The following is a 59905-nucleotide window of genomic DNA, read 5'->3' on the forward strand; positions in this document are numbered from 1 at the left end:
TTTCGTCTTTCTTTTTTTGCTTTTATTTTATATATTTCTCATCTCTTTCTATTCTAGCTACCGCATACTAATGTATTTTCTGTATTTTTTTTCTAATGAATTATAATTATCTTTAAAGATGATTTTCTTTTTGGATTTTTTATAAGTAGTGAAGTTTTGTCTTTGATTGGTTTCATATGTTCTTTTAAGCTAATGATTGATGTTGTTCTTGGTGTTAAATTGTTAAACTTTAATTGTTTATATGAATTTTGAAGATTTTAGAGTCGTAGAATTGTTAATTTTTTTTAAGAGTACAGTTCTTATGTTTGATCTAATAATAAGCTAGATAAATCCTAATGAAAATAAATAGTTGCAATTGATATTTGAACACACATCTAAGGTGTAAATTTCTTGAACAATATATATATATTTTTTACTTTTAGTGATAGTTTTAATATATATGGTGCTAATGGACTGATATTACATATACGATGTATATATATATATATATATATATATATGGAAGATACCAGAATATATTTATAAATACTATTTTCTATACAATTTTAAAAAGAGAAAAGTGAATAAGGAAGAAAAAACTGAATTTATAAGATGATCAAAGGAACAACTAACAAAGAAAAAAAATGATATGTAGTATTAATTCAAAATTAGTGACTAGTCATTCGATTTAATTTGATTTTTTTCCTTATAATGATACTATCCATGTATGGACAAGCAATAAAATAATTATTTGAGTTGACTAATAAATTGAATTAATGAGATTATATTTTTCACTAATGATGCTTGATAATATACATATTTTAAGAAATTAACTAAACTTTTTATATAGTAATCAAAGTTACAAATACATAGATACTAAAAATACAAGCAGAAACTAAAAAAAGTTTCAGATATTATTTATATACCATATGTATATCAAATATATATAAAATATATATCAAAATCTGTCAAATGTACTTTTTACTTATGCTTTTTTTAAAAATATAAACATAGTAAGTATATTCTATATAAGGAATATATATCAAAATAAATAAAGTGTGAGTATCGAATGAACACTAGTATTATACACTTTGCTGTTGGAAAGAAAAAATGGAATAAAAACATGTTAAATAAAAACATGTTGAATATATATTATTTGTTGCTACTTTTGATTTTTTTTTAAAGTATAAATATTTGAAGCATATTATAAATATATATAACAAATACTAAAATAAGTGTAATATATATTATTTCTTGGAACTTTATGTTTTTAATTTTTTATATCTGAAATATATATATGTGTATATATATATATTAAAACATCTCATATAGTATTTGGTAACAATTTATAAAATTTATAGATTTTATTTGTAAATCTAAAATTTATATGCTTTAAATGGAGTATTCTACATAATCAAATTTGTGTAGAATTGATTATAACATTTTTTTTAATTTTATTATTTTCATTTTATTTTTCTCTCCTATTTTTTTCTGAAATGAAATAAACACCAAACCAAACCAAACCAACGATAGTATTAATGTACTCATATATTATTGAATGAATTCCATTTGCTGCAGTGGTTGGAAGGCAAAAAAATTTAATTGCATGCTTCTGAAAGTGCGAAATTTATTCAAATATGAGTAAACTTGTGGGAGGGGATAAGAAGTTGTCTGACTATAGCAGCTATGTTTTTCTTCTTTCGCTTATACTTCTGTAACTGAAGTGCTTAAGGGTCTTTTCACATGATATTATGATGCTTAGACTTAATCTAAGGGTGTACTCGGGAGCCTAATAGCCTTGGGTAGTTCAGCATCTTAATATCATGTTTTTCTCTTATTAAATATTAAATTAATAAAATGAGTTCTATATTATCAAACAAAAAAAAGTGTACAAAATATTTATTAGCTTCATAAAAATATAGAATAATAAAATAATTATCATAATAATTTTTTTGAATTTCTAACAATAGTTAGCATTATTATAAAATAAATCTTAATTAAATCAATCAATGAAAACTGGTATTATATTCATTGCTACTGAAAAATTATTTTTAAAGTTAAACTATATTAATTAGATATATAGAAGTTCTTTTATTAATGTATACCCTATATACTTCTTACTGTATAATTATAAAAAAAAAAAATTATTTATACTGATTTTTCAAATATTCTTTTAAAAAAATTTGACTTGTATTTATAATAAATTATATTTTTAATAGATTTAGTATGATATAAATTTAATTTGTAACTTAATATTAATGATTTATAATATCGTTAACATGTGTTATTTGTATATAAAAGTATGCTCTTCTCTGTATTTTACAAAAAATATATATCATTTTTCTGAATTTTATGTTCATCTGTAATTTTTAATTCTAATTTTTAAAATTCAACTCAAAACCTTTAAACTACTACTAACATCATGCAATGATATCCATTCATCAGTTATAACTCAAGTTCGACTAAAACAATCAAAAGTTTATAAAAAAAATTAAAATTATCAATACTCGATTTATCTTTGAATGAATAAAAAATAAAACCCTTATATTTAATTTTTTTTCACTTAATTATTGATTTTAGTACTAAAATCATTGCAAAATAATAATATATATAGCCGAATTGGAGAAAAATGACGAAATTATAGTGGTTGCCTACGTGAAAAGTCAAAAATAGAGAAACATTTTGAGAAGATGCCATCTTGGAAGAGTTGAAAATGGAATTAACATGGTGTCCAAATGGATTTTTGAAAGAAATATTTTTTAATAGTAAAAGATGATATATTTAACTTTTATTAAGGTCTTATGTAAAAAATTCAAAAAAAAGAATGATGGGAATGAAATTTTAGCTTCAATAATTCTTATAAAGATATAACCTATAAAAAAACAACAAAAGTGAAATCCAAATGGATTTCTTAGATATGGGGTCTCTTTAATGGGAATCACAGCTCATTTTATCATCCATAACTATAGTCTACAATAAGTTCTTAAATGAAATGGCCCTTATGATAGGCTGAATGTATAGTCAAATTGCAATAAATAAATGGTTCTGTTATGAAGTGATTGGAGATATGGTCAAATGTCAAATAGCATTTTTCAAGAGTCAAGTTAGCTGGGTTAATATATATGTATCAAAAGTGATTCTTTTCAATCATATCAGCAGTATGGTACACTTTCGATTTAGATACCATCTTGATCTTATATTAATATTAACAGACCGTATACTAAATTGCATGATACGAACAAAATAACAGCAGCACTGTGGAGATTTTCATTTAAGATATATCCGAGTTCTTGCATCTTCTTTGTTTCCTCATGGGCAACCTTTGCCTGGATGTCCAAGTCTAGGATTATTCTCAAGGCTACATCAGTATAACAAAAATTAAGTTACTCCGAATTTGCTTCATTATTTATCAACCAAAAGTAAGCCAATCAAAGAACGTGTTAACAAAAAGCAATAAGTAATTACTGGATAACAGAAATGTGTCCAATTCCTGGAGGTATTGTTCCGCAGAGATCGTTGTTTGAGAGATCCCTAGCAAAAAAAAAGAAAAAATGCACTATTAATAAGTTTACAATTGTTTTAACTTATTTTCAGAAATTATGAAAAATAAAACTGTTCTCTCAAAACAAAAGGAAAAGAAAATTGTAAATGGAAGTAAAAGAGATAATGTACATACAGAATTCTAAGACTTGAGATATCAACAATTTCCTTGGGAATGTTTCCAGTCAATCGGTTGTTGTTCAGTCGGCTGTGCATATAGAAACAGTAATTAGAAGCTATATGTATGTGGCAGAATATTGATCTACCAAAGCAAACTACAATAATATAACAGCACAAGAGGGATTGCTATTGAGCTAGTAGTTTAGTAGTTAAACACTCCATGAAAATTAAGTATATATAGTTGCCATAACTCACAAAAAGAGAAGGGATTTCAGTTTTCCTAAGGAAGGAGGAATAGTACCTGAAATGCTGTTCTCGTACAGATCCAGGTGTTAAACACTGTAATTAAATGTTTATTGTAAGGGTAGTATAGTTATTTCCATGTTATAGTATAAATAGTCATCTTTCCTTTATTTTTAGGTTAAGCTTACTTTGGTGATGTACATAATGTTATTCCTTCATTTGTAACATGGTATCAGAGCTTCCTCTTTCCTGCGTGCATCTTCTTGCTTTGCTGCGAGCAGTATGCTGGTTCTTGCTGCTGTGCGTCGGCATTTCCACTTTGCGCGCCACCTGCTTGACAAAACTCCCCTGTTAAATCTGTTGTGCAGACTGTTGTGCGTCTGCTCGTTCTTCCTCTTCTTTGCTGCATGCATCTACTTCCTGCTGTGTGCGTTGCTGCTGTGCGTCGGCATTTCCACTTTGCGCGCCACCTGCTCAACAAAACTCCCCTGTTAAATCTGTTGTGCAGACTGCTGTTTGTGGCGTGTTGGTTTCGGACGAAATTCTTGTAAAGACGAGAATATTGTTAAAGATAGTTGCAGCAAACAATGATGTTGGTCAGTGGTACTCTTTGCATGCCACCTGCTCGATAAAATTATTTACTTTTCGACGTTGACAGACACAACATTATAAGGTTGGATTTGTTGATAGGGGCTGTGGCTTAAATTTATTTGCTTGGTGGGAAATTATATATTGTGGTTTCATATTGATAAATGGTTTGTAAGATTGTTATCGGTTTGTAAAAGTAGATTTGTTGCCCCTTCTTTGGAGTAATTGATTGTTGTTGATTTTTATTGAATTTTCCTTTCTTTTTTTTGTTCCGTATGGCTAAAGCTAGAGATGATTCACTTCAAGCAGTTAGTGTTCAGTTGGATGGTAAGAATTATGCGTATTGGAGCTACGTGATGAAAAATTTCTTGAAAGGGAAACAAAAGTGGGGATATATTTTGGGTGCTTATATTAAGCCTCAAGATGATGTGGCATTATTGGATAAATGGGAAGTTGATAATTCAAAAATTATTACTTGGATCAATAATTCTGTTAAGCATTCGATAGGCACCCAATTAGCAAAATATGAGATGGCTAAGGAGGTTTGGGATCACCTAGCTAGACTGTATACACAGTCTAATTTTGCAAAGTAATACCAATTGGAGTCTGACATTCGTGCTCTTCAACAGAAAAGTATGAGTATTCAGGAATTCTACGATGCTATGACAGATTTGTGGGATCAGTTGGCTCTCACAGAACCTGCTGAATTACGAGCCTTTGGGCCTTATATTGTACGAAGAGAGGAGCAAAGATTAGTACAGTTTTTAATGGCCCTTCGTGATGAGTTTGAGGGACTTCGTGGGTCTATTCTGTATCGTCATCCACTGCCTTCTGTTGATTCTGTTGTTAGTGAACTTTTGGCTGAAGAAATTCGTTTGAAGTCCTCGGTTGTAAAAGAGGTTTCTTCAGCTTCTACTCCATCTGTTTTTACCATGCTTCCTCGATCAAACTCTAAATCTCAGTTCAGGCCATATGGATCTGTTGCTCGTGATGAATGCGGGTTCTGCAAGCAAAAAGGTCATTAGAAATCTCAGTGTCCGAAATTGAGCAGAGGAAAACAGCAACAGTTTCATCAACAGCAGCAACAACAGTCTCATCAGTGGTCGTATCGATCACCGCCTCTCCATAATGGACCTCCTCTTCTACCTCGTCCTCACAATGCCTTGTCAACCTCCTCCTTAGACCCATCATTGATTGAGCAGTTTCAGCAGTTCCTTGCTTCTCAGCCTCATGCCATGTCTGCTTCCTCTCAAGTAGGTCTGTCATTTAGTCCTTCAGGTATATCCCCTTCCTCATAGATTTTAGATTCTGGTGCTTCAAACCATATGTCACCTAATTTATCATCATTTACTTCTCTAACCCCTAAAGTTTCAGTTCCTATTATGAATGCTAGTGGTACACCTATGCCATTGCAAGGTGTTGGTTCGGTTATTACGCCTTCTCTATCTTTATCTAATGTCTATCACATTCCTAGTCTTGCTTTGAATCTTGCTTCTGTTGGTCAGATTTGTGATACTGGATGCTCAGTCTCATTTTCTTCTTCTGCTTGTTTTGTTCAGGATCCACAGTCTCAGAAAGTGATTGGGATCGGCCATAGAGAAGGAGAACTTTATGTATTGGATCAACTCAAAACCCCTCACACTACGGCTGTTGTTCCTGGTGTGAATTTGTCATCCTTTCATTTGAATCCCTCTTCATCTGTGTTTTATTTGTAGCACTCTCGCCTTGGTCATGTCTCTGTGTCTCGTTTAAAATTTTTAGTTTCTACAGGAGCTTTAGGAAATTTGAAAACTCATGATATTTCTGATTGTAGTGGTTGCAAACTAGCCAAGTTTAATGCATTGCCTTTTCTTAAAAGCACTACTATATCTGTTGCTTCTTTTGATCTTATTCATTCTGATGTATGGAGACCCTCTCCTGTTTCTACAAAAGGGAGTTCTCGCTATTATGTATCTTTTATTAATGATTGCACTCGTTATTGTTGGGTTTATCTTATGAAACATCGTTCAGACTTTTTTGGCATTTATAATGAGTTCCGATCTCTTGTGAAAACCCAACATTCAGCTATTATCAAATGTTTTAGATGTGATTTGGGAGGAGAGTATACTTCTCATGCTTTTAAGGACCTACTTGCTTTAGATGGTACAATTTACCAAACTTCTTGCACTGATACTCCTGAACAAAATGGAGTTGCTGAGAGAAAACATAGGCACATTCTAGAGACTGCACGATCACTCTTGTTGTCTGCTAGTGTTCCTAGTGAATTTTGGGGGGAAGGAGTTCTTACTTCTGTTCATTTAATTAACAGAATTCCTATTTCTCATAATTCTGGCTTGTCTCCCTATGAAAGATTGTATGGTCGTCCGCCATATTATACTTCTCTTCGTGTTTTTGGTTCTACATGTTTGGTTCTTCTTCCTCATGTTGAACGCAGTAAGCTATCATCTCGATCTACTATATGTGTCTTTCTTGGTTATGGTGCAGGTCAAAAAGGGTATCGTTGTTTTGATCCAGTCAGTCATAAATTATATGTTTCTCGTCATGTTGTTTTTCTTGAACATATTCCTTATTTTGCAATTCCTGACCGTCATCACCATATATCTATGTCTGATCTTATCCATATTGACCCTTTTGCTACTGATGTTGATGAGCTATCCTCTGCTGACATTCCTGACATCTCTATTGGCTCCTCTACTACACACTCCCCCCAATCATCTCCTGAGACTGCGGATACTATCATACCTCGCTATCATGTACGCAATCGTAAGTCCATTAAACAACCTGATTTTGATTATTCTTATTATTCGAGTTTATTTGTTTCCTTTCTCACTTCTATTCATCGTTTTTATGAACCTTCATCTTTTAAAGAAGCCATTCTTGATCCTCTTTGGCAGCGTGCCATGGCTGAGGAGTTAACTGCTCTTCACCAAACCCATACTTAGGATTTAGTATTCCTTCCTGCAAGTAAACGTGCTATTGGTTCTCGTTGGGTCTACAAGATTAAGACTAAGTCCGATAGTTCTATTGAAAGGTATAAAGTTCGTTTAGTGGCTAAGGGTTATTCTCAGGAATATGGTATGGATTATGAAGAGACTTTTGCTCCCGTTGCTAAAATGACTACAGTTCGAACTCTTATTGCTGTTGCTTTAGTTCGCCGTTGGGATATAACCCAAATGGATGTCAAAAATGTCTTTTGAATGGCGATCTTCACGAAGAAGTTTATATGGTCCCTCCTCCTAGTCTTGATCATCATCCTGGTGAAGTCTGCAGACTTAGGAAGGCTCTTTATGGTCTCAAACAGGCTCATCGCGCTTGGTTTGAGAAGTTTTCTGTTGTAATTACTTCACTTGGTTTTCATCCTAGCCACTATGACTCTGCACTGTTTATCAAATGTACTTCGGCTGGTCGAATTTTGCTTTCTCTATATGTTGATGATATGATTATTACAAGTGATGATGTTGTCGGGATTAATCTGTTAAAGTCCGAACTGACTCGTTATTTTGCTATGAAGGACTTGGGTTCCCTTCGTTACTTCTTAGGTATTGAAGTTGCTTCTTCTCCAAAAAGGTATCTTCTTTCTCAATCTAAGTACATTTCTGATATTTTTGAGCGTGCTCGCCTTTCTGACAATAAGACTGTTGCTACTCCAATTGAGCTCAACGCTCGTTATTCTACTTCTAATGGTTCTCTACTGCCGGATCCGAGTCTGTATCGAACTGTTGTTGGAAGTTTGGTTTATCTTACTATCACTCACCCTGATATTGCATATGATGTTCATATAGTCAGTCAGTTTGTTACTTCTCCTACTACGGTTCATTGGGTTGTTGTTCTTCGCATTTTGAGATACCTCTGCGGTACTCAGTTTCAGACTCTTCTATTTTCATCTGCTTCATCTTTAGAATTATGTGCTTACTCTGATGCTGATTGGGCTAGTGATCCCACTGACCGCAAATCAACTACTGGATTTTGTATCTTTTTAGGTGATTCCCTTATCTCTTGGAAAAGTAAAAAGCATGACGTCATTTCTCGATCCTCAACGGAGGCTGAATATCGCGCTATGGCTTCTACTACTTGTGAAATAGTTTGGTTGCGATGGTTGCTTGCTGATATGGGTGTCTTTCTGCGGCAACCAACTTCTTTACATTGTGATAATAAGAGCGCTATTCAGATTGCACACAATTCAGTCTTTCACTAACGGACCAAGCATATCGAAATCGACTGTTATATTACTCGTCATCATCTTCAGAACGGTACATTGACATTGCCTTTTGTTTCTTCTTCCTTACAGCTTATGGACTTATTTACAAAATGTCTAACTGCTTCACGTTTTCATTTTTTATCTGACAAACTCTCGATACTTGTTGCTATCGCATCGTGAGTTTGAGGGGGAATGTTAAACACTGTAATTAAATGTTTATTGTAAAGGTAGTATAGTTATTTCCATGTTAGAGTATAAATAGTCATGTTTCCTTTATTTTTAGGTTAAGCTTACTTTGGTGATGTACATAATGTTATTCCTTCATTTGTAACACCAGGCACATCAGACTCTTCAAGTTACCAAGCTCAGCAGGAATACTTCCTTCGATTTTGTTTCCAAACAGGCTCCTACACCAACTAAATGAGTTAATATTTAACGTAAAAGAATTTTAAAAGAAAATTAAAATATAAAAACATTTCTTAATCAATTTGACATAAAATATAGAAGAGAATACAGTAACACATAGATATTGCAATTTTTGTAGCTCTCCAAGTTCAGGTACTAAATGCCCAGATAGGTGTGCATTCCCCAAGTTTCTGTTAATCAGGAACGGCAAAAAATTGGTGTAATTAGCCAAGAAGAACATGTTCTATATATATATATATATAAATGGTAGAGAAGGAGTTGTAATATACACTCGGGTAACTTGATTCTCCTCGTTGCAGGTAATATGAATCCAAGTACAGGGATCGACAAGGGTCGGATCCCAGCTTCGAAGTACATTATCAGGATCTGACAGGCTATTTTTTTGGGCGATCAAAGCATCAGCTTCTGCATTTCCATATCCAGCTGGAACTTGTGTGAGGATTAGCAGTAGAGTTACAGAAGCACAGGATGCCCACAGACTAGTCATTGATGCCATTTATTTTGTATGCGCGAGGGAGATAGATGGGTGGATCTTAAATTTATAGGGAGATAGATTTTCCAGTGATAATGCTGGATTCTGGATCTTAGTTTTTTATTGATATGGGTTCCCCCCCGCCCCCTTCCTATAAGGAAACTTTATTGTGATTTTGTTGTAAGAATAAATAGTATCAAAATCTCCTATATTTTGTTGTTGGAAAGAAAAGCCTCCCAGTACAGAATGAAATTTAATGGAATGAACTAGCTGGATTTGGTTTTAGTAAAAACATATTTTCTTTTATATATATAATTAAAAGGTACAATATTGACCTGATTTAATCAGCGCATAGTTTACTAATAATCAAATAAAACACATTGACAAATTTACACTATATCACTATTTATTCTATTAAGTAAAAGAAAAAATTGCAGGACTACTTACACTTACATAAAATTCTCAAATTAAAAAATAGAAATTGGATTCAATTTAATTGTATCCGGTCAATTCTCGTGTTTGGAAAAGTTATAGTTGCAAATGGGTCCTTCCGACTTAACAAAAATGAAAAGCATTTTAATTATCTCAATCATGGCACAAGTTACAAATTCTCTTTTCTTATATTTGTTTTCATTAGCCTTCTAACTTTGGTATATAGGGAAACTAGTTATTCATACCTCATATTATCTTTACATTTTTTCTTTCTTTCGTATATGTTATACATATTAAATCAATATGAAAAATCTCAGTTTTTACCACAATATTTTATGAGAAAAGAAAATCGATTGATTTTTATGATTTCTTTTAGATTGAAATTTATTTTCTTTTCTTTTTCAACTTATTTGTAAAATAATTTTATTTAAAATTAATCTCTTCGTCTGAATTTTAACAAAGTTATATATAAATACTCATCTATCTAGCATCAATATGGTTCCTTTTTTTATGGATCTTATCAATATGCACGTCCAACCTAATCAACCATATTGAACATGTAACACGAAGAAGACTGTGAAAGGGCATCGAACGTTCATCCATTAGTACTCTTGTCAAATTAGTTCACCACTTTCAAATTTATCCAAGCTTGTTTCGCGAGTATAATTAAAAAATTTCTTAACTAAACTCGGTCTAATAAGTCATTCACATATGAATAATTAAATTAATTGTATAATAATATATAATTTTATTTTATTATATATTGTATTTAAATTTATATTGATTGGTTTATTTATTATCATTAATTAGTATGATTAAAATTAGCCGATATAAATGCAATAATTAATAGATAATGACACATGTTATTATACAATTAGTTTGTCTGTGGATAACATAGTAGACTGAATTTATCTAAGAATTTTTTTTTTTATATTTACTAAAGACTGCTCACTCGGATAAAGTGCAAAACTAAACATTGAGAAATTTTTATGTAGAGGCAAAATCAATTACATTATGGTATATGTTGCATTATTTATTAGTCGTTGCATTTGTATTGGTTGATATTTTTTTTGTGTTCATGTATCTAGAATTTATCTAGATCATGACGAGTAAAACCCCTTATGGATAACAAACACTGCCTTAAAAATTTTAATGCAACTGCATATCCAAGACTCGAACTTAAAATTTTAATGAAGCTATAAGAGACATTAGTTTTTAATCATGATTCATCATTGGTAAGAAATAAACTAATCAATACAAAGACAATAACTAATAAATAATATCACATGATACTATTAATAGTTTAATTTACAAATAAACATAATAATCTAAATCTACTTAAAAAAAAATTATTTTCATAAAATAAAAAGTAAAGAAAAGACACGCAGTGTTATATGGTTTAGAAGATTTTTATTAAGCTTGGTGTATACACCAAAATTAATAGAAAAGTGACACGTATGTATGAGTATTTTGCACCTTGATATTGGATAACTGACATATAATTCATCATTTAAAACTAATAAATTTATGTCAATTATTTATCATTTTAGTGTATAAGTAGAAACACACACCAAACCTGAAAAATAATTTTCTGTGAGATTTTACATTTTCTCCGTTTCTTTCCAGCGTTGAAGTCAAAATTTCTCATCAATTTTCTAAGCAACCCAACAGACCCACATGAAACTGTATCCTGAAGCCTACCTTCAGAAATATAATTTGTTAGTGAGAGCGCTGCCTAATGCTTCGATTACGACGAAGGAGGCAAAGTCATTCCATGTAAATTGATTCAGTCGTCAAAAGATAGGAAGCAGGAAAGTAAATTATTGGAATTTAGAGAGACGGAAAAATGAATTTCTTTGGAGAAGAATTTTACTATTTTTCATCATATACTTTTATAAAGTGAAAATACTCATTTTTTTAAAATGATAAAAGTCCATAATTCCTAATATGATAATTAACATATAGTTTACAATTTTCTATCGCGTTATTATTCTTTGTTCAAGTTGTGTCAGCATGTGTATTGAATTATGATCTCATTACAAATTCAACTATGTGAATCATGTAAATCATTTTCATGTATGTACACCTATAATATGTTATTGAATGAATTAATTCTCCTTAAAAGTGATTAGAACATTAAAATTATAAGATAATAAATTATAAAGTCTAAATTTTTCTTTAAAAAAAAATTGAACTAATCAAACTAAATTGATATGTTGAAACCATATTAAACAATCATTTTATAATATTTAAATTAATGGGTTAGTTGTGTTTAGTTAATTTCGGCTTTGGATGATTTGTCTAATTCTGTATTACACACCATAACAAAATTATTGCTGGATTTGGTGCTGTCTTGTTATCCCGTTCATATAATTAATAATACTTTTGAAACCATTATGAGGATAGTTTTAAGAGTAAAGATAGGCAGTCTAAAATATATGAAAACAATCGTAAACATCTCTAAAAAGTAAAAGTAGTGAAATACATCATAGAAATATAACGCAGCAGTTAATATATACGACTATGTTGCACTTATTCTCATCAGTCGCATATAAATATCAATTTAATACATTCCGTCTCTCTTCATGGGCAAGGCTGTCCCAGTCGAGGGTTGTTCTCGAGGCTGCAACAGATAAGAACATTTAAGTTAGAAATCATTGACAAATAAATAAACCCTAGATTTTTTTGAAAAGGATGATTAAATTGTTTAGTTCAGTAATTTATTTGTTTTTCCTTTCAGCAATCTAGCCCCAACTTTTATATAAAATTCAGGCTTTCTGATCTGTTGACATGGCACTAAAGTAAAGAGTATTTTAAAAAATGTTAGGTTACTAAATGATGTAATTTACTCTAAAAAATGTTTAAGAAGCAAATGCTTACTGGACAGTCGAAATGTGTTCCAGTCCAGGAGGAACCGCTCCACACAGATCATTGTTTGAGAGATCCCTAGAGTAAGAGAGAGAGAGAAAGAAAAGAAAATTAATCCAGAAAGTGTACTTTCAAGTTTGCAATCGTTTAGCTTACTTGTCAGAGGCTATGAAACAATAAAAATGTTAATGGAATTAAAGAAATACATACAGAACTGTGAGGCTTGGAATATCAGCAATCTCCTTAGGAATGCTTCCAGTTATTCGGTTGTTGTTGAGTCGTCTTTGCAAATAGAAACAAAATTCACAAATCAGAAGCTATATCTTGCAATGTGGCACATACACTTATCTAATGTCTGAAGAGGACTAGTGTTGCCTTAATTATTTAGAGTTCTCATACCAAGCATAAATTTCAAAATCAAACGAAGGTGATCCGACAAGCAACGCCACAGATGCATATATTTTCAGTCTAGTACATAAATAAGACTCAGGGTTGGCTAATTAAACTCACAAAAAGAGAAGCGAATTCAGTTTTCCCAAGGAAGCAGGAATGGTTCCTGAAATGTTGTTCTCATACAAATCCAGGCTGAGAAGGCTCTTCAAGTCACCAAACTCAGCTGGAATACTCCCGTCAATTTGGTTTCCATAAATGGACCTGCATCACCTCAATAAATTATTTTTGTACTTAAAGATCAAGGAAAACTATAATTTCATATTTCTAATATTTTTGACAAAAAATATGAAGGAGATACAGTAACATACATATATTGCAAGTTCTGTAGCTCTTTAAGATCGGGTACTAAAGGCCCAGAGAGATTTTCTCTCGCCAAGTCTCTGTTCATCAGGAACAGCAAAATTATTGTTCTAATTAGTCTACAAGCACATTTCTCTATATGTATAATTAATCACTTGACCAAAAGTATATGTGTTTATAAATGCAAATATGCAGTTGGTGTTTGCAATACATGTAGAGAAAGAGCTAGTAATATTACATTCGAGTAACTTGACTGTCTTGATTGCAAGTGATATGAAACCAAGTACAGGGATCGACAAGGTTCTGATCCCAGCTTGCAAGCACATTATTAGGATCCGACAGGCTATTCCGCAGGGCAATCAATGCGTCTCCTTCAACATTCCCATAACCTGCTGGAACAAGTGTGAGGATTATTGCTAGAGTTAGAGAGGCACAGAACACATACAGAGATGCCATTTTGCTTTCTGAGTGAGTGAGAAATTGATGGCTTGCATCTCTGAATTTATATAGAGGTGGGTAAATGTCCGTTCATTGTTGTTATGACTGTAAAGATTACATAATAATGTTCTTAATTAATGTTGGATTGAATTACCAAATTAATTGTATTCGTGTATCAGAATTACTATTGTATACGGTCACTAGAGCAATGTTTTTGACTTGGATATGTCTTTATTTGTTGGAATGGTTTCTGGTGATTATTTGGATTTACACCTTGTTGTCTTACTGTACAGTCCTTTAAGGAACATAATTGCGATTTTGCTGCGGATATGTATAAGGAAATAAATTTCTGCATTTTCTTCTTGGAAATAATAGGGCTACTAATCCAGGATGAATTTAAATGGAATTTCCTAATTGGATTTGGTAAGCAGATCTTTTAACAAATTAGCTTGATTTGCATATCGTTACATTACGCTTTCCTAATTAATGTATTTTTGCTCGCGGATAAGCATTTGTCATGGAGACTCGTCTAAAAGACCAGTTGAGAATTGAATTTGTCTACATAATTGGATAATCAGAATACAAGGAGTTTTCACTATGAAGATAACTGAGATTTCTTTTTTATATATTTAGAATTAATCTAACTAAATTTAGAATGTATTTAGTGAAATATTTGCCTCAATAATTTTAATACAGTTATATTTCTAAAATTTAAATTTGAAATTTTAATTAGTATAACTCCTAAAAACACAAAACCCTTAATTTCTCTTTATCTTTAGCACCACTTTATAGAAATTATGAACAGCTTGTATTTACAGTTCACTCTAAAAATACCAAAGGACATTCTGATATGAAACTAATGCAATTGCAACTCTTAAACATCATATCCTAATCTTACCAAACAATCCTTTATAGCATATTTTGTGTTGTCTTTTACTTTTGGTGATATCAGTTTGATTTACGGAAAAGGCATTAATAGTAATAAAAGTTGGGGGTTATCAATCATAATTATTTATACTAAAATAGTCCACATCAATTAATTACATTTAGAAGATTAGAACTAATTAATTTAAATATTTATAATTTAAATTAATTATCTAAATAATATAATAACATTAATTGATATAATTCATTTTTTATCAAATTTATCTATCAATGATGCGACAGAGACTATTTATTAAAAATTTATAAAAAGTTTTCAGTAATAATTTATATATCAATAATGTAATATAATGTAGCACAGCTTCTTTCATGAACTAAAATAATAAGTTTTCATACTTAAGCTTAATATTTTCATATATATATATATATATATATATATATATAAATTTTTTCCCTTTTAAAATTAATTTAAAATTTCTCTAAATATTATCGTTATTTTTTGTTTATTATCATAATCGATGATCTATTAATATATGTAGGGAAGCAATATTCAATAGAGAATTGACATATTTTAGTTTATATCCTCCATTTTTAAAAGATATAGAAACAAATACTTCCTACTGTCTAAGACACGATCTCAGCTCTATAAAGATATGAAAGTTAACTCTATAAATATTAGAGAAGACACTCATCAAAATAACGCAATTACAACCTTCTAAATACTTTCTTAAAACTCAACCACTTACTGTCTCAAATGCATCTTACTTTCCTTGTTTTGCAGGTACTCAGCCTTATCAGTTATTTTATTTTAAGATAAACATATTTTGTTTCAAATAATCAATAATAATATATCAAATAATTTAATTTATTTTATATAAAAATATTTAATTTTATAAGATTTATAGAAAATGATAATAAAAGCATAATAATATAAAAATTTAATTTAAATTATAAAATAATAATAAAAGCATAAAATTCAGTGCAATTTAAAAAGGAAAATTCACCAGCAGCCATTTTTGGTGATTCAAGGGTTGTCGTCACGGGATTTTTGGATTTTTAAAGAAATATGATATCAGTTTTCAGATTTACAGGAGTCGTATATAACGTGAGAGTTTTTTGTAGTTGCATTAAGCCCTTTGCTTCTTGCTCTATATAAATGAATATCTGTTTGGACCAAGAAATAACCTTTGCACCAGAATAGAAAAGAAAAATGAAAATGAAACAATTATATTCCATGGTTATTGTACTTCTGTTGGTGCTATCTCTTTTCAATTTCAGGGTTGATGGTTGTGAAGGGGATCATGATGGCGAAGACGGTGGCAGAGAAGGCGGCGGATATGATAGTGGAAGTCAAGGCAATTGTAACAATAATTCTAATGATTCAGGGACTGGTGGCGGCGGCGGCGGAGGCGGTGGAGGAGCAGGAGGGTCTGGGGGATATGGTGGAGGCTATGGCTTTGGAGGTGGCAACTCTGGTGGAGGAGGGGGTGGTGGTGGTGGAGGAGGTGGCGGAGGTCGTGGGTGATGATGGGTTTGATTTTTCATAGATTATTGTTGTATGCGCGCATTAGGTATAGATTAGTAGTTCTTTTGTATTTGATCATAAGGTATGAAAGAATCCCACTATAACATTGGTACCCAGCTGAGTCTTGGTTTGTCATTCCTCCTTGGTATATTCACCCTATCCATGAAATAAATCCTTTTATCTTTTATCATGTTTGATTGCTTTCCATCTTCTATTAAATTTCATTGAATTTTCAGAAAGACTACCTTTGTTTTCCGTAGTCATGGCCCGTCTGCACCTCTTGAACTAATTTTGATTCGTGCGGCCAGATTTTTACAGATATAATCAAATTTTTGAACTCATTTACATCTTTATATTAGTTAGACGAATTATGCAAAATTAAGAATAAATTAAATGGAAGTCCATTGGAACTCTTAACTAATCATTTTTTATTGCGAAATCTTCATTGAATGATGTAATTAATGATAACAAAAGGCTAATTGTTTGGCTGGTCAATCTTGACAGATTTCTCGAGCCCTGCATGTGCTGGAATACTTTCATCCTTTTCTTTGCCCGATAGTCTCTAGTAGATTTAAGAGGTGTTAGCTTGGTCTAGATATGTAATTATCAATTAAATTTTTCATTTTAATAATTTTTTAAGTGATTTTACTTAATTTTTTTAAGATTTTGAACTACAATTCCAATTTATTTTAAATACTTTTGTCGATTTTATAAATTAGTAATAAATTTACAGTATTTGTAACACATATGTTAAAGTAAAATAAGAATATTAAAAAGTAGTATAATTATCTAATCCTTCTTCATTCAATAGAAGAAAAAAAAACAGGGAGAAATGTGGCAGGCATTGAACGTAGCAGGACAACAGGTGGTATCCATGCAAAATGAAAGTTCAGATATTATACGACAAGTGGAATTGCCCATAATAATCCTCAAACCATCGCATTTTCAGTTAATTACTCTATATTATTTTCCTCTTCTTCTCTTTTCCTAAAAGGAAAATCAAATTACTTATGCAACTATTTGTATGTATTTGCTTTTGGGACTTGCGCTTTGTAAATATATACTTACCTTAATTCCAAAAATATAGTTTATACATTAATTTTAAATTTTATTATTAAGTTTCTTTAAAAGTGATGATTCTACAATTTAAAATACCAAAATTATGTATAACATTATTTATATTGATCAACGATAGATATACTGGATAATTATTTATAATATAAACTATAATTTAAAATAAATAGATAACAGAAATTGTTCCTTACGAACGTAGTGAGCCGCATTATGTAGCAAAAGTTTCTTGTTTTTTAGTGAATATTCTTTTTTGAACAACTATTTTGTAGCAATTGAGGCCTAACGAGGTAGAGCCCTCAGTTTTGATATCTTTTTCTATTTCTTGTGTGATTAGTTTCCGTACTTTGAAAAACAATTTCCATTTTTTGTGTGATTAATTTTGATACAGTAGAAATTAGGTAAAAAACATGGATTTGCACCTCTCTTTATTCTTTGTGTGATTAATTTAATTTCCATAAGAACTAAGTAAAAGAAAATGTGAAATCATGTAGCTCATCTAAAAATTCTCCATCTTTTTCATACTAACAACTAATATATTAAAGAAAAGGAAAGAATATAGCGTATATTTGTGTGTGTTTTCAAGGTTGGAGCCGTATAAGAAATGCAATTAATTTGGTGATAATTAATGTGGAGTCATACACAAAAATGCAGAACTTTTATAACATTAATTGAAAGCAAAAACAACAATTAACACTAAAACATGAACTAATAAAGCATAACGACAGACCCAAATTAGCTATGCTATGTCTCCGCAGAGACCGCTTATCAACACAACACAATATATCCGACACTAGCCAACTAAAACAGTACGCTACTAAAACACATCAGAACCAAATCCACTTGATTAATTAAGGACACGGCAATATCCCGCCACCAGCACCACCCCCAGCTCCACCAGCTGCACCACCCGCAGCACCACCCCCACCACCAACTCCGCCACCTAGACCACCAAGGCCACCAAGACCACCAGTACCAAGTCCACCTCCGACTCCACCAGCTCCTCCAATTCCGCCGTACTTGCCAATTCCACCAAGTCCACCCAGAACAGGCAACCCACCGACAACACCAGCATAACCACCCATTCCGGCAAAGCCACCAACACCACCATATATGAAATTCTTTTTGTCTTTCAGGCCAGTGCTGGTAGGTGACTCAACCATCACCTCCACAGCTGCTGGTGCAGTAGCATCATTGTTCTTCAGTACAGTTTCTTTTGGTTGCTGATGATCGCTAACACTAGCATGATCAAGATGATCCGAAGGTAAATTACGTGCATCTGCATGCACAAATGCCAAAACGACCAGAACAAGAATCAAACACCAGTACTTACCCATCTCTCTTTCTTGAACTTTGTATGGAATGGATGATTTTATGGGAGTATACCTGTTGCATGGCTGCTTATAGATCATTGATATATATACAAGGAGCACAGTGTGGAGGGGTAGATAACAGTTGAGGGTAATAAAGAAGGAGGGAGTAATTGAGAATGAGACTTTGCTCTAAAAATCTCGAGAAGGGAAATTCTTTGAATTGAGGATCAGAGAGTTAGGTGGAAAATGGAATCAAAAGACGTGAAATTTAAGGAAGTCATCTGTCAATGTCAATTCATTTATTCATGCGTGCAAAGTGTAAATTGCCAAATGATTTGTTTATGACATGACTTGCATGTGCACTTCCATTAGACTTGCTAAAAACCTAAAATTTGATCTCTAATTAGATTAATCAACATAATAACGATAAAGAGAATGCTTTCTATCTTGCTCTACCAACAGATCAAATGTCTTCTGTTTCTATTTTATATTTACTTTCTTGAAGATCACTAGCATTAAGATCATTCATTTTTCTTTGATCTTTCGAAGATACACAAGCTATTTCAGTTTCTTTTTTTTCTTAATCGTCATCCATTAGAATCTCAACTCGAGGTTTTTGTTTTTTTATGTATCTGACAACTTTAATACCAATAAGCTCGAATTATAGTAGATTTTACTATGGACTATAGCATAAGGATGAACAAAGAATTAAAGTTAACTGGTAGCAGATGAGGGAATATCTTGATTATATATTTATCTTCCTTTGATGAAAAAGGAAAGAACGAATATTATGGAAGGATGGAAGGCCATAGGTTTTAGGTCTTCAATTTTCGGTGTTATTCTTCTAAGCTGTTAAAACTTTAATAGTTCCTTTACAATCTTAGTTTTACTCTTCCAAAATATTAGTTTGCCTTCCTTTAAAATTTATTATGGTTTCCCCATCAAGGATGATATCCAAAAAGAAAAACAAAATGATATTAATTAATAAAAAAATTAGTATTACTATACCATCTTTAATAATTAAATCCAAATTACCCACAAATTATTGAAGGAATTCTTTCGGAAATATCCAAAAAAAGATTAAAAATATTATTTTTATTGTTTAAACTTTTATTTTAAATACTATAAATTAAAAAATTATTTCAAAAATATGGTGATATATATTAAATATACTTCTTTTATAAAATGGTATATGTTATTAGCAATTTGGTATATATTTTCATATTTTTTATGATATTTAATTTTTAGTATATGTTTAGTATATGTTCAATAGTATTTGATTGCTGGTCAAATCATTAAAGAACCGAATATATAAATAATAAGTATTTACAATTATTTTTTAAGAATATAATTTATTTTATATATAAGTCACATTTATTTAAAAAGAATTTAAAAAGCATCATAAAGAGAATTTTTTTTTATAAATATATAATAGAAAAATATATATATTAGGTATATGTTGGACACATATCAATCAAGATTCTAATTTTTTAATTTAAATATTTTAATTTCAAAAACTATTTTTCTCAATAACAATATATCAATTTTAATTAATTGATTTAGTTAAGATTTATATAATAACTCTCGTGGTTATTAAAAATTAAGAAAATATTATTATGATAATTATTTTATTATTCTATATTTCTATAAGATTATTAAATATTATGTATACTTATAATATAATATAATAAAAAAGGTAGAAGCAAATGAGCTCCATTCGACAAATATGAAATATATTAAGTATATATTTATTTACTTATTTCAAATATAGAAAACTAAAAATGTAAATTGTAAAAATTGGTATAAATTATATTTATTTTAGTATTTATTGCAAATATTTATAATATATTCTAAATACTTATACCTTTTTAAAAAAGATAAAAAATAACAGCAAATGGTATATATTTAACAAAATATAGTATACCTTAAATGTATATTTGGTATCTGCAACTATTTTAATTCATATAGGTTGTATATTTATAAAAAAAAAAGGTGCACTCTTAGGAAATATTATACATTACACTAATTTTATTATATGTTGGGTATAAAATATATATGTTAGCTATATATTAGGTATGTGCTAGGCAACTTTTAATCAAAATTTTAATTGGTTTAATATGTTTTTATTCCAAAATTTATTTTTTTTTCTACTGGCAAAGATATAATATCGGTATTTATTCAAAATAATAGAATAAATTTAATTTACTTTAATATATGTTCCTTATATATAATAAACTCACTATGTTTATATCTTTAGAAAAATATAAGAAAAAATAACAAAAAATGGTATATATTTTATAGATTTTAGTATATGTTTTGTATATATTTGATATACATATAGTATATAAATAGTATTCGAAATTAGTCTTTAGTTTCAACTTATACATTTGGTATCTATGCACTTGTAAGCTTAGTCGCTATTCAAAAAATTTTGCCAGTTTTTTCAAATAAGTATATTATCAAACATCACAAGTACAAACCATAATTCTATTTAATTCAATTTATTAACCAACTGAAGGAATCATTTCATTATTTGTTCATATATAAGTAACATGGGTAGTAAAATACATTTAAAGCCAATTCAACACTTACAATGTCTTAAAAAAAGAGAAAAAAAAATATTCTTTTGATGTGCACAAACAACATATCAAAAACTAAAAACTTTAAAAGAATCGGACTCAAAATTTGTATACATTTCTATAGAAAAAGAGAGAAAGTTAATAGCAAATTATTTTATGATTTAAGCATATTAACAAATAGTTGGAAAATAAGAGAATCTCAAGTCATAAGTTACCATTTTTATTCACTTTAAGACATCCAAAAAACTATTTAGCTTTTCAATATTTGTATTCACATTTTATTCAACAATACCATAATATAAAATTTGAATCAAATATCAATAAAACCATTCAAACAATTTAAAATCAAACAATTTTAAGACCATACTATTTTTTAATTATTTCTTCAAATCAAATCAAATTAGATAATAAGAATTTAATGTCAAAGAAGATACAACTCATAAAAATTGTAAGAGTTTTTACCAACCAAACACTCATGCCTCTCCATCACCAATGCTTGTTGCTTTATAATTATATAGCTTTAATCTGAGCTTTGGAATTGTTAAATTGTCTTTCTTTTTAATATTAATTTAAATTTTTTTTTTTATTTTTGATACTCGTTGAAGCTTCGCCAACATCCGATAATGATGATGAAGAAAAAAGCTATGATATTTTCTTTTGGTATCGTAATGATGATGAAAAAAAGAAAAAGATAAAAAAGAAATAACTATGAGAGTGTCGAAAGAGGTGCAATAGCATATGCAATAAAAATATTTTTAGTTTAAAAGAAAGTACCGTTAAATGAAATGAAAAAAGTCAAAGAAAAATATAGAGATAAAGTAAAAATAAAAGAAAAATAAAACTACAATATAAATAATATTTTTTCAAAAAAAAAAAAAAAAGGAGATATTGTAATTTCATCATTATTGAAACCCATTCAACTCTCCTGATAAAAAAGGTACACTAGATTAGGTCATTTGCAAATTTGCAATTAGAAGTCAAAGTGATCCACACAGATGATTTTCGTTGTTTTGATATTTTTCATTTCTACATGCATTACGACTGAAATGCCATAGATATTCATATAGGTAGCCAGTAAAGGGCATGCATGCAGGGATGCCTTCTTCGATGTGCATAAATAAAATCAGCAGTAGAATTACTTCTTTAGTTACCAAAGGAACCCTTATCAGATATCCACTTTGTAGGCTAAAAGATTCTAAATAGTAATTATTTGGTAGGTCAAGTAGTGTAGATTCAAATCAATTTGCTGTGTTTCTATAATGATCAGATATTTGTCCTCAAGATAGTTCAGTCCTGTTTCTCATTTAATTTATGTTTCTCCAACTATCTAAAATAATAATGGCAGTAGTAGAAGCAGTTAAAAGTTCTCTCATATGCATATAAGAACAATAAAGAAAGCCCAAGTCAAGATATAGAGTAATTGCGACTGTTGGCAGTTGCGAGTTAAGCCCACGAAAAGGCCCGTTTCAGTTGCCTACAATTAATCGAAAAGATTTTAATAAATAAAGAAATATTTGTAGAAAGTAAATCTTCAATAGTTTCAGGAACTGAGGAAAACAGTTGCCCATGCAAGTTACCGATAGACCCGGGATGAATGAATCCACACACCAGGCACTTCACCGAGAAAAATGTTGCAGAAATTACAAGTGGCAAAATTAGCTAAGTACCCTCTTTCTCAAACTTATAGAACTAACTTAAAATAATTACATATTTATAAGAAAAAGAGAACCATCAAAGATTAAACTGCTTGCAATCACAGACTTACTTCAGGAAGAAATCATCACAAACTGATATATCCTAACAAAGAAAATGACAATCTTCAAAATTACTTCAAAGCTTTCCAAATTGCTCCCTGCCCGACCGGCCGGAGGTTCTTGGAGCCCTAGAGCTTTTGTTACTGCTGCCCCTAGACCATTGCAAGTAAGTTGTAATTGCTAGGATATATACATACATACACACACATACATACATGTGTATCTGTGAGCACATTTAATTACATATACACATTCAAATTGTATTTACATTAGCAAAAACTATAGACTGCATGTGTGATTGAGATCATGTTCTTTTCTTTAGTTTCTTAACGAAATTTTAATGAAAATAAAACTGTAGTCCAAAAAGGATGATGAGACTGCAGAGACATGCCAAAATGTGAAAGAAGCAGCAGAGGCAGTTAAAGAAGGTGCAAGAGAAGTGAGGAAGACGACTGAATTCATAAGAGATGCTGCTGCTAATACTGCTGAATCTGTAATATTGAATGTTTTCTTTTTCTTTTTCTTTTTCTTTGTTATTTTATTAACAGGCATTAGTAATTAATTGAGTAGATTATTAACAGTCCATAATGCATTTTATGAAATTTCAGGTTACCAAAATGACTAAAAAGGTGACAGAAAAAGTGAATGAAACTGCAGATGATATCACCGAAAAGGCTAAGGAGTCTGTATCAGGTGCTTGGGGAACTGCCAAAAATACCACAGAAATAATTAAGGACAAGATCATGGGCAAGTGAAGTATATTATTTTGTTGTTTGTTCATCAAGCCCATAAACTCTTCTTTTTATAGTAATACTGATATGAACATTGTAAACCAAACATAAATATTCTGTTCATCCTGTTCTTGATCCCGCCATGCTAGATTAATTCTGATCTTTGTGTTTTTTAATAAACTTGCACCATTTTCCACTTCCTTGATGTGGGTTCATTATTTTCACACAGTCGTAAGATCCATAAATCATTTGTGCTTAAAGTATATTTTATTACCATTTATTTCCCTAATGGTCGTCAGAAAAATGTAATAAGGAAGGATACAAAATTACCCCTCAAACAAAAGGCCAGGGTTCATGTGACGAAAAACATCATGAGGTTCATGAGTTTCAATTTCCAAGTTGTGGAAGCTGTATAATTGAGACAGCAAGAGAGAGTCACCCTTATTTGACCATCATTTCACATGAGATGTATGCATGTGAAATTGGAAGATACTGAGATCAACTTCCCTGTTGATATTTGCAGAAATTTGGATACATTAATCACAATACAGCTGCATTAATCTTTATGAGCTGAAAGTGAATTCTCACTGCGTTATGGCCCAAATTTCACCCACCAAAGATTGCCTACAACTGGAAAATGCATTTAATATGCTATCTATATGTTTGCAATCTTTAGATGGAACAAAGATTTTATCTCAGGTTTCTTCGAGTTTGTGGCATTTTCTTTTGTATTCTTCAATCAAGTTATAATGTTATTAATGGCATCCTATCATCTTTTATATATTGGAACTAATGCCTTTTATAATCAACAGGTTGAATTCCTTTTCTTCTTTTATATAAAGACATTAAACTTGATTTGATGTGCCACTGCTGAGAGGGGGAAAAAACATGGTTTACACTGGCATATACTGAATCTCGAACAGTAAACAAGAACCAGAAAAACAAACACTTGATGTAGGATAGAGAGCTTTTACTTGCTATGTCCTTTCTTCTTTGGTAGCAATAAACTCAGATGTTTCCCAAGAATAGTGTCTGAAAGACATTGTCATAACAGCACCTATCATCAAATGATAAAAGGGCAAGTTTCACAAAAGAAAACTGCATAGGAAAAAGAAAAAGGGAATTATGTGATTTGCTTCTTGAAGATTACTTATGGTAATGAAATAGGGGTCCATCATGTGAAGTGAAACATCAAAAGTGTGAATACTATTTGAGTTACTGTAGCTTTTGTCTTATTGTTTTGGCTTATTACATCTTTATTACTCATGACCAGTTCAAAATCAATCATAAAATCCAATATGCACATAGGAAAAAAAAATCATTAGGCCATGCAATTATCTCAACATTATAATTTCTTTTCTTTTTGGTATAAGCCACATGCTGCTACTTTTCTCACTGATGAAACAGTCCTTTTTAGCAGAAAGTTCTGTGCTTTCTAGAGTAGCACAGCAGTCTAAGATACTTTGGGAAGGCACAGTGAGGTATGCAAATTAATTAGGAATCAATTCTTTCATACTGATTACTCAAACTAGGGAAATGAGAAAAGTGAAAGCCCAACAACTAGACTCCCATTATACTGTGCTAACCCACACTCATGAATTGAAGAGGGAATCAAAGACCCAACTCATCATGGGTCCCATGCAAATTAGAATTTTGAGGTAAAAAACAGTGGCTTTGGTCTTTCAGTCTGGTTATTTAGGAATCAACTTTTTATGAACTTTTCACTAGATTCTTTCTTTCTCTGCAACCCAAGAATTGCTTTAGTTTGAACAATGTGCTTGTTTATCATAATTCAAAGCATTAATAAGCTTCTGCTCCTATTGGTATTCTTGATCATTTGCTCTACAAGACAAGTATCTAGGCTATTAGTCCAATAACACCTGCTTCAACTCTTTGTTTAGCCCATCTTTTTCCAAGAACACTGCTTTAACTCTTTGTTTAGACCATCTTCTTCAGTGAAATACTTCATTAGTTATTAATTAGAGTGGATACTATGGCAAAAAAACAAAAAAGTAGAAATTATCCTTGGAAGGAACTGAAGTCCATTATTGGCTCTAGTTGTTTTGCATTAAGTTATAACAAATTATATCAACCTTTTACTTTACATTGAAAAGAACAAAGGGAAACCAAACTGAAGAAACATAAAAGGAAACAAGCTTAATCCCCCTCTACATAACTGTGTAACATTTTAAAAAATTTCATCACTTGAAACCCATTTTGGCATTACGGGAAGATGAGTAAAGTAATGAGGAAGCAGAGAAGCTTGAGTTATTGCTTTTTGGATATAAATTTGCCATTGTTTGTTGTGGCTTTGACGATGAAGTAGTTGCTGGAACTCCATTCCTTGAATTCTTATTTTCTGTATCAGCAGCTGCTGCTGGTGATGCTTTAAGGAGCATATCAACTTTTGCGTACTCCTCCCTTTCATGTTTTATCTCCTTAAGCATTGCAGCAACATCTTTCATTGTCGGCCTTTCGTCAGGAGATGAATTTACACAGAGTAAGGCAATGCCTAATGCTTGCATCATCTCATCGATTTCGGGTCCTGGTCTTGATAGTAGACTAGGATCTAGCACCTCAATTCCTCCCTTCTTCTGTCTAACCCAATCCGCTACATGTAGTCCTTCGGGTATGGTTGGATCGATCGGTTGCTTACCTGTTAGTACTTCCAACACCACTACCCCATAGCTATACACATCGCTCTTTTCTGTGATCTTCATCATGTAACCATATTCTGAATACAAGATTAAAATTAGTTTAGGATTGCTATATATTGAAAACTTCAATGACCTAACTAGCACCTTCTGTTCAACCGTTTATAATTGGTTCCTGTTTTAATGAAACAGTATAGTTCAAATAAAATACATTGAAAATGAAATTGGAATAGGTGTAAATAGAAAGAGAACTTACCAGGAGCAATATATCCATAAGAGCCTGCAACTGTATTGGAGGACCGAGCAAAATCGCCATCATCGACAAGCTTAGCAAGGCCGAAGTCTGCAATATAAGGCTCGAATTCAAGGCCAATCAGGATGTTATTGGCTTTGATATCCCTGTGGACAATTGGAGGAACACAATCATGGTGCAAATAAGCCAGGCCTTCTGCTGCTCCCAACAAAATTTGGTACCTAAGATCCCATTCCAATGCATTTCCTGTTCTTTCATGGAGGAGACTGCCCAAGCTCCCATTAGGCATATAATCATACATTAGCAATCTCGTGTTTCGATTCCAACAACAACCCAAGAACCTAACAATATTCTTGTGCCTGATGGAACCAAGTGTTTTAATTTCTGCTGAGAAAGAATCACGAACACCACTTTTTTCGTCATTGCAACCATTGGTTGTAGCCATTGTATTTGGCCAGAGCTTCTTCACAGCAATGACATCGCCATTCTCCATATCAGCACGATAAACAATTCCAGAACATCCCTTCCCGATCACATTGGTATCCACCAGGGACCTTAATATTTGATCCACAGAGAAGTTCAGCTTCTGGAATGGAGTGAATTGCCACGGCCATGAGTCTCCCAATACAGACTCGTCATCATCTCTAATGGTTCTTCGTGCGCGAATAATTGCAAATGTGCCCATAATCACCATTGCCACTGTCAATGTGATCAGCAAAGCAATTGCCAGCTTAAGTTTTCTGGACTGCCTTATGTCATTTCCATTTCTTTGCAATCCTGTCCTGCCTATATCACTCAAAAAACATGAATCCTTGAGGGAAGAACATAAGCCTTGGTTACCGGCCAAGTCTGCTGGTGATAGCTGTCTAAACAGCTTATTATCAGGAAGATACCCAGTGAAGTTGTTGTAAGATACATTGAGAGAAACAAGATTGTCAAGGCCTGAAAGGTGACTCAGATCACCCTCAAGCTTGTTATGTGAAAGATCCAGAATAGACAGCTTGGTGAGTGCAGATATCGGAGGTGGAATTGGCCCTGTAAGTCCATTATAACTAAGATTGAGGGCAATTTCAAGAGCTTCAAGTCGACCCAGTTCCATCGGGATGCTGCCTGACAGCTCATTGCTAGCGAGGTCAAGCAATTGAAGGCTTGAGCAAAGGCTAATGGATGGAGGTATCGACCCAGAGAATGAATTCCTGCTTAAAATGAGCTTGTTCAGCGAGAGAAGGCGACCAAAACTTGCTGGTACTTGACCTGAAAACTGATTAATTGAGATATCAAGGACTTGAAGCCCACTTAAAGATGACAATGAGTTAGGCAGGGAACCCTCTACAGTGTTGTTGCTCAGGTCTATCATTTGCAGCTCTGTGCAGCTTCCTATCTCATCAGGAACAGACCCAGAAAGGCGATTGCTAGAAAGATCAAGAAAATTCAAGTTCCTAAGATGCCCAATTTCTTTAGGAATGCCGCCAGCAATCCTGTTGTTACCAAGTCTTAGTCTCACAAGAGAGCTACAATTTCCAATCTCTGGTGGTATAGAACCAGAAATGTCATTAGAAATCAGGAGAAGCTTTGTCAGGTTCTGAAGCTGAAACAGGCCTGGAGGTATGCTTCCAGTGAGTGAATTGTGAGACAAGTCCAGTGCTTGGAGATTACTGCATCTAGCCAAACTAAAAGGAATGCTTCCTTCAAGCTGGTTTTGCCAGGCAAAAAAGACATTAAGCTTTGACAACATTCCAAGCTCAGGTGGGATTAAACCTGAGATCTGATTTGTGTCAAGTTGCAATTGCAAAAGATTTGTGGCATTAGAAAGATCGGATGGTATTGAACCAGACACATTGTTGTTACTGATCATAAACTCTTCAAGCTCTACAAGACTTCCAATAGAAGAAGGTATAGTCCCAGACAAAGAATTCAAAGAAAGATCAATCATTTTCAAGCTAGTACAATTACCAATCTCCTCTGGAATAACTCCAACAAGACTATTTTGCCATAACAACAATTGCTCAAGTTTTTTAAGCTTACCAATCTCCGGAGGAATGGAACCGGATAGACTATTTTCATAAAGAAACAAGTTGACAAGCTCAGAGCAGTTACCTATATCCGCAGGAATCTCACCAGAAAGCATTGTTGTATAAATAGATAGCGTCTGCAGCTTGCTTAGTTTACCAAATGAAACAGGTAAAGAACCCGAAACTCTTGTATCAGCCAGTCCCAAAACAGTCAAGTTGCTGCAATCTCCAAGCTCATCAGGAATTTTGCCAACAATGTCTTTATTTCCACCAGCTCTAAGAACTTCAAGACTAGACAATTTGCCTAGCTCAGTTGGGATATAACCACTTAAACGATTATCAAAAAGAAGCAAATTCTTGAGGCTAGTACAATTACTTAACTCAGTTGGGATTTTCCCTGTTAGCTGATTAGAGTTAAGAATCAAGTCCTCAAGATTTTGAAGCTGCCCAATGCTTTCAGGAATAGTACCAACAAGACTGTTAGAACTGAGGTCAAGAACAGTGAGTGAAACAGAGTTACCGATATCAATTGGAATAGTTCCAGTGAGGTTGGCATCAGAAATGACAAGTTTACTAAGAGAGCGAAAAGAAGACAGATTTAAAGGTACAGGGAGCTGAAGAGGAACTGACTGAATGTTTATTTCAGTGACAAAACCTTGAAGAGAACATGTTATGGAGGTCCATTTGCATGGAGTGGAATCAAGATTGTTCCAGTTAGAGAGAAAAGAAGGTGGTGAAGGAGAAGAACGTAGCCAAGAAAAAAGGATAGAGGCTTCATGGTTTTGTTGTTGCGGTGGTGAAGCTAAAGAAGTCGATAGAAGAGTAAGGATAAAGAATGATAAACAAGAAGAAGAAGAAGAGAAGAAGAGGATTTGCCTCGAGCTGGGCATCGACATTTGCCTCAATTTCCAAAACTTTGATCTTCTCGGATTTGCATCATTGGTTTCTGCTACTCTTCCTTTCTCTTTCTAAAAACTACGTTTCTTGCTTGCTTTGAACTCAAAACTCAACCACAACAACTACAACAAGAAAGTATAGTGTTTAGTGTTCAGTACCCTTACCTAGTAATACAAACCAAACAACAAAAATAAACAAGCACAAGAACTTGCCATAACATTAAAGTATTAGGGGAAAAGGGAAAAGAAAAAAAAAAAAAGAACACCCAAAATGCCTAGAGATCAACAAAACTGCACCTCCACCACCACCACCCCACCTCCACCTAGGATCCTCTCATTTTTCTATTTCATATATAAAAATATTGGATGAAATTGCCAGGTGGGTTCACGCGCAAGGAAGAGAGAGAGAGAGAGAGAGAGAGAGAGAGAGAGAGAGAGATAGCTCCACATGAACACATGAGTTCTATAATCTTTAATTTTCTTTTCCTTTATGGTTTAAAGAATTATTTAAAATTTTGTTGTTTCAGCAGAAAATCAGGTTCGTATACATTCTAGTTTAGTTTTTGACTCCATATATGTATATAATACTACTGTAGCAGTCGAGAAAAGGAGTGTGTGTGAGTGAGAGCAGATTATATATATAACACTGTGTAATAGAATTTATAACATGATGACCATCTCCATCTTCAGTGTTCGTTTTTATTTTTGGTGCCATTGTTGATAGGAAATTAGATAGGGGAAACAGACAGCGGGCTTGGCTTACTCTATAATTCTTGGAAGCTTGTTAGATTTGTTGGATATTGGGTTACTCTTTTCAAGTGTTTTCTTTGGGCTTCTCTCTATAGCACTCAGTTGTGTTGCGCCACACTTGTTCTAAAGTATCTGTTTTGTGTCATATTAGAGGATATTTGTATTTATATATGGACACAATTTATGAAGTTTACAATTTTTGTTTTTTATTTTATTGGCATTCTATTGAGTTCAATCTTTTTTTTTTTTTAAGTTTACAATTTTTGTTTTTTATTTTATTGGCATTCTATTGAGTTCAATCTTTTTTTTTTTTTTTTTAAAAAAATATCATGGTCAAATCTTAATCCATGCTATCTTTCACAAATTTTGCAACTCATTTGAAAGTATTTTCCTTTGCAAAATCATGATATATTTGTTTTTTTAGGTAATGAAGTAATTTGACATCTGAATATGACTAAATGTCCACTAATGTGTTTTGGCTTCCACCTAATGCAAAAAGAAAAAAAAAAAAAAAGGTCTAAATACAAAGCAACAATCATAATGCTTTTTTAAAAAACAAAACATCTGAACTTACATTCATGCTATTAAATTCAGATTTCTATGTAAAAACTGATTTTTGAACATTTCTCAAAAAAAGATAATGCCATGTCCATATATTTGCAACAATTTCTCGAATTTTTTTTAAACCTTTTTCCCCCCTCTATAGTGCCTTTGGGAATGAAACAATTTGATTATGATATTAACAAATCAAGAATTGGGAGATTAATAATATAAAAGAGCTAGTCCTTTCTTTGTTCCATTCAGTATGCACAGAATGAAAGGTAAGATGGTAAGAAAGTGGATTTTCTTATTATAATTTTTGTCAGTAGACAACTTTATGCCCAAAATAAGAGGTATGGCATTTGGGATATACAATAGCAAAAGAGATGGGTTTTTAGGTGTTCTTGACAATTATATTATCAAGATTTTAATTTTATGCATTGAACTTCCACCCCAACATAATTGGAATTAATGCATAATTTCCCTATTAAGCATTTGCATCTTGTGGGATTTAAAATTTGAAAACATTGTTAATCAATTGCCATAATAAACAAGCAAATTTCACCAACTAAATTAATTGGAATTTTCCTACCATATATAAGTGTCTTATACCAAACTGCCTGATATAGAGTTTGATTTTTAGTCCAATAGTCAAATGTATAATTCCAGAATAAGGCTATATTTAGATCTTCTACATGATTACATGATTATATTATGCTTAGTAATACTCTAAAGGTTGATGAGAAAAATCTTATTATTCATATTAATATATTTCTAGAACAAAACTTAATTATCAAAAAAATATTATAAGATCTATTCTTTTTTTATACCAAGGAGGGATATCCCAAGTAAAGAGGGTTAATAGGTCATGGACTATACAACGAGAGGTAGTTAACTCTTTACATTTACCATAATAGGTGAGAATTCCGCAAATGACAGGATTCGAATCTAAAACTTCTCATTTTCAAAAATAAACTATGTTTCTGCTTGAAATAGCCTCAAATGGAAAATATTTATTATTAATAGTAAATGTAAAACTATTATAAGGTTAACAAGATAATATGAGCTCACAGCACCACCCTATACTAGAGAAAATTTATTTAACTGATTTAATTATTTACCTCAAGAAAAAAAAAAAAAAGAATTAGCATTTTAAAAGATGTTGTCAAAAAGTTCCTGACCAGCTGAGCAGAGGTTTACAATTATTTAGTTCTATAAGACCAAATTGTAAGATATTTAAAACATTTTAATGGACCGCCTAATTATTTCCTAATGTCCAGAATTTCCTTCTTTTTTTTTCTGTTAATGAGTGCTATACATAATACTTAAATTCATTAGTGATTTGAAGCTAACCACAGAGTGTCAAAATATGCCCTTTGTCCTCCCAGTGTTGTTCAATTGCTTAATTTTAGCAATACAATATTGATTTAGTTCACAATTCAACAAACATATAATTGGCTCTTTGAAGAGTTTCCCGGCCAGTAAAAATAAGTAAATAAATAGTTTTCACTTTCCAGGAAAAAAAGAAAAAAGTTATTCATTAGCTAAATCTTCCTGTGCACACATACATACACATATTTTAGATCAAAAAAAGAATAGCTATAATATTATTCTAAGGAAATATTGACTGCGAGTGAAAAGAATTCAGTGTCCTGAGTAATGTTAATAGATGGTGTGCAACACTAATCAACCTCTGATCATATTCATGTGAATTATGATTATTGCAAAATGCATGCTAATTACCTTATAATATTTATTTTTAGCTTGAGTTTAAAGTTATAAATACAATACTTGGAGTGGCAGGTGTTGGGAGGGTTTTAGTGTTTACAGTGCTCCAGCAGACACACCTTGAATATATATATACATAATGCTGTATATGACAAGATGATGGGGCATCAAGCTTGCTCCCATGCATGCGCCTTCTGCCTGGCTGCATTACTGATCAGCCAAATTTTACGCATATATATATATATGTTAACCCTATCTTAAGTGATCCCATGACATAATAATTGATGCACTGTCACACACTCTTCATTTAGGGTTTATTATATGAAAGGGTCTTTAGAATTTAATTTTTCTTTCCATATCCTTTTTATTCTTTTTCATGCAAATACTATATTAATTATCAAATAATTGAAAATGCAAGTAAACTTTCAACTCAAAGTTGGTACGTTATTCATTAATATAATGAAAAACAAATAAAAATGAGTTAATCTCAAATATTAGCTTAAGTAATAATCTGGTTTTCTTTTCAAGTTATTGATTAAACTTGAAGATCTTAAGTTCATAGCGAAAGAGCTAGAGACAAGTTAGTTTGATTCATTCTTATAAAATTTAAAAAAAAAAAAAAAATCATGTCTTCAAGTCTAATTCTAAACCTAATAAATTTGTTCGCACGCGCTAAATCGTATAGTAGGCATCGAGATTAATTAAACAATTTTGGGCTGACAAAACATAAGGCATCCTTCGAACCAAGAGATTAGGTACAGATCACTGTTAGATCCAATGTTATTTACGTGTCATATTTTTATAAATTTATATTACAAAACAAAACAAGCTCCAGAAATTTCTTGTAGGGTAAGACATTTCTTTATGTTAACTTCTGAAGAACAAAGACTTGAAGGAGAGAATCACTGCATTCAAAATGTGACATGGAGGTAAGGTTTGTAAGTACTGTCATGTCTTTTTTTTATTTCTATCCTCAAATTAATAGTTTATTTCAGTATTTTCTTATTAAGTTGCCAACTACATTCAATTTAGTGACAGGGTTTAGCCAATGATTTTATAGTCACCCATTTTGATTGTTTAGTCGAAAAAAAAAAACCATTTTTAGTCATACCCATAACCCACTTTTAGCAGTTTTTTTTTATATAAATAATGTTCACATTTTCATACATAGTATTCAGGGTCATCTTTGGATGACCCGTGATTAATTACAAATTTTGTATTCAGTTATTAATAAGTTCCTTGTACGAATTTTAAATCTTCATTGAATGGAGCCTTAAATTCTTGTATGGTACTAGATCTTTTTCTTTTAACAGTAAGAATGAGAAAAAAATTTATCCTGATCTTTACCAAATTGGATTCGTTTAAAGACATCTGTAATTGATTTATAACTCTCTTTTTTATTATATATATTTTTTAATTTTTTGTTGTTAATTTTGTATTTTTTATGATTAAGATGTACTATTTATCTCATTGAATAAAATATTCATATTCTTTAAAAAATATTAGTGTAATAGTCAATTTAATATTTAATATTAAACTGAATAAAAATGAACATTTTTATTAAATTACAGCATGCTTTTAATTTAAAAAAAAAATTGAGCTACTAATATGGTTAAATTGTTTTAATATTTTTTTTAATTTTAGCGCAAAATAATCATAGTGTTTACTGTTTAATGTAGCATCACAACCATTATATAAGGGTCTAGCCAATAATTTTAAAGCAGACAATTTTAATGGAATAGTCAAAAACCTCTTTATTCATGCCCATAACCCACTTTCACCATTCTTTTACAATGTTTACATTCCGTATATTATTTTTTTACTATAATATCGGATGGCCTATGATTAATTAGAGGATAGTCAAAAACCACTTCAGTCATACCCATAACCCACTCTCAGCAATTTTTATATATTTTGTATTATAATATTAGATGGCCTGTGATTAATTACAAATTTGTAATAAAATCACCCAACTAATTATTATTGCATAGTCAATAAGTCACACCCGTTTGACCTATTTGATTAGTTTTTGGTATCTCACACCTACAATTTGGTGACTATGGATGGTTATAATCCATTTCAGGTTATATTAAAGCACCAATAATTGTTTACATGTATCACTAAAATATACTAGAAGCACAGTAACATAATCTAGGCCATTGATTGATGTACATACTTTTGAAATTCAAATAATTTGTAGCTTCTTTCAACTTTCATTTTATATATGAATGAATAGTTAAATAGTTTTCTTTCTATGAATTATATATATGACCCAACCCTATAATTGGTTTCTAAGACCAAACATAGACCCTATAAGAGGCAAGGCATAAATCTTCTTTGCTAAGGATCTATATCCTAGACAAAATTCAGGAGCAAGCTTTTATGCTCAACGAGAGACCCTATAAGAGGGGAGGCCTAAAAAAAAATAGGCAAAATACATGAAGATGTGTTGACTATTGATCATAAGCTAAAAGGGCAGCAATCATATGGCTAAGGAAGGAACTCTCAGAATCAGAAGTGGGCCAAACTACAAATGGGTCAATCTTACATTCCCCTAATAATCATCAAAAGAAGGGAAGAAAAAGAAAATTGAAAAGCAAAAAGAGAGGGTAAAGAAAGAAAAATAGGGCATATGTCTCAATCTATAACTTGTAGTGACAAAAATAATTTAGAATAAAGAACTTTGGGCAATAAGTGGACTGAAGAGTGAGGAAACCTTTAAGAAATAATTAAGAAGGGCACATCCCAGATTTTGAGGCCATATCACGTGAGGATGGGAATCAATTATTATTTTTATTTTTAAATTTCTTTCTTTGCAACCCACTAATTAACCTGGCCAAACCAAACCCAACACTCTTTTACAAAAACCTTATATTTATAAAAGTTATATATATATATATATATATATATATAGTACCTAAAACTATATATTATATGAATTAAAGCAAAGTATATTGTTGCCAACAAGGTCTTAAAATAGTACTCTATGACCATAAAGGGCCAAAAATAAATAAAGCTAAACGGCGCTGCTTCAACTCACTCCCTACCTATTTTAAGGGTCGTGGCCTTGGGAGTTTCCCCAATGGAATCTATACACGTTTTTGTTTCTGTCACAAATCCAAACTAAAATAAATAAGCAAAGCAAAGCAGCTCCCTGGCTTTACCTATTATTTAACAAATTCAAACATACAATACAATACGAGCATTTGATGAATGACAGGATTATGATGCTGTGTGTACGTTTTCATATACATGTCAGCCATTAGATCAAATTTATATGATTCATCAGATGGCTGTAAATCTCATGCACCTTCAATGTTCACTATTAAGAATTTACTTCATTTTCATATTCTTATGATTAAACTGACTCTAGACACAGTATTTTAGGAATGGTTGAATAAAAGAGAAAATCAAATTTTAATCAAACATTTCTGAAAATATTATTTTCTAGTCACTGATATTTGATAAGAATCAAATTTACTTTTATATAATGTTGTGCAATTCAGTCCTTGCGTTCAATAGGGAATCTAATAAAAAAGATTATTATCCAATTTCAAATTCTATTATCATTATGGACAAGTGCACAGTGGTTCTCTAGAATCTGAAATAATACTATAACAAGTTTGACAGTATATTATAGAGTATTATAAATCTAATCGAAATATGATTATTTGAATAAACTTTTAGTTTCTTTTTCATTATTAGTTCACTGATTTATATATCAATATTGACAGTGTATTATAACTATTTTATTAACCTTTTAATGTACAGTCTCTATTAATATAATTTAACCTTTTGGTTATCTTAGTATATTTCAAGAAATTTTTTTAAAATATTCTAAAATTAATAAAAAAATTAGTCGTTTACTCATGTGTTGCATGACCATTATTATTATTTTGATTATAAAATCAGATTTATAGATATAATTTAATAGATTTTTTAATTTTTAATATTGATTTATAATATTTTAAAAGTTAGTAGCAAACTAACTATTTTTAAATGTCTTTAATATAAGTGCAACAGTATAAAAATAATTTTAAATCTTTATTTATTAATTCTAATATCATAATTAATACTATCAATATTTGATATTACTATGTTTTAGAATTGAGAATTATTATATAATTAAAATTTAACTTATTAGTGAAAATAATATTTAAAAATATTATATTTTATAACTAGAACAATTATCTAATTAGAAACTAATTTATTAGTTAATATAATATTAAGATATTATTAATATGCTATTTCTTAAAATAGTTATTATTTAATTAGAAAACTAATTTATTATTAAATTTTTTTAAGAGTGCAATAATATACAAATAATTTTAAAATATTTATTTATTAATTGTAATATTATATAAGTTAATACTATCAAATATATTGATATTACTATTTTTAATTAGAAATTATTATATAATTAAAAGTTAATTTATTAGTGAATATAAAATTCTAAAATATAATTTTATATAATTAGAATCATTATCCAATTAAAAATTAATTTATTAATTAATATAATATTAAAATATAATTAATATGTTATTTTTTAGAATAATCACTATCTAATTAGAAAACTAATTTATTATTAATATGTTATTTTTTAGAATTATAATGAGTGTTTAATTAGAAATGCAACTTATTAGTTAATAAATTAATAGAAAAAATAATAAAATTACACTTAAATTTAAATCTCATATGTCAAAAATAAATATACATATTATAATAATAATTTTATATGTCAAAAATTAAACACACATATTAAAAATATTTTAAGTCTCAAAAACTTTAAATAAACTTATAGTTTTCTTTTCATTATTAATTCACTGATTATAAATCAATATTCACATCCAGTAGTTGTGTATTATAACCCCTTGATTAACTTTTTTAATGTAAAGTCCCTATTGATATAATTTAGAAAAAAAAATTATTATTTTGTTTACTTTAAAGTTTGTGATTTACTTTTTTTTTATTTTAGTATCATGTGAATATGACCATTAGTAAATAACGGTCAAATTGCACAATATCGTTAAAAGACTCTAACATAGCACGCAATAGCTATTGTTCTTCCAATTGTCACATCAGTACTTGCTAATTGTGTTATGCTATTTGACCATTATTTACTAACGATCATATTCACAATATATCAAAGTAAAAGAAAATATAAACTACAAACCCTAAAATGAAAATACATTAAATCACATGATAGTTTACTAAAATTTTCTCCATAGTTTAACTTTTTTGTTATCTTAGTATATTTCAAGAAACTTTTTAGAAATACTCTAAAATTAACAAAAAATATTATTTTTATCTTGTATTTTTTTTCTAAAAAATAATGTTTCTTTTAACTTTTTTTTAAATATGTGGTTGTTTTCTTATTATACCAAAAAAATAATTAAAAAAATTAAAACTGCAATTTTAAAAATAAAATAAAAATATATTGTTAATATTTTAATACAGTAAAAATGAGAAAAAATTTAAAATCCTAAATTTGATTAAAAGAATATGGGTATTTTGTTTTTTCTTTTTTTTTCCTATATTTCATGCAACCAAAGGAGCTGAAAGTGTAAGACCAGTGCTGTCTGGTGGGACTATGGAAACAAGGCATCGACTTGGATCATGCAATTTCTGAAGTGGGCCGTTTTTGAACCTATTTAACAACCATACAAAAATCCAATTACAAAAGTGGTTTAGATTCAGATCAAATCAATGCTACGCCTGATGTTGGGTTTAGCCAATTACTTTTGTCACAGATCGGGCTTTCTGGTTAATTATTATTGGGTCATTCGCTAGGCTTTACAATTCTTTCGCATCAGATTAGATTGCAAATGGTCTGAATATTAGACCTCACCCTTGGGCTACTGCCCTTCTCTAATTTGAAACAAAAAATATTGTCATTTTTTTTGTTTTGTTTTGAAAGAAGCCAATTGCTTTATGGGAATCACCTTTATGCGCAAGTTCCTTAGCATAAGTAACTTTTGTCGAGTGCAAACATGTCTGAGAAAGTGAAAGAAATAATACAAAAAGAAAAAGATTGGACGTCACCGTCAATGAAATTATGCTTTACAGTTATATTTGGTTTAAATTTATAAACCAATTAATTTTATTAAAAAATATATAAAATTAAAATAGATATTTTAGTATTATGTCATGTATTGATTTATTAATATGTAATTTTTTATATATTTTATTATAATATAATTTAATTATAACCAATTCGATTCAATAATTTTTTTTATTTATTTCTATTAGTTTAGCTACATATCTTTCTATTTAACAAATGTAACTTGCTGTTTGACACTGTTATAAATTTATTGTTATTATGTTTCAAGTTATGAATTTATCATTCTATTTTTAATAACATATTTTTTATTTTATTTTTTTATTATTAAAACTACGAGCTTATTTTATTATTTTGTTAATCTTATTTATAATTAAATTATTTTCAATGTAATAATCATTAGGTAGTATATGAATCATCAAATACAATGTCTTCGCATCTTAGAAAAATGCATGGTCAAATTAAAGAGAAAAAGATAATATCTTTATTAGGTATGTTTTTCTATATTTTAAAAAATCTATATATTATTAAAATAACAAATTATAATAAAAAATAAAAAAATTATTTATTAAATAAAAACTACGATTAAACTCTAATTTTTGTAACACTAGTGAGAGCGAAAGGCTGTAAGGATAATACATCAAGCTCAAAAGAGAGTGTTGGTAAGATTTTAGTTTCCAATTAGAAACCTAGTTAAGGGTATATTTAGAAAAATTAAAAAATTTCCCTTAAATATATTTTTGAAAAAATTATTAATTTATCTATTTCTTATAAAATATTTTTTTTGAGTTTAAATTCTAAAAAATAATATAAAAGTAAAATAAAAATTAAAAAAAAAATACTTTTCCACCCTCTATACTAAATGGACACTAAAGCAATGAAATTATTATGTCAGTTTCAGAGTGGAGACTAAATGCCATCAGTTTTCATCGGCTTGACGGAGACTAGCCCATGTTGACTTGTGTTTTTTCCAAACAAATTCCAACGTCTCTCTTCATGGTTTTGGTCCTTTTTTTTTTTATTATTATTACTATTTTTAAATATATATAATAAGAACAGGATTGGCCTCTAAAACCCAAAAAAAGTAAGACTTAGCAACCAAGTTAAGGGCGTTTTTGAAAAGTATTAAAAGATGAAGGGATCTTGGAGGAAACATAAACAAATTTGGCAGTGCAGAACAATTAAAATAACATTCCGAATTAATAATAATAAAAGAAATAAAATATTAACCGTTCTATTATTTTTTATTTTATTTGTGGTGGTATCTATTATTTTTATAAAATTATATTTTAATTTTAAAATATATAAAAAATAATAAATACCACGTCACATAATTAAATACTAAAAGTAAAAAGGAAATATGGGTTGTAGGAAAAAAGAAAACTCTGAAAGCACGGTGCCCGTGCCGGAATGCAACATAATGCATTATCCTTTTTATAAACAGAGATGGGTGGAGCAAAGGTTGTGTTTGGATTTTAGTTTTAGATCTACAAGCAATGGTGATTTTTATAGTTTATTAAGGATTATTTTCCTCTCCAGAATGATGATTGGCTTATCCTTAGCGTGAATAAATAAACCAAGTAAAAATGAATCAATTAGCAGGATCTGGTCTACTGACTCCAAAATTAATTAGTTTCGTGATGACAGTTGTGTGAGACCCACTTTTCTAATATTCTCCGATGTCAAAAGGTTCCACAGAAGTAAAATGAAAGAATAACTTTATAATATGGAGTTACAGAAACTAATCTTTCATCTCTAATAATTTGCATTGACCATTTTCAAAAATAAAATTGAAACAATTCCCTCCTTCGAAGAAATAGGAAAAAGAGACAACAAGGAAGGAATATCATCTATCACCACTTGTTTTTTCTAATATCAATATTTTATTAATAAATAATTTATATAGAAAATACATACAAGAGATTTGTAATATATATTTTTTATTTTAAAGAATAATATTATAAATAATATATTTTATTTTTAAATATAAAATGGATATTTAATTTGATTCTTTATATATGAAAAATAATTTTATTCTTTATTTTATATTTAATAGATGTATTATAAATTTTTATACACTGAGTTAATTGATATTTATGATTATTATTTTTATATTAATTAAATTTAAACTATTAATATTTATAAAAATAAAAATAAAATATAAAGATTCATTAGACTTAAATAATTTTTATTTTTTTTTAACATAGCATTTCATTTCATTACGTGAAAACTTTTATCTGCATAAGGGATACAAGAGATAAAGATAACAAATATATAAGCTCAAATTCATAGTCCAACCTAACTAAAGAGACATCAGTCCAATTAAAAGCTCATTCTAAGAAACTCCAGAAAATTAGGGCAATTTAAATATAAGGAGAGAAAGAGTCATCTTCATTAACATTACAAAAAATGCCCTAGTAACTAGAAAATTTCAATAAACACAAAATGGACAACGCATCAATAAACTAAACTCATGAGTTAAACTTAAATTAGAACTATAATAATTTTAAGATAGGTGTGAGAAGAGGTCGGCTCATCAACCAGGAAAGAATGACAGATTTGTATAGACCCAAAAAGAACCCAAGATGATCCATTATTTTGACTGCTACACCGAAAAGTCTTTGTAGCAGTAAAAATTCTTTTACTTTCACCATTTGAAATCTTCTGTACAACACATGTGAGAATACAAACCTTATATTATCAAATCCTAACAGGAAAGGTCAAGAATTTTTTTCTTGAAGAGTAAGAAAAAAAAAATTACTGTAGGAGATAAATGCCTAAAACCTATAAAAAAAATTAAAAAAGAAAAAAGAAAAAAAAAAGGGATAGTAGATGGGAAAGCAGAGAGAAACAAAGAGAAAAAGAGCGTATATGATTTGTTTATTTATACTAAATATTTATTATAGAAATTATGCTTTTTAAAGTAAATAGCATCATTGAAGGTGCTCTGACAATTATTAATTGTATTTATGTAATAGTAAATTGCAATTATATAGTAAGTATGTTACACTCGTGTTATTAAATCAAATATTAACTTGACAAGTGTCTTTTCAAAGAGTTTAATTATTTAATTATCAAATTGTCTCTTTGTTTTCTTTCACCGCTTCTATGGAGAGAGAATTCAATAATCACATCATGACTCTTATAGAATAAAAATTCAACACTCTCATAATTGAATATTATAAAACTCTTCAAAAAATACCATTTAAACAAAAATATATTTTATTGGAAAAGTTCCCATTGGGTATTGCCAAAAATATATTTCAGCAAAAATACTTTTAGTGAATGTTAAAAGTATGTTTCAGCAAAAATATATTTAAGTAGAAAAGGTCCCATCGAGCATGCCAAAAATATGTTTGATGAAAATTTATTGATCGTGCCATGTATGTAGCTACATGAACCGTTGCACCTTAAAATATAATTTTTAATAAGATTTATGTAGATTTCTAAAATCTCTTGATAGTTTGCTTAGATTCTTAAGAAACACCATAAAAATTAAAGTTGAATAACTATAAATAATTGCACAAAAAGCTGAAGGATTTGTATTAAAATTGTTAAAAATGAAAATTTGTATGAGTGTTTAAAAATACAAGACAATAATTGAAAGAAATAGTTTATTAGAAACTAAAATATTTACAGAAAATTTGTCCTTGAATATTGTAGTGTAGTTATTGTATTTGATTGTTGATGCCGGTACACTCTCTTAATATCTGTTTTCTACTTTTTATAGGGATCTTCAAGTTTTACTAGAGTTACTTCCACTTTCGGTACTATAGAGTCCCATTATCTCATTCTATTTGAAAAGTGAGAGTAATAACTCATTCCTATTACTTTTTATTTCACGTGTTTATATTAGCTACTCCCTTTAATTATTAACTAACTAATTAATTATATTAATATTTACGAGTTTTGGACTTTTATTTTACTTTTTTTGACATAAAAATAAATAATTAATTTAAAAAATACCATAAAAAAATCTAAAAGAATATGAAAAATAGAAAATAGATTTGAAAATTAACGAGCTTTAAAATTTCGCTTCATGTAGACATACGGAGGTAATTTCAAATTGCATTGATAAGTGCATTCTCTACTTGCCCTATTTACTTGATTAAACCAAACTTAATCCTTTATCTTCATAAATAATTGTACCTATATAATATTAAGAGGGAGTGATTTTCTTGTATATATATATATATATATATATATATATATATATATATATTATAAATTAATAATTCATTTAATATTAAGAATAAATTTAATTTATAAAATAAATATTTTATTTTTCACTTGAATTAGCGGTCAAATGTAACTAAATTTAAACATTAAATTCGTAAAATTAGACCGATTGAATGAAACTTTTCAACCATAGGAAAATTACAGAGGAGTGTCGAGCAAATTATACATATAATCTAAAGACATAACAAGCAGGAAAATTAGCAAATTAGAAGTTTGTAACATATAATTATAAAGAGAAAATGAAAAAGAAAAAAGAAAAAAGAAAAGGAAAAGGAAAAAGGGTCTTGACTTGCAGGGGAAGGGGAGTGCGATACACACGGCAACACATACAGAGGATAGAACAAAGAAGCTAAAAGGTCGTCTTGTTCTGAATTATTATGATTATCCGCGGAAGCCAAACGAAGCCTTAATCGTCTCCCGGCTTACTGCTACTACTTCAACTAAATTAAATTAAATTAAATTAAACTAAACTAAACTAATTCCATCAACAAAAAAAAAAAAAAAAAGGCAATTTCATTTATTCTAAGACATTGGTACCGTTTTCTTTTTCTTGTCGCATCTCCTCTTCACTGCTTTTTAAACTTCTCTTTTACTAAAGTTGACCTCTTTAATTACATTTACACCCCTCCAAAAGGTAAAAGAAAATTATTCCTTCCTTATATAATTAATGTTTTATCAATTTCCCATACTCCCATTCCTCTTCCCCACCAAAAACAAAAGCGAAAAAACCCCTCTTTGCGAGACTTTCGAGTTTTAACAATTAATGCTTTTATACGCAGTAGGGTTATTTTAGGTAATTCAACTTTATAATTATTCCGTACTAGGTATCCATTTACCACTGCAACCAAACAGGTCTATACATTTAATTCCTGAGCGATTCTTCATTTTCCTCCGAAATCAAAGTCTGTATAAATTCCTTCGAAAAGCAGGGGGAATACAAAAGGCAAAACAAAGAGAAAAAAGAAAAAGCCAAAAGCAGCGGAATTTCAAGCATGGCAGCAAAAGTGGTGGTTTCACGGCCGGTAACCTTCGTTACCGGAAACGCAAAGAAGCTGGAAGAAGTCCGCGCTATCATCGGAAAATCCATTCCTCTCCGATCTATGAAGATTGATCGTACTTCTTTTAGCTTTCTCTTTCTCTCTCTAAAACCCCTCATCTCTCTCTCTCTCTCTACAATTTCTTTTTTAACTTTCTTTTTCATTTCTTACAGTTCCTGAACTGCAAGGTGAACCTGAAGACATTTCCAAAGAGAAAGCTCGTTTAGCTGCTCAAAAGGTACGTACAGTGTGGTGTAGTCTAAGATTATACAGTTTCTCTGTATATTTACGCTGTTCACGCGCATGTTTTGGCGCGTATGCGCGTGCATAACTGACTGAATGTTAATATAATTATGTTTGTTGAAAAAATATGGAAGGTGAAAGGACCTGTCTTGGTGGAGGATACGTGTCTGTGTTACAATGCGCTTAAAGGACTTCCAGGTTTTAATAAAATTAATAACAATCGTTAACTTAATCACATAATTTTGGTGAAATGTATTCTTAATTTGCTGATTGTTTATTGTTTTGTTTGCTTGCAGGGCCATACGTGTAAGCTTTGTTTCTCTTTCAAATTTCTTTTTTGTTGTGTTAGTTGATATCATAATATGGTATGTTAAATTATTGCAGAAAGTGGCATTTGGATAAGACTGGTGTTGAAGGTTGTAATTCTTTTTAACTCTGTTGTGTTCTGTTATATTTAAAGTCTGTTATTTTTCATATTAAACTAATGGGTTTGGTTTTTTTTTTTATACCTTACAATTGGTGTGTAGGTTTGTACAAGTTATTGACTGCGTATGATGACAAGTCAGCATTTGCATTATGTGTATTCTCTTTTGCCCTTGGACCTGATTCTGAACCCATTACATTTTCTGGGAAAACTATGGTAATGTTTGAAATTTTTTTGTACTCCCTTACATTGAATAATCTAATAAAGCTCTGCAAATTATTACATTTGAATTATCTTTAATCAGCAAGAATCTACACAGTTAGCTGTTTGTTTTGTTAATACGATTATAACGTTGTAATTGTGAAAGTGATGTATAAGCAGATTTATGGCATTGTTTGCCAATAGATATAAATTCCCCCCTTCCAGTCACAATATGATGCATATAAGCTGCATAAAATAATTTTATGATCAACTGTTATTGACCTGTTTATCTGCATTTTCTTTAGTTTCTTTAAACCCAACGTAGCTGAAAATTACATATCTTTAGAAGTTCTATTTGTGCATCTGTGAATAAGTATAATATAGCCTCTACGAAGGATGATCCAATTGTTATAAATTATAATTTTGTCTTAATAATATAGTGAAATTGGTGGCCAGCATAATGTTGTGAACTAAAACCAAAACTGTGTAAATATTATCGAGGAACAGTAGTTTCTTATTTAACTTTGTTGATAACAACCAAGTAAATGAATAGGAAATATTATAAACACTACACTTTTTGATTCTTTTTGTGGGAATATATAATTATTTGGCAAATTTAAATATTTTTTGTCATATTTTGTTCTTTCTTAGTTTGCTTAACAAATAATCTGCTGTTGTATGGTTTAGGGTACGATAGTTCCTCCAAGGGGACCCAGGGATTTTGGATGGGATCCAGTCTTTCAACCTGATGGATATGAAGAAACGTAAGAACATGTATTCTGCTTATTTTCTTTCCCTGGTGTTATGTCTTTGTTTTGATGAACTTAATGCCAATTGTGTCCTGTGTCTGGTTCCTTCTTTTTTAAAGTTTTGCGGAAATGTGTAAGGAAGAAAAGAACAAGATTTCTCACCGCTACAGGGCACTTTCTTTGGTGAAATCTCATTTTGTTGAAGTTGGATATGAATTTGCAATGGAAGACTCTAATGAGAATGACCAAAGTGCATCAGACAAGAGTAAGGAAGATTCTACTGGCAAGAATGATCATGCTGCCACTGCAGCTAATAATGATCAAGCTGCATCTGCACTAATCGTCGACCAAACTGCATCTGCACCTGATGATGATCAAACTGCATCTGCACCTAGCAAGAGTGAGCCTTTGTGTTCTTTGTAATAACATTGAAAATTTTTCTGTTACAATCATCAATATTGGTTCTTATTTCTAGAATTGCCAAATATCAGGGAAAAGGGAAAATGGCGAAGGGTTGGAGAAAACAGAAGAGGAGGAAGCATCTGAGAAAAAGCTGAAGGGGGATGAGAACTAAAGTCACCAGGGATGTTGGCTTAACTTGTTACCGCTTTTTGAATAGAGAGAAACACAGCATCTCTATCTAGTTTAAGATAGATTTTGGAGTATTGTGTTTTTTGAAACTTATTTCTTATTCTGAAGTTACCATGCCATATTAGAGCAGTATAGTACTCTATCTTCAATATGAACCTTTTGATGTACTTAAAATTCTATTATGAGCTTTTAGTGTTTCATATGATTTCATGTTTGGTTAGCTAGTTTGCATTACTACTTAAACTTTCATATGATGGATAGCTATAAAGGTCTAATGTACAGTTTTGAACTCTGCAAATTTTATGATTGGGTGTTTAAGAATTTTTGTATTTAGGTCATGATCTAACATGTTGCTGCTATACTAGTGACGGTGCATGTTAATCTTTTGCATTTTTAATCCACGAAAAGTTGTGGTTGCCTAATGTTGTTGCATGTTCGTTGTGGCAAAAGTTTGAACCATTTCTGTCAGTTTAAAAGTTCTGTTAGACAACAAGAGTACCATTGCCTCTTCGAGTTCAGTTGGAGATTTGAAATCTATGTTCTATGTTCTATGGGTAATGGGATTATTTACAGAAGTTTTAGAGCAATGCAAGGGTCCACATCTAGGATTGTGAGTAGCTAAAGGTTATCTCGTATGTGCATGCTATCAAGTAATAGTATTGGCTGTAATGCGATAATTAATGATGATGAAGTTTGCTGTACAGTCGGACTTGGTATTTGGTTAAATGTGTTTTTAGCGGTAATGCTGTTCCTTGGATACTTGAACTGAGGTCTGTTATGTTTCTGGTTTCTTTTTTACTACTTCAAGTTAGAGCCATTACCAGCTAATTCAGACCCAATAATGAAATGGGTGCGGTCCTGGTAGATAATATAATGGGCTAGAGCTTTGTTTACGATTGAAAGACAGGCCATTGCATAAACATTTCATGCTTAGGCTCTGTTTAGATTCCGGACTCGATGGGAATGGTAGATTTGATGAATCCAAAAAACCCACATCCTAGCAACAGAAGCTGTTTGCTTTCCGAGTCAACTCAATTCTCAACAACCGTGTCTACTCCTGTTCCAAGATAAGCTCTCAATTCTCTAACTTCATCCCTTCAATTGATCCTATATTGTGATTTTGACCATTGATAATTATTTTATATTTCAATATGATTCATCACAAGTTCATAACAAAGTATTCCTTTTAGCCGGATTGCTCTTTGAGTCCCTTTTATGAGTTCAAAAAAGAAGATATATGTAACTCTCATCTCTTTCAACTTCTTAGTATACATTTCAAATGATAGTAGAATATAGTATTGGCTTAGTATGGTATTGTACTCGGGTCTCTTAACCATGCGATAATGTTCAAAGGTACTTCATGTATGAACCTTGGTGAGAAAACAAGTCATATATAGATGAGCAACTTTGCCAAATAAAAGTGCTTTGTGCTAGAGAATGCGCTTAAGTTGACAGCTCCATCAACGTTCATATGTTTTAACATGTACAGTACATGTGATAGTTGGGTAAAAGAATTAAAACTGGACCCATCATTCTTGCACATAAAAAAATTCTCACATGCTATATGGGACCCTAACTCACATGCGAAAACCTTGCATTTTGGTCATCCTCCATGTGAGTTAATTAGAGCTTTACTACCTCAAATTTGGAGCAGCCACTGGCTTCTTGTTCTTCACATGTTTGGTGCGGAGCACAAAATGAACATTTATTTCTTACCCAAAAACACCGGTGCTGATAATGAACTTGTAATGGAAATGAAGATCCATATGGATAGGCATTTGTGACTGCTGTTGTGTGTAGGGTCGCATTACTAAGTAAAAGGTTCTATTTTCTTCAATAGCAGGGTTAAATTTCCATTATGTTGTTACATAATTACTGGTTTAAATTATAACTCATTTGCTAATATCATCGGTTATGCATTTGAAATCAATTTCAGAAGGCCATTGTCAGTGATATATCTTTTTCTTTGACAAGAACAGATGATTAAAAAGGGTAGATAATGCTGTTTAATAGTTGGATTATTAGACTTTAAATCATGTGGATGTGGCAGATGAGCACATGAGCATAGAAGACAATCAAAGTTGCAAGACACAAAAGTAAAAGATGTATGTTGCATCCATTAACAAAGGAAAAAGAAAAAGAAAGAAAAGAAAAGAAAAGCAAAAAGAAGGTAAAAGATAATAATAAAGAGCACCACTACTGCTATATCTATGCATCGTCTGTAACAAAGTTTTTCTTCCCATAAATTGAAATTGAAATTGAAATCCATGCTATTGCTTGTATCGCTAGAAAAAAGAACACAAATTCAATCAAATCCTATAGACTCAAAAGACTAGACAAACTGACACTTTAGACCCAAAAAGACACATGAATGGTAGTTAGAAGGAAAATGGCATATGAAACTGAAAAGAAAAATAAAAATAAAAATGGACAACGCTTCTGCACCTGCTCCTGGAAGAATGGTTTTGGGGTGTTTTTCGATTGAAGCAGGCCGAGGTTGAAAAATAACAGATAGACAAACTGGCTTGGGGGTGAAAATATGGGTATGACAATATAATGACATGTGCAAAAAATGTACACTTGCCAATATACTTTTGGTAATGCATATAGATTTGAAGGAAAAAAAAAAAAGTAAAAACGAAAACAATGGCTGAAACTATTGAGGCAGGATTGAACTGGCCTATTTTGACCAATTTTAATGCACTAAAAAATATTAGCATTGACGGCCCCTGCGGCACCCAAGAGCACCAGCATTAGCAGTTATTGATCCAACCATTGAAGACGACTTGGCACCTAAGCTTGAGGCACGAGCATAACTAGCTGAAGCTCCAGCTCCCGATGGAGTGAAATAAGCGCCATTTAGCAGAAGATCACCTTCTGATCTCCAATTCCAGTTCTTCCATTGGCCTGCAGGTGTTTCCACTCTCTTTGTCACCTGTTTCAAGCAATTCATTATCAACATTCAGCAAAACCTTTTCACATTTTGCATAAATTGAGAAGGGAATGAGAGCAGCATCAGGTGATTAGTAAAGTGATACCTCCTTAGCAAAAGGGTTAACTGGTGCATTATATCTATTGCCCTGACTATTGATGGTGGGGTTAGCACTTCCACCAATGGCATACATTTCCCAGTGAGTATAGTCATTGTTCACCACATGGAAGTACCCATGCCTACATCTGCATTTATCATCATCCAGAATTTCTGGTTAGTTTATATGAAAGTGGACTTGTAAGATTGGATATAAGAAAAAGGTTAATTAAACGCTTACCTTGGCATTCTCTGGATAAGTCCCTCTCCGAAATGGTTGTAAGCAATGGTCACTTGCATTTGCTTGTCTCTGGTGTAGGAATCACTGTGGCCCAACAGCATCACCTGTATTAAATTGGGAACGAAACAACATTAGCTTTCAGTAACGAACAACAGAAACGAAAATAAAAAGTGTTGTTGGATAAAGAAAATGCACCAAACCCACCTCATTATGATGGGTAAGATGGTTGTTGGAGATGGTAATGGCAGTAGAACCCATAACAGCATCAACAAGGCCGTCAGCACAATGAGAGAGTGAATTATGGTCGACCCAGATATGGCTTGATCCAAAAATAGAGATAGCATCACCATCAGCCATGGTCCTCCATCCATAATGACTCGGTGAGCTTCTAACCATAGCATTACCAGTGGGTTTACAGTCATGAATGTGAAGACCATGAATAATGACATTAGTAACAAATTGGATAGTGATGCATGCTCCATTAGCAATATGAACGTTGGCCCCACGTCCATCAATGGTCTTGAAGCTGTTCATAATAAGTTCCTGTTTCAGTTGAATAACCATATCCCTTTTGAACACAATCCACAAGGGCTCATCTTGGATAACAGCATGACGCAAAGTTCCAGGCTTTGGGTTAACAGGATCATCATCGCCAGCATCAGTAACAACATAGAAACGACCATCACGACCTCCAATGGCATTTCTGCCAAAACCGATACCACAATCAGCAAGTCTCTTGCGGTTTTTCTGCCAGTTGGGATCACAGCGCCAGCAGTCATCAATTGGATTGCCGGTTCCGCACGAGAAATATCCTAACTTTCTCCTTTCGGTGCTGTTGCGGATGCTCCTACAATAATGAAGCTAACGCGATTAGTACTATGATCATTAACTAACTTCCAATTTTTCTCTAAAAAGACTTTACCCTTTTCAACATTGGGAACAAATAATTGTTGGATGGAATAACAGTACTTTCGTTCATGATTTGTGTCGGTGGCGCGTAGTAGTGGGGTAATTGGTACTATTTCTTTAGCTTCTAAGCAAGATTAATACGTAGGAAGCATTACAAGGGCAAAGGAAGCTGACATTTTGTCATATAGTGGACCAATAGGCATATTCAGTTTTAACGGATAGAAATCAGCTCGACTTGGTTGCTGCATTGCAGTCAGAAGCTAAAACCCAAATGAGTGATACGTGTACTGTCTTCTTCTACGATCACGCACATGGTAGTCGTCATTTCATTATAAAAAAAAAAGACATTCCAAGAGCAAACAGCATGGTTTGAGCCTATAACACCCTGTGTCAGACTAATTAAGGTAAGAAATCTTAACGCCTAAGTTCTAATTAGCAAATATTGAAAATTGCTGAGAAAATTAAAAACTGGGCAGCACTGTAATGTTAAAATAATAATAATAACATAATATTAATAATGATGATTTGGAGGTATAGAAAATCTATGTCGACTCAAATGAAGTTGAGTCCAAATCAGTCATAATCATAAAAGAAGCTTAAACATAACATAAATGAATGAGAATTATGGAAATCTTACTGGTGAACAAGGGTAATGGATTTATCGCTGCTACTGATGAATATAACAGAAGCAGGGTAAAAGAGGTCAAAATGTAAAATTTTCAAAAAAAGAAGGGCAAGAAGGGAAAATTAAATAACCAACAAGAAGAAGAACCACAATTAGTAAGGGTAAATTTGAATGGAAATGGGTCAGTTAGGGGCAGCTGTTTATACCAGAATAGGTAGCGACAGTATTAATGGCCACCTCCCTCTAATCAACTACCCTAACTACCAATACTCTCCCCATTTGCTACTGAGATTTAAGCAACTAGGAAAGAAAAGTCCATCATAAACCAATTTTAAAACTAAAACATAATGTTATGTTATAATTCAAGAGAGTAGTGTCATACATCTCAACCATGGCAACAACTTCTTCTGGGTCATCAACTGCATGCTCATTTTTCCATTCCTCAATTTCTTCTCCACTGGTACAAAAAATAAAAATAAATAAATAAATGATCAGTGAAAACCCAAAACAGAGGACACGTGGAGGGACCCATGAAGCGAGTAGAGAGATAACACAAAGTACAATGCTGGTGTCGTGTGTACTGTAGTGTGAGTGTAGGTGTGTGCACTGCTCAATGCCAATCACCATCCACTAAAAACCGTTAAAATTAAATTAAAAAAGAATTAACACCCAATTTTTATTTTCTTTAATTAAACCAGTCGAGGCGAACCGTCGGCGATGGTAAATAAAGTAGAATGACTAAAATACCCCTCACGTGTTTTCCCTTTTTATCAGATAGACCTGACGGATACGCTCGCTGTTTGAGGGCAAGCAATGGAATACTGTGAGGAATCCAAAGAAACTGACAATAACGATATAAACGATCCAGATCTAAAGATCCCACGACAATCTCAACGGCAGATATACAGATTCTTAAAACAAAACGGTTATCGAACATCCAACGTTCCAACTAATGATACTACCCATTATCCAACGGCTGAGAAATTTTTTCCTTGTCTAGTTTGTATATTATTATTACCTGGCTGCCATTGATGAGTTGTTTGAGCTCTCCAAATGCTCTGTTTCTACAATATTCCTGCAAAGAATAATGACAACAGACATAATTAGAGAATGTAATAGTGGATTAGGACTAACTAGTGAAATAAATTTTGTGCTCTTCCATTAAAAACTAAAGTCAGCTTTCTCTGTCATTTTGGTGGAGATTCAGAGAGAGAAAAATAAATGAAAGAGAAAATGAAACTTTGTAAGGCTTAGTACGTAAGGTTATTTAATGGAGCTAACAAACCAATACCCACCCATCCTCCCCCCAAAAAAAAAGAGAATAAAAGGAAAACGAAACTAACATTTCAAGCTAAACATTTTATAATTTTGTTAGCAGCTCCATTTTAGCTAAATACTTCATAATGCAGCTATAGACTGAAGCAGGGAAAGTAACATAAAAGCCGCATTTTGACGCTTATTTTCTGTGTAAAAGCAAGAATCTATAAAATAACGCCAGAAACCAGCTTGAAAAGAAATAATGCAGCTCAAAATCTTGATTTTTAATACCAAAAGAAATTAAATAAGCACAAAAGAAAATAATTTTTTTAAAAAAAAAAGAAAGTAAAAACAGAAGAAACTCTGTTTCTCTATAGAACAGAGTACACTGAAATGACCAACAAAACAAAGAGACAAAGAAACATCTCCAATAATTCTCGAAAGAGAAGAAAAGGAAAGGCATTTAATGAAGAACCTTAAGAAACCAGAGAAGCCGTCGTTCCGTGCAGTAGCGAAAACTCCGACGAGCATAACAACAAGAACTGCCGTGCAAAGACAAAACCATTTAGAATTAGACACCTCCATTGCCATTTCCTTCTCTTATTTTTCCCCTCTCTATTAGTAACAATTTGCTTGATAATTCCAGAGAAAAGAAAAGAAAGAAGAAAAGAAGAGAAAAGAAAGAAAGTGTTGGAGTCAGAGAATGGAGCTGCAACAAACCGACCTTTTTATAGACCTAAACGACATTACAATAAACTTTTGCTAACCAACGTACCCTTTTAACGCCGTTAATTAGATCGTATGCCTCGCCTTTTTCTCCGTTAGTGGTTACAGGTTAGGTTTAAGGTTTAACCTAACCCAACATAACCGCTCTCACTGTCAGTAACCACACCCTTTCTTCTCTTGCTTACCCACTGTAACATCCTGTTTGGGAATGTATGCATGTCAATATAATTTCGATAAATTAATATAACAAATTAACGAAATTTCCCTTTTTATTCTTTTCCATATTTGTAATCAAAAGAATAACATGAAAAATTTTCACTCTTCCTCGTTTATTTTCTTGTTACCAAACAAGGCGTATAGTGTTTAAATTTATATAAATAAGTAAAATAATAATTACTGTAACGAACCATTAACGATTTAACCGCAGAGGTGCCATGTCAGCAGCAACGGGTGTACGGTCCAAATAAATATGTTAGGAGATGTCACGGTTTCCTGCTGATTTTGCGGTATATGGATAAAAGCAACGCAATTGCGCTCAGTACAAATAAATTCCGTCCAGGCCCCCCTTTTCTTCTTTTATTAAGAAGGTGTTCCTGTTACTGTTAAGATTAAAATTTAAAAAATAAAATGAACAATTTTCCTGCCTTTTCTCTTTGGTTAGTTTACTTTCTCAGGCGCCAATCACGGCATTTAAATAAATAAATAAGTCTTTGACCTGCCAACAGCAAGCTTCCCACTTCTTAAAAGGTTTTTGATGTTTGGAACTTTTTCTTTTTTACCCCTGGAATTTTCATTTTCAGAACTACTTATTTGAATAACACTCTATCCGTATCAATTTTATTTAATTATTAGTTATTCATCAAATAAATATGAGATTATGTTTATCGTACTTTTACATTCGATTACATATTAATTACGGGTATCATATGTAAAACAGTAACCGAAAAAATAAATTTATTTACACATCAATATTATTTTTTAAAAAATTTTAGTAATTTATAAATGTCGAGAAATATTTTCAACCAAATTAGTTGAAGGGCACATTTTTTTATTTATTATTTTCTGGTATTGTGTGGGCTTAGATTAGAGAGAAGAGGAGTAGATGTTAGTCAAAATGATGATAGAATTGGAAATTTAGAAATGAATCGGATACGTCACATGTGAGGAAGGGTATACGAATACAAGCATGTGAAATTTTCTACATCTAATAAAAGCCTTTGACCTAATTCTTTTCATTGAAATGAAGAAAAACGTAATAATTATATTACCTTTTTAAATAATTTTCCTTATAAAATATTATCAAACTTATTCATTTCACTTTATGTATGGTATTCAATTTATATTTATGGTAATATAAATTGTAATTGAAATTCTCAAATAAATTTCAATTAACCATCAAAAAGTACATTTATGAATATCGAAATTATAGTTTATTGGATTTGTTTTTAGATTCACACTCAATGAATTCTGAAATATAATAATAATATTCATATATATATATATATATATATAATAAAGCATTAGATTAATTAGATATTGAAATTATATATATATATAATGCTACAATCTTGTAAAACCCAAGAAGGCAACAAAAAGTTAATTGGGTAATTGGTATTAATTCAATTTAATGTAATTTTGGAGTTCTACAGTATTTGCTTTTGGGAGGCAAAGATTAATTATAGTGTCATGCAACATAGCAAGTGGCTCCCATTATGGCAATTTCTCACGCTTTGTTCAAATAACTTTTCATTTACAGTTTTACCCTCTTTCTTATCATCAATCATCGTGTACATAAAGGTGCACACAGACATTATGATGCACTTAAAACAGAAAATTACAACCATTGATTACGTGGACCATGATAAGATTAAAGTGTTAGTTGAGGGTTTTGACTTTTCGAGTTCTACAAGTTAAAATTAAATCATTAATTTTGTTACTAGATGTTTTATCATTGCATGGAAGCATCACTCTCACTCATGTAAAATCAAATTGCCACATCAACTTTTACTTTACCTAAGTTTAAGTCAATGTACATTCTTATTTGCAGTTTCTTTTTCTCCTGAGTTAACTAAAATGATATTATATAAATAATAATTTAAAATATATACAAAATTATGCTCAAATTAATTCCATACAAATCATGATTTAAATTTTATTTGAAAAGAAACACTCCCTCTAGTTTTCTTTATTTTTCTTCTTATAAAAAGAAAAAGAAAAAATATGTTAAATATTAACAACGGTAGTGTTTGGGTGTAGGGTAAAATTAGAAGAGAAGAAGGAGGCCCACAAAACCCATAAAACAGGAAGCAAATTTAATTGTTTACCTTGAGATACACGCGAGGGAGGAAGATGGGTTTAGCACTTTTTACTCAATTGCATCTTTACAAAACCAAAAGGAAAAGTCATAGATTTTGTAGGCCTAAGCTTTTAGGTTTTCGGGTAACCAAAAACTGTGCCTGGCGGGTCTCAAGTTCAATGCAGGTTTATTTTTATTATTTTTTTTTTTTTACAATATTATCTAAAAGAAAAAGAAAAAAAAAAAAAAAACTTTCCCCAAGTGAGGTAGTGCAGCCCAGAACAGAGAACGCAGGGCAGCCTTGACTACAAGACCGCAAACGGTGCTAAAGAATGTTCTTCTCTTATGAAAAGTGCCAATTTTGATTGACCAATATTCCCGGGTGTGAACCAGTCCCACATACCTACTCATTGGTTCATTATTATTATTATTATTATTATTTCATTACCAATAATTAAAACAAAACAAAACAAAACAAACCTTGAATTAATTCTGTTTATTAATAAAATTACCTTCTTTTCTGCAACCTCTCCTTTATTCTTTTTAAAAATAAAAAAAATCAAAACCAATCCATCCACGAGGTTAGATTTGTATGTGAAAAATGCATGTGACTATATTAGGGGAGTCATTTGATAGAATAAGGAAAATAGGTACCAATAAAAAGAAACCTAAAATTTGAATTTTCAAAGTTGGAAGTTGTTGCTTGAATTAAACTGATTATTTTGACATAAGTAGTTGTACATATTGTAGGAGTGACTATTTGACCGGTTTGGTGCTAAATCCAATCAAAATAAGCCTATAAAGTAAACTGTTTAAATATGAATTGGTTCCAACTAATGACTATATCAAATAAACTGAATTGGATTTGTAAAAATATAAAAAAGACCAAATTAAATAAAATATAAAGTTTAGAAAATTATCTATAATTTGGTATTTTTACGCTTGAAAAATATTTTTTTTTTATAACAATGTAACATGTGTCTTTTTATGTGCATATTATGTTTTTTTTTTTTCATTTTCTTACATTCTGAATATTAATAGCAATACTAACTTTTGATAAAATAAGTATTATTTTAAAGTAATTTAGCATCCAACTGGATATTTTATGGTCATAATAAATTATTAAAATATATTTTTTAATTTTAATTAATTTGAAATATAATTTTTTTAAATAAAAATCTTAATATATTTATAAATTTTAGATGGTTGTTAGATATATTACTTGTAAAATTATAATTTAGTGATGATCCAAGTTAAATAATGCAAGACTTTGTAAAGAAATAAATATATAAATATGTATCTTCAAAATACTAAAAATAATAAAACTCATAGTACTCATATGATAGAAGAAATATCTCCAACCCTCAAATATAAAAGTATTAAATTACATCATAGTTTTTTTATTTTTTGAAAATAAAAATTTAATATATTTAATAAATTTTAAAAAGTCCGTTAGTTTGGGAAATTTAGTTGAAATCAATTCTTTGAACTTAAAATCAAATAAAACAAACTTATAAAAGACATAAACAGAATTAAATTGAAACACCGGTTCGTTTTGATTTTTCAGAATTTTGCATCTCCGAAACTAATCGTACGGTTGGTTGTTTATGGTACAGAAAATTGGATATTTGTTGTTTTTCAAGAAATTTCATATGCCTGAATTGCTAAGGAAGAAGATGATATTCAAGGACAAGAGGAAGAACAAGTATGAAGGGGCCTAAATTACTATGTTAAGTAAATTTTTTGCAGTTGCAGGAGCTTACCTAAGTAATTTACAATTTTGTCTTTGATGTTGGACTTTCATCTACAGATACAAATTGATTTTTGCATGTCTTCTAAAGGATATATATATATAAAACCTTTTTGTTTGATTGGTTTGCACAAGAATTTAGCAAGAACCTTTTACTTTGTTTTGTTTTGTTTATGATGCATGAGAGGAAATTATCAGAGGTAGCATTCGGTCCAAAAAGAACAAATGTTTATGATATAGATGAAAGTACTGATGTAAATGATGCTTAGACTTCCACCATATCAATAAAATAGATAACGATCATCATACAAAATTAATTATATAATCAACTTATGGTTTTCTTCAAGAGGAAAGAGACCCAAATAGTTAAATCAACAAGCACTCAGAGCTTGTTCAACAAAGGGGAAGCAGCCACACAAATTATTAGTATTACAAAAATAAAATTATTACAGGAAAAGACACACAAATGCTCATTCGTCTTCCCATTTAAAAGAAAAAAATGATACAAATTGACATGATTTTATAATGGACACCATATTACATAAAAAAAATGTCTAATTAATTATAGAGATAAAGAAAATAGGAATGTCAGTGTCTGTAAATATTTATCGTGAACCAAATAGTTTAGTTAAAACATTACTATTTGCATGATTGTGTGTTCTTAAGTGAATATTTTTGTGTAAGTTTTTTAATTAGCATCTCAAAGGAGGAAGTTTATTTGGGAAGAAGATTTGATTCATGAGAATTTAAAAAACATGAATCAATTGGATTGTTCATAAAGATGTGAAATGTTGGAGTAAACTAAATGATGAGTATGTTATTATAGATAATTATTTATTATTTCTTTTTATTTCTCTCACTCCCAGAATCATTGCATTTTCTTCACTCAAGTGTGGATTTATAAAAATATCTCCAATTAAATTGATATGGTTTCTTTTACCTATTTCATAGATTACTAATTTTTGGATAAAACTTAGAGTTTGAGTATTTTAATAAAAATTTGAAATAAGCAAACTAACAAATTGATAAATATAATACGTGCATTGCATTTAAAAGTTTTATTTTAAATGTGAAAGAGATGAATATAATACGAAATATTATTTAGTTTACACTCAGCTTCATAAAATTTTAATTTATTCTGTTTTAATCATTTAATTTTAACTGTATTTCAATATAGTCACCTTACATATTACAAAAATAGTAATAAAAAAAAAATAATTTATCAATTTGTCATTGAAAAGGGACTAAGTTGTAATAAAAAATGAAAAGTCAAAATAAAATAAATTAAGACTTTCTGACCGTAACAAAACTAAATGAATACTATTTGCATCATTATCTTGTGAATAAAATATATACTAATTGTGGTATGAATTACGTAAAATAGTCATGAATAAAAACTAATCATACAATAGCAATCAAAATAAAGTTGGTTGTTTCCATTTATCAAAGAGTAAATAACAAATTTAATAATTTTCTTTGGTGTTATAAAAAAACTAATTTCAGTTTTAATTATTTTCAAAAGAGTTAGAATTTCTTTTTTATAGAAGCCACAAAAATGAAACTCAAAATATAAAAGTCTGGATTACTATAGTTATGAATTATTAGAATATTACAAATTATCCGTCTTTTGGATCTTTTTATTTATATTTTGAGAATTTTATAATATTTCTCAATTATAAGTTTTTTTTCTCCATCCTAATTAATTAAAAAAAAAGTAATTCATATATTTTCAAAAAGAAAAAAATTAAAAAGAAATGAGAATAATAATATAATAGCAGCTGTATGATGCATCAGCAACAGCTAATGCATCATAAATGAATGAAAACACATGTAATGAATATCATCTAATAACAACCATTTTTTGAAATAGGGCTTTGAAGAAGATGGAACAGAGTCATTATCTATGCATAAAAAATAAGAGACTAATACATTAATTGGATTAGGTATATGCTTGATGAAAGATGAACATGCATGTCATACATTGACCCCAAATGTCTCCAAGTACAAGTGTCATGCACATGGAGTCAATTTTAGCCATGCAATTGAAATGCACCACCTTTCATTACGAAAATTGGCCCTATTTTTTTGAAACAGTTTCTAAGACACTGGTTATGGATTTTGATACACATATTCATTTTTCCTCTGGATTAGATCTAATCTCATACAGAAAGAAAGTTCATTTGGATGGATAATGACTATAGACCAAGCATGTGTTGCACCATGTGGATGGTGGAACCATGGCTATTCGGTACCACCACTTATCACATCATTTCTCTTTTAGCATACTATTGAAAAATACCCTATTGTTCTCTTGTCTTGAAAATACATGTTTCAGAATCTTTATATCTACATTTTCCATATTTTCTTTTTTCTTTTGGGAAGTAAAGGTATAAAATACAGTTAAGACCAAATTTAATTATTAAGGTAGTTTAGCAATTAAAGGTTGTATAAAAAAAATTAAAATGGAAATGTTATCAAATTAGATAGGAGCAAAACAAATGATTTAACTAATTTAAGGCATTAGCTAGCTTTTAACATGGTCAAGAAGTTCATTTCTCTATTCTCAACCCAAAAAAACAAAGTATTTTCTCTCAATAACATATTAAAATCTAAATACTGTATATTAAAAACAAATAAATAATTAAAATATTATATTTTATTATTCGAATGAATGTTTGATATTTTCAAGAGATATAATTGGAAAGTCCAAAAATTAAATTAAATAACTCTCTTGGAGTCCACTATTTACACATACTACTTTTCATCCATTTAGACACTTGGCAGAA

General features: G+C 30.7%; 7 protein-coding genes and 1 pseudogene across 8 annotated transcripts; 3 read left to right on the top strand and 5 right to left on the bottom strand.

The window, feature by feature from the left end:
• Positions 1–3124: 3124 nt before the first annotated feature.
• On the bottom strand, positions 3125–9644 carry LOC8265645 (annotated as a pseudogene).
• A 2816-nt stretch (positions 9645–12460) lies between these two features.
• LOC8265644 (leucine-rich repeat protein 1) lies at positions 12461–14082 on the bottom strand. Its single transcript, XM_002518105.3, has 6 exons — positions 13858–14082; positions 13628–13699; positions 13377–13520; positions 13077–13148; positions 12879–12944; positions 12461–12621 (listed from the first exon to the last, which is right to left on the bottom strand). The coding sequence occupies exons 1-6, from the start codon at positions 14073–14075 to the stop codon at positions 12582–12584; spliced, it is 612 nt and encodes a 203-aa protein (XP_002518151.2). The 5' UTR covers positions 14076–14082; the 3' UTR covers positions 12461–12581.
• A 2073-nt stretch (positions 14083–16155) lies between these two features.
• Positions 16156–16464, top strand: LOC8265643 (putative glycine-rich cell wall structural protein 1). The gene has a single exon (XM_002518104.4). It carries the CDS (start codon positions 16156–16158, stop codon positions 16462–16464), a length of 309 nt encoding a protein of 102 aa, XP_002518150.4.
• A 1710-nt stretch (positions 16465–18174) lies between these two features.
• Positions 18175–18955, bottom strand: LOC8265642 (uncharacterized PE-PGRS family protein PE_PGRS46). Its single transcript, XM_048378883.1, has one exon. The coding sequence runs from the start codon at positions 18945–18947 to the stop codon at positions 18387–18389; it is 561 nt and encodes a 186-aa protein (XP_048234840.1). The 5' UTR covers positions 18948–18955; the 3' UTR covers positions 18175–18386.
• A 4164-nt stretch (positions 18956–23119) lies between these two features.
• LOC125371131 lies at positions 23120–25068 on the top strand. 2 transcript variants are annotated; one of them, XM_048379490.1, is made up of 4 exons: positions 23120–23347; positions 23540–23674; positions 23790–23928; positions 24725–25068. In XM_048379490.1, the coding sequence occupies exons 1-4, from the start codon at positions 23237–23239 to the stop codon at positions 24727–24729; spliced, it is 390 nt and encodes a 129-aa protein (XP_048235447.1). In that variant the 5' UTR covers positions 23120–23236; the 3' UTR covers positions 24730–25068. The 2 variants fall into 2 exon arrangements, with proteins under 2 accessions (XP_048235447.1, XP_048235446.1); XM_048379489.1 differs by lacking the exon at positions 24725–25068 and having other exon boundaries at positions 23123–23347; positions 23790–24108.
• An 863-nt stretch (positions 25069–25931) lies between these two features.
• Positions 25932–31170, bottom strand: LOC8265641 (LRR receptor-like serine/threonine-protein kinase RGI1). Its single transcript, XM_002518102.4, has 2 exons — positions 26823–31170; positions 25932–26646 (listed from the first exon to the last, which is right to left on the bottom strand). The coding sequence occupies exons 1-2, from the start codon at positions 29725–29727 to the stop codon at positions 26114–26116; spliced, it is 3438 nt and encodes a 1145-aa protein (XP_002518148.2). The 5' UTR covers positions 29728–31170; the 3' UTR covers positions 25932–26113.
• A 12722-nt stretch (positions 31171–43892) lies between these two features.
• On the top strand, positions 43893–46507 carry LOC8265640 (inosine triphosphate pyrophosphatase). The gene is made up of 9 exons (XM_015718557.3): positions 43893–44155; positions 44253–44317; positions 44457–44520; positions 44619–44628; positions 44707–44738; positions 44850–44962; positions 45635–45711; positions 45816–46096; positions 46188–46507. Exons 1-9 carry the CDS (start codon positions 44035–44037, stop codon positions 46268–46270), a joined length of 846 nt encoding a protein of 281 aa, XP_015574043.3. The 5' UTR covers positions 43893–44034; the 3' UTR covers positions 46271–46507.
• A 1958-nt stretch (positions 46508–48465) lies between these two features.
• Positions 48466–53057, bottom strand: LOC8258025 (probable pectate lyase 8). The gene is made up of 7 exons (XM_048379171.1): positions 52823–53057; positions 52109–52165; positions 51473–51547; positions 49761–50403; positions 49557–49660; positions 49326–49464; positions 48466–49222 (listed from the first exon to the last, which is right to left on the bottom strand). The coding sequence occupies exons 1-7, from the start codon at positions 52936–52938 to the stop codon at positions 49001–49003; spliced, it is 1356 nt and encodes a 451-aa protein (XP_048235128.1). The 5' UTR covers positions 52939–53057; the 3' UTR covers positions 48466–49000.
• Positions 53058–59905: the final 6848 nt, after the last annotated feature.

Source organism: Ricinus communis, chromosome 9 (genome assembly GCF_019578655.1).
Source record: "Ricinus communis isolate WT05 ecotype wild-type chromosome 9, ASM1957865v1, whole genome shotgun sequence".
Classification (NCBI taxonomy): Eukaryota; Viridiplantae; Streptophyta; class Magnoliopsida; order Malpighiales; family Euphorbiaceae; genus Ricinus; species Ricinus communis.

Excerpts from the sequence above, each read along its gene's own strand:
- LOC125371131 (XM_048379489.1), top strand. The coding sequence starts at position 23,237 with ATGACAATCTTCAAAATTACTTCAAAGCTTTCCAAATTGCTCCCTGCC. Across the intron at positions 23,348-23,539 it reads CTGCCCCTAGACCATTGCAA|TCCAAAAAGGATGATGAGAC; the intron begins GTAAGTTGTAAT and ends ATAAAACTGTAG. Across the intron at positions 23,675-23,789 it reads CTGCTAATACTGCTGAATCT|GTTACCAAAATGACTAAAAA; the intron begins GTAATATTGAAT and ends ATGAAATTTCAG.
- LOC8265644 (XM_002518105.3), bottom strand. The coding sequence starts at position 14,075 with ATGGCATCTCTGTATGTGTTCTGTGCCTCTCTAACTCTAGCAATAATC. Across the intron at positions 13,700-13,857 it reads GACAGTCAAGTTACTCGAAT|AGACTTGGCGAGAGAAAATC; the intron begins GTAATATTACTA and ends CCTGATGAACAG. Across the intron at positions 12,622-12,878 it reads GAACACATTTCGACTGTCCA|CCTCGAGAACAACCCTCGAC; the intron begins GTAAGCATTTGC and ends TATCTGTTGCAG.
- LOC8265642 (XM_048378883.1), bottom strand. The coding sequence starts at position 18,947 with ATGATCTATAAGCAGCCATGCAACAGGTATACTCCCATAAAATCATCC.
- LOC8265641 (XM_002518102.4), bottom strand. The coding sequence starts at position 29,727 with ATGTCGATGCCCAGCTCGAGGCAAATCCTCTTCTTCTCTTCTTCTTCT. Across the intron at positions 26,647-26,822 it reads TTATGGATATATTGCTCCTG|AATATGGTTACATGATGAAG; the intron begins GTAAGTTCTCTT and ends TCTTGTATTCAG.
- LOC8265640 (XM_015718557.3), top strand. The coding sequence starts at position 44,035 with ATGGCAGCAAAAGTGGTGGTTTCACGGCCGGTAACCTTCGTTACCGGA. Across the intron at positions 44,318-44,456 it reads CTCGTTTAGCTGCTCAAAAG|GTGAAAGGACCTGTCTTGGT; the intron begins GTACGTACAGTG and ends AAAATATGGAAG. Across the intron at positions 44,739-44,849 it reads GGATAAGACTGGTGTTGAAG|GTTTGTACAAGTTATTGACT; the intron begins GTTGTAATTCTT and ends ATTGGTGTGTAG.
- LOC8258025 (XM_048379171.1), bottom strand. The coding sequence starts at position 52,938 with ATGGCAATGGAGGTGTCTAATTCTAAATGGTTTTGTCTTTGCACGGCA. Across the intron at positions 52,166-52,822 it reads GGCTTCTCTGGTTTCTTAAG|GAATATTGTAGAAACAGAGC; the intron begins GTTCTTCATTAA and ends TATTCTTTGCAG. Across the intron at positions 49,223-49,325 it reads TTAACCCTTTTGCTAAGGAG|GTGACAAAGAGAGTGGAAAC; the intron begins GTATCACTTTAC and ends TGCTTGAAACAG.
- LOC8265643 (XM_002518104.4), top strand. The coding sequence starts at position 16,156 with ATGAAACAATTATATTCCATGGTTATTGTACTTCTGTTGGTGCTATCT.